This window comes from Chrysochloris asiatica, unplaced genomic scaffold, assembly GCF_000296735.1.
Source record: "Chrysochloris asiatica unplaced genomic scaffold, ChrAsi1.0 scaffold00010, whole genome shotgun sequence".
Classification (NCBI taxonomy): domain Eukaryota; kingdom Metazoa; phylum Chordata; class Mammalia; order Afrosoricida; family Chrysochloridae; genus Chrysochloris; species Chrysochloris asiatica.
In genome coordinates, this window is record NW_006408528.1 from 38368480 (window position 1) to 38431450 (window position 62971).

At 38.2% G+C, this 62971-nt stretch overlaps 1 protein-coding gene and 1 pseudogene across 1 annotated transcript; both read right to left on the reverse strand.

Moving 5' to 3' along the window:
- Positions 1 to 8632: 8632 nt before the first annotated feature.
- NAMPT (nicotinamide phosphoribosyltransferase) lies at positions 8633 to 59572 on the reverse strand. The gene is made up of 11 exons (XM_006834384.1): positions 59516 to 59572; positions 49717 to 49873; positions 47365 to 47468; positions 45497 to 45625; positions 36335 to 36493; positions 33631 to 33767; positions 28728 to 28953; positions 25191 to 25310; positions 16622 to 16762; positions 15350 to 15484; positions 8633 to 8743 (listed from the first exon to the last, which is right to left on the reverse strand). The coding sequence occupies exons 1-11, from the start codon at positions 59570 to 59572 to the stop codon at positions 8633 to 8635; spliced, it is 1476 nt and encodes a 491-aa protein (XP_006834447.1).
- LOC102828471 lies at positions 11998 to 12687 on the reverse strand (annotated as a pseudogene).
- Positions 59573 to 62971: the final 3399 nt, after the last annotated feature.

Sequence of the window (62971 nt, forward strand, 5' to 3'; positions counted from 1 at the left end):
CTTCTTCCCTTTATAGGCCTCCACCCATTTTGGGTCTAAGCAATTTCTAGCCCCCTTTAAGGTATTCCAATCAGCTATAGGCTGAGGATGGGTTTACAAGCTTTCTATTGTGATGTTTCTGGCTATTCCTCCCCACCCCCCTCAAGTGTCTATTTCACAATGGTAGGCAAGGGAAACCAAGGTTCAAAAGACAGCCAAGAATCCTAACATTATTCCCCCCTTTTACCCTTTCAAACCATGCCTCAATCCCTATATCCCGAAGCCCCGTTATTCCAAGGTTGTGCAGACATCATTTACCTCTGTCCCACTTAGCCCATGGGAACCTGCCTAACTGTTCTCCCATCCACCTTGTTCTTCTATTCCCCTCCGCCTTCTTGTGTATTGCCAGCACCCCCCTCCCCCCCCCAGCACCCAAGTTTTCCTGTGTCTATTCCCTACCCTGTGCTCTTATCTTCCCCTCCCTCCCTCCTCTCATCCCATACATCCCGGTGATCAGCAGTTAATATAGTTTTTGGTTTTTTTCCCCCCTTTTGGGTGTTCTTTTTCTTAGACTTTTACCATAATGGTCTTATGCAGTATTTCTCCTTTTGTGACGAATTCCACTCAGCATAATGACCTCAAGGTTCATCCATGTTATGGATATGGCTTGCAGCTTCCTTGTTCTTCAAGGTAGCATAATAATTCTTCAACTGATGGGCATTTAAGCTGTCACCATCTTTTTGTTGTTGTAAATAGTGCTGCTATGAACATTGGTGTGCATATATCTACTCGTGTTATGGCTTGTATTTCTTGTGGGTAAATACCAAGTAGAGGAATTGCTGAATCATAAGGTATTTCTGATTTCCAACTTTCTGAGGAAGCGCCATATTGCTTTCCAGAGTGGTTGGACCATTTTGCAATCCCACCAGCAACGTAGGAGGGTCCCAGTCTTTCCGCATCCTCGCCAGCATTTATTGTCCTCTACTTTTTTGATCTTCACTGTTATTGCTGGGGTGAGATAATATCTCGGTGTTTTGATTTGCGGCTGCCTGGATCTCCTCCTTGGTGAAGTGTCTGTTCGTGTCCTGTGCCCATTTTATAATTGGGTTGTGTTTTTCTTGTAGAGTTGTAGTTTCCTATATATTTTAGAAATGAGTCCCTTATCTGATGAGTCTTTGCAAAATATTTTTTCCCATTCTGTGGGTTCCCTTTTTACTCTTTTGGTGAAGTCTTTTGATGCACATACATTTTTTTTATTATGTCCCAATCATCTATTTTATTTACTTTCGGTTTGTGTAATTTTCAAAATGTTTGGTAGTCTGTGAAATGTGGGAGAAACATGAAACTTTCTGCTTCTGTAAACCATTATAGCTTCAGAAACCCTACAGTGGGCCACTGAGTCAGAACCAACTCAATGGCATTTGTTGTTGTTGCTGGTGTCGAGTCAGTTCTGACTTATAGACCCTGTATAGGGTTTCCAAGAAATAGCTAGCTGGTAGGTTTGAACTGCTGATTTTGTGGTTCACAGTCCAGTGCTGATGCTACAGGACTACACCAGGAGTCCTTGATGGCACTTAAACAATACTATAGTTTGATGAAACACCCTACCTACTTAAAATGCACTCCAAGTAGGCCAGGGGAAGGGCACCTGGGGTGGGATGAGAGGTGAGTGAAATGCTGAAGCCTTCTTAGAGGAGTATCACCTAAAATGAGTTAGCCAAGGGAAGGTATGCAAGGCTGAGGGGTCAGCCATGCAAAAGTAGAGAAAGGAAAATGGTCTAGTGTGTGAGTTGGGTAGACTAAGTTGATGATGCTAGCACAGAAAATGAAGGGCAAAAGCATTAGGCTATACGGGTTAGACCAGATTCTCAGGAGTATCCTGCAGGGAACACTGAAAAGCTCTAACTGTTAGAAGACTCTTATAGCAGAGCAAAGGGAAAATGGATTGGAAATAGTAAAATTTGATACACTTTGCGTTATTTCAGATTTGAAAGCCTGAAGGAGGAGTTGGGAGAAGAGACACATTATTTAGTAGGTAAATCATTAGGACTATATGGTTGATTCCATGTGTGGTTTATTAGATAGGGAAGTCAAAGATGGCACCCAGATTGCTTGCTTGTGTGGCTGGTTCAACCTCCAAGTGACATAGAGGCTAAATTTAGTCCATATAAATTAGCATCTGGACAGAATATCCTTTAAACACAGAGATAGTGGAAGATCTAGGTTAGATCAAGTACTGAACTGTCACAGAAATGTTTTTAAAAACCCAAAAATGTTATAAAATATAAAACTTTTGAATTATTAGTGGTAGCATATGCAGGAGAGGTTCTTTGGTAATAAACTAAATTCATTTGGCAATTGGAAGGTTACAGTTTAACAAGAGAAGCATCAATAGAACAGTGAATGGTGTGGCTAAGAACCAGATGGGAAATGAACAAATGTGTGAGATGAAGATACAGACAGGCAGTAAACCAGGAGTCCATGTACACTGCTTGAGAAGTATGGATATGAATGGGAGAAGGGGGACTAAGGCCAGTGTTAGTAAAGGATGGTAGAAACAGGAATGCGTATTATCTGAGGAGAAAACAGTGCAGACATGTTGAAGATAGATACAGGCTGTTTTCTTCCAGGCTCAAACATCTGGAAATTTTCAAGCTGTTCAGGAAGACCTCATCAGAATTAAACTTGTAATCAATTTATTGAGAACTTCATAAGCACAATAGCTAATCCGTCTTAATAACAGCAGCAGAATGTACATACTCCCTAGTTTATGTCAAAGAAGAAACAATCCAGTAGCCAATTATATAATTAAAAAAAAATAAAGCAGACCAGGGTTACTGCATTTTTAAATTAAATTCTGCTGCCAACCAAGGAGTGATATTATTTTTCTGTATCAACATAAACAACGTAAATCAGAATGACATTTTCTGCACAAAGATTATGCTATTAAATGATAGAAAAGTGACTTGCCAGACTACACGATTTACCTATAGCAGTATGGGCTCTGTGCAGTGGTAAATGCCTTAGGTCCTCCTTGAAATAAACTATTTAAGTCACCAAGAACCATGTGTACCTTTTAAAGCAAGTGTGATAACATGTAGGCAAAATTCCTGTTTATTAAGGTTCCACTTTTGTGTTTGTTAAAAAACATTTTTTATTAAATTGATCATTAGAATATGAGTCAAAACTCCTTTGAATAACATATTTCTTTTTGCTGTGATACCCTAAGGAAAAATTTAATATACTAGTTTTGATGGAATGAGGAACTGTAAACTAAATAAAGACAGAATTGCCAAGTAACAATTACAGAAATTTTTGGAAAAAAAAAAGGAAAAAATGAAGTGGAAGAATCTGAATACAGATGAGTAAGACGTGACAAGCTATTATTGATTTTACTATGTTGAATACATGTTTTGGCTGGTCTCTAAAAGATAAACAAAATGCCAATCTTAAAATACTCAAAGCTAGACTTAAAAAAAGGAGTATTTGAAGCAGCCAATGAACCCCAGAAGAAACTTTGATCTAGATGATTCCTTTTCTCCATTCATTAATTCAATAAATATTGCTTGAGTGCCTGGCAAGCAAGGTCCATGAACCCTCTGATAATACATGAAGCACTTCTGAGTAGATCTGCATGTGTCCATGTAAACTGGCAGTTGTCAGAGGCTGTGCAGGCTTGCCTTTTCAAAGTACTTGAGAGGCAGGGTTAATGGTCTCCACTGCCATTCCTGACCATTCCTTTCTCAAGTCCTTAGATTTATTAATCAAAGATAATTCTTGATCTCTCAAGTTCACACTCCTTTGGTTGCTGCCAGCACAGTTCTGGTTTCTTCCCTTTATTTACTGGACACTGGCACCCAAGGTTTCCTCTCCATTCCATGGTTTTGGATGATTTTAACGTCCATCTGCCCAACCCACTTGCTCCTCTCAGATCACTAATGCAAGCATCCTGGTCTAGCTACAATTTTCTGTCTTTCCAGTCTGTGTGTGCAACTACTTTCAATATCTCAAAGCTGCCATGCAGTTGCCTGCTGGATTCTTCGTCTTCCCATTCATTAGACAGCTCTCTGCTAAGCCTTCACTTCTGATTCTATCTAGTAAACTCTGTAGGAACATCATTTCAATAACTCTTCCCAAGACTACACTGAGCTCTCTTGCCTTTGTTTTTTCAAAGCTATCTAGCAAAATCTCAACTCCTGGATGAACTCAATCAAGTATTTCCATGTTTGCTGGGCCTGAATCCAAGCAGCAGGGTGCTATGAGGGATATGAATCTCAATAGGCATTTATTTTCACCAGCTGGGTCCTCAACACTGCCCTGCCTGTGGTCTTACTGTATGTCTGGTCAATTTGTTTGCCATAGGTGTTGTTTCCAAACCTCCTTTTCCCACCTTCCTTTCAATTTCAGGCTATCTGGGTCTGACCTCACATAGAAACACATGGGCTGTGTCCCCCCCACCCTCTTCTTTCTATCTCAAGGCTACCCCACCCACCAGCAGTGTTTGGATCCCATCCTCATCTACTCTTCTGAAGTCTGCCACCATCAGTAACCACTTCTTGTCCTCTTTTCTTCAACTCCTCCCTCTTCCCTTGCCTTTCCCCCACAGCCCCCCAAAAGAGAGGACAGTAACTAGAAAGGGAAACACCCGATTGTGCCATCCTTTTCCCACTTTCAGTCAGTACTCAAAAGAAAGACAGCTTCCTTCTGATGTGACCTCCTCTATTTCTTGGGAAGCAAAGCCACTAAGTCCACTAAATATTACTCTGTTGCCATTTCTACCGGTGTGATGTAGTATGATAAGCACTGGACTGCTGGCCACAATGTTGGTAGTCATACCCACCAGGTGCTTCTCGGAAAACTCCTACAGGATGGCTATGAGTTGGAACCAACTCAAGGGCACTTAACAGCAAAAAATCTACTTGGCCTCACAGCAGCATTCAACACCTGAACTGACAAGTCCTTCCTTTGGCTTTCAAACTTTTCCTTCTGGTTTTCATCTCTTTGGTTACTGCTTGTCAGTCTCCTTTGCCAGTTTATCCTTTGCCACTTAACCTTCAAATGTTACGATTCTTTATGGTTTTACCCTAGATCCTCTTCTCTTTATACCTGAAAGCAAGAATCAGCAAACTTTTTCTGTAAAGAACTAGACAGTTAATTATTGGACCACACGTACCTCCAGTGCTGCCCATGGAGTGTGAAAGCAGTCGGATAACACTCCAATAAAACTTTCTTTATGTAAAAGATGATGGGCTGGATTTGGCCTAAGGTCCATGCTTTACTGACCCCTACACGCTGTAGTCTCTCTAGAAAAACATCCTCTCCTGTGGCTCAAATGACATCATCCTTTGGCTTCAAATTTATACCTTGAGGCCCTCTGTCCCCTACTTACCATCTTCATTTAAATGCCTCAAAGGCATTTCAAACCTTTACAGAAGAATCATGCTCTTATCCTCATATCTGGGCTCCCTCCAGTTTTCTCTCTTAGTAAGTACAGCCATCTATACAGTTGCACAAGGCAGAAAACAGGAGCCATCCTTGACACCTCCCTCCTTCTTTCATATTTGCTAATTCTTTGAACTGGAATACCTAAAAAAAGGTCAATCTAAAAATGTTATTACTTGAACCACACAGTCAAATTTAATGTTTCACTAATGCAGCTAAACTTTATTTCCATGTTTATTACATGTTTATCTTTGATTTTGAGTACATATTAGAATTGGTTTGACATGACTTGGGAGAAATTTAACATTCCCCACTGAATGGGTTAAAAAGGAATGTAAAACTACAAAATATTTGAGTTCTAATTCATGGCAAACAAAACAATAAATACCTTGCCATTTTTCTCTAATTTTCCAAGATGAATTTCATTATAAAAGTTTTCCATAATTTATTTTAAGATATTAAATAAGGTATAATCATAAAAGCCATTTTACTTAAAGTATAGAGAACAAACAGTTTGAGTCTTAACACAGAACTCTGTGACCTGCTATTTAAAACACAAATTAATTCATGTTATTATGAATTGAGGGGGTTTAACTGATACGCCAACTGTAAATCTAATGACTTAAAGAAACCCACACATAGCATTTGCATTTGTTTGGGAGTTTAGCAGATTTAAGGGTGACAAAACAGCAAATTTCTAGTTGACATCTATGCTAACCATTTGGTGGTCAACATGGGGGTCAAATACTAAGCACTTGGTGGTAGAAACTCAGGATAAGTGAATTTGCCGTGGTTAGGAGCTAACAGATTTAATCGTTTCACCTCCACCCCAATCCATGAATATGTACAAACGTGCAGCTTTTAGTATACACGCAAGTTTTAAACTAAAACTCCTCCAGATGTTTGGAAACTCTTGAAATGCACAGAACACAAATACTGTTTGTTGTATAATTCTACTGATTAAACAAATACAAAACCATGGGTGGTTTATCAAAATTATTAGTGGTAATAAATATAGTTTCTTTTAATTCTCTACGATAAACCTCTTAGCACATTTTGTGAAGAAATAGGTGTTCTCAATGCTAACCTAGGCTTTACTTACATACATTTAAAAAAATCAACTTTAAATTACTTTCTATCCAGGGATTACAGTATAAAGACTCTCACCATATGTGAATAATGCTTAGTGTTTAAATTAAACAGGTGTTTAGAATTACCTGCAAAAACCTACATTCCAATGCCTTCTATAAATGATAATTTAACAAAGATCATTTACCTCTTTATTGTAGTGGCTGAATATTTTCTCATAATTGTTCAAGACAGACTACTATGGCTTTTCCATTTTTAAAATTTCACATTTACTGTCCTATTACCAAACTTTTTCTGAATCAGTTTCCCAATATCAAATTCCTCAGTGAGAAAAGAAACGACAACTGAGAAAAATTCCCTATTAATTTAGCCTCTTCCCTCCCCTGAAAACCAACATTTCATTAAAATTCAAGGCACACTGTTTTCCGTAGAACAGGGGTTAACAAAGTTCTCCTGCAAAGACAGGTAAACAAATAGCTTATACTTTGTGGGCCCCATAGTCTTGCTGTAATCACTGTATTCTGCTGTTACAGTGAGAAAAGAGTCTCGGACAAAGCACATTATGACAACAGGCACCAGGCTGAATAGTTTGTCAATCCCTGCCTTAGAAAAGTAGACCAGGACACAAAAGAACTGTCTAAAAAAACAAAACAAAACAAACTGGTTTTAGTCAGAGACAGGAGTCTTGGTGTGGTACTGTAGGATACGCACTGGAGTGCTAACTACAAGGCTGGCAGTTCAAACCAGTTGCTCTCTCCTCAGAAACCCTATAAAGGGTCGCTATGAGTTGACAGTGACTCAAGGGAACTTAACAAGTAAGATACAATGATTACTTCAGAGTCTAGCAGTCAATTGCTCTAGATGTCTGATGTTGAACAATTTGAACTGTTCTAACTTTCTGCTTTAAGATTCTTCTATTGAAACTCATGCCATCATGCTTTGCATGGGGTAATTTATCATCATATAAACTTGAGTATTATTTGAGGGATTCTGTTTAAAATTAATAAATGATACCCAATACAATTTGAGTCCAATTTAATTTTTTTAAACTTAATGAAAAATATAACAGAATGAAAACATTTAAAATAAGTACACTCACTACCAACTCCAGTAATTCATTTAAGTAATATCAACTATAGAATATGAAAAATAAATTCAAAAGTTTAATTACTTTAAAATACACCACTTCCACTTTTGTCAATATTTTACATTTATTTATATATTCTATAGTGGAAGCAGAAATTCTCTCTAAAAACATTATCTCCTTAAAATTGAGGTGCATATTAGAGCCACAAGCAACATCTGACATATAAAATTGCAGTACAGGCCTTTCAGATTTGGCATTTCTCTGGTACAATACAATGACCAAGCAATATAATCACTGTAGAGTGCCTAAACATTCCAGTAAGAGCCATTAATTTTGTTTCATGTAGAATGAATAATACATATTCCACAAGGGGCAGTGAGGTTAGTAACTCTATACGGTATATCTTGACATAATTTTCAAATTGTACAATAACACAAACAACTTTGTTAAGGCCATGTTTTATTTGCTGATTAATGGACAAAAGGCAATGTAATTTATTTTCAAGTATTTTCTTGAAAGTCTGTGCTCATAAAAATCATGAAAAGTTGGAAAGAGTGTTAAATCACTGAAACTTTAAATATATCTTACACAATCTTGTTTGTACAAAAATACAAGTTAAATATAAACATAAAGCAATCATGATAATTTTATGCAAATCTGTTTTATGTGATCTTCAGTTACATATATAAAAGTTTCTCAGTTCTGTTATTTGTGAAAAGATCAATACCAGATTGAATTACTATCTATTGGCAAAGGGCCCTAAAAAGCTTACTTTAGCATTAGTTGTTTACATGGTTAATTACATTTTCTAATTCGAGATCACCTAAACACTGAAAGAAAAAAAAAAAAAAAAAAAATGAGAGGGTATTATGTCCATAAACCAACAAATAATTTGGCTGTAATGTATCATAAAACACAAACCCCACACATCTGTACAATACACATTATGTATTACACACACACACACAGGTGCATATGTGTGTGCACAAACAAACATGCACACACCCATACACACGCACAGCCATAAAACAAAACCTAATGAGGTGCTGCTTCCAGTTCAATATTCAGGTTTGCATTTTTTCTTACTTCATCAAATGAATAGCTTTTTGTCACTTTTCCATTCCTGAAGACAGTGTGAAGAAGATCCTGCAATAGAATATTAAAAATTGTTATTTGATTGATTTAAGATTGTTAGTTAGACAAGGACACAGATGTTGACTGTGTTCAAACTGTGAAACAATTTCGTACACAAAGAATGCTGGGAGAGTAGGCATAGAGCTAGGTATTATATAAATGTAGGCAAGAAACATTGACCGTTTGGAAAGTTTGATGTTACTTTAAACCAGTTTTTCTTACAGGAAAAAGTAAACAAAATAAACCTAGTTGATCAATTTTAAAAAAAAAAAATGGAAAACGTTTAATGCTTGATTGCTCATAACTAGGACAATCACCAATAATCATTAGTGACAGTTGCAGCAAAGAAAGTCTGCCAAACCTTTTCTGTTCCTAGCCAACAGATTCTACACTAATTTAATGTATCAACCTAGAAGTTTAATAAATTTGCTAATCTCTAAATTTTGGACTTAACAACAAATCATAAACAAAAACAGGTACTGTGTTTAATTCCTAGTGACTAAGTTAAAGACTCTGCATATTCCCAAAGTCACTGATTATGTAGCCAATGATCCATACGTATTCAGAGTAATAAAGACAATTGAAAAGAATTAATACTAAATTCTCTTTTGGGTCTGGTAAAGCCATCCCATCTTGTTGTTATTTAAGTGTCTTTTAAAGCAACCCTGTATAGAGTTTATGAAGAGCAGCTAGGGGGTTTGAACTGCCAACTTTGTGGTTAGCAGTTCAGTGCTTGCACTACAGCACCACATCAGGACCCCGGTCTTACTGGTGAATTATTTACCTTTAGTTTCTCTTTGAAAAAATCTGTGTAACTTGTGCCTAAATTTCCCAACAAATCTGAGATTGAGGTACCTATGACATTATCTAGTACTTCTGTCAATAGTTTCAGATCACACTGTTCTTTAGTTGCCCCATTTCTTGCCAAAATTTAAATATAATCTATTAAAATGTGAACTTGGTGGCTCCCATGTGTAAGCACCTGATCTCGAACCATAAGGTCTATGGTAGGAACACATCATCTGCTTTCTGTTCTTGCAACAGTTCACAGCCTCAGAAACCCTCTGCTGTTCATGTTAGGTGCCATGGAGTCAGTTCTGGCTCATAGCAACCCTGGAGAGGGTTTCCGAGGAGCAGCTGGTGTGTTTGAACTATCAACCTTGCAATTCAAACCAACCTTATGATAAAGTACGTATCCTACAGCACCACAACAGAACTCCCTTATTTATATAGTGCTATTGTAACAGAAACACTACAAGTGAATGATTTTAATAAAAAGAAATTCTCTCACAATTTAGAGGGCTAGAAGTACAGGCTTGCTCCAAGTTGGAACAAACTAGATGGCACTTATGAATAACAATACTCAAGTAATGCTAGGTCCCATTCTTCAATCAAAATGCCTTGATGATTATAAAACTGTTAACTACTTCAAATGGTCTAGTATGTAATTTATATACTTTAAGTATGTCTGGGATAAACTTATTTAAGTAAAGGATACAATAAGAATTGTATTAATAGTCTACCTAAAGAGATCTAATCCTGTTTTATCATTCTAAATTTTATTTATTTTGCTGTTGCGAACATATGTAAAACATACACCAATTTGACACTTTTTACAGGAACAATTAAGTGACATTGATAACATTTTTGTGTTGGGTAACCATTCTCAGATTCCTTTCCAAGTTGCTTAAACAGATCTAAGTTTGAAGGACTGCTTTTAAAATTTATAAATATTCTCCATTAAACAACAGACAAATGTTATTTCACTCATTCTGGCATAAAATCTTAAAAGAATAAAAGTGAGACTTAAAAGCAGTAAGTATGACATGGAACAAAGAATCTAAGTATAAAGTAATAAATTGTTTATTGAGAATATTTTATCTGAGAATATTAATATTCATGAGTAGTTTCCCTTTAGAAATCAGGTTTCTTTATTATTTCTTAAACTCAGTGGCTAAAAATCAGAAATTCCTAAATTTTCTAACTAACAAATATAAAAGTACTTTAGTATACTGAAGATCATTTATTCATTTTAAATAAGAGTAAGTCATAGTTTTCACATCCAGGGTGATGGTGGTGGTGATGTGCCGTGGAGTTGGTTCCAACTTATAGCAACCCTGTACAGGGTTTCCGAGGCTGTAAATCTTTATGGGAGCAGAAAGCCTCATCTTTCTCCCACGGAACAGCTGGTAGTTTTGAACTGCTGACCTTGTGGTTCGCAGACTGATTCATAACCGCTATGCAACCAGAGCTCCTTTCATATCCATAAGATATCACAATTTGACTTTTTTAGACTTGCTGTATCATCTGAGACTAAAAAAGTTATGTGCATTGGATTCTATTATTTATTTATTTTTAAAATGGCATTATCTTGAACAATATCCTAGAATTTGGATAATTCTTCCATCATTAAAATTACCAAAATAGCTATGTGAAGTACAGCATTCTTTAAGTAATCCTAACTAGTCTTCTTCAGAAATGATTCATTGCTAGTTGGTAGTGAAAATATGATTATATATCAAGTTTACTAAAGGTGACCAGTCATTATCACCATGCTGGTAACTATGTGGAAAACCTTTTTTTTTTGGTTGGCTGTTTATTACATGCACTACATCTGTGCCTTATTCTGGAGACTTTAAAGCCCTTCACCGCCTGCAAAACGAAATTGAACACAAGAACGCACGCACAGCACATGTATCAGAGAAACTGTGGAAACGTTAGGTGCTACTGAAGATGATCGTGTGCCACCGGGTGACTTGATTTCCTTCCATCTGGCACCAGACCCTGATTTGTAGAGGGTCAGTGCTGAGCCGTGTCTGAAGTCATGTCTAGTGAGCCAGGCAGCTTCCATCTAACACTGTCGGAGAAACAGCACAGGAGAAATGCCTGCTGCTCTTTTCAAATCCTGGTCTACACCCATCCTGTGTGCATTCTTGCTCCTACTGAGAGGATTCATTGGGCAGGCTGATGAGGTCAAAGAATCAACTCCTTTCAGAAACATACTGAAGTCTATTTACAAAACAGGCAAAGGGCAATTATAAGGAGGTGTTACTGCAGAACTGGCTAACAAGTGGGCACAGCGGAGTGACTGCAGAGACACCTTGGCTTCTGCACACCTAGGCCGTCTCCTTCCTTGCTGGGATAAATACATTTTCAGGACATCGACTATAAAATGGCATACAATGCAGAGACAGAAACGAAAAAGTTTGCAAATTCTTTATATTTCTAGCTGTTGAGACCAACGTTTCTGAGAGCGGAGGTTACCTCTAGCGGCGAAACCACAGCCAGCTATTGAGCAGCCAGAAAGCGACTGTACTTGAATACAGGACCATTTCTCTTCAAGCTCGTTCGTTGTTCTCCTCCTCCAGAAGCTGTAGCCATTTATTCAGTTTGATGATCCGTCGTCTTAAGGAAGCTGCATCTACAACAGTCATGTCATCGGACGTTCCTTCAACTGTGCTGTCTATATTTGAAATGCCATACATGGAATCATTTCTGACCAGCTGTCCATTTTGGCGAACAGCATTTTCACTCACAGAGCGCTCTCTTTTTAGCCTGTCAACTGCCCAGATTTCTTCATTTTGAGGGGTTGGAGGAGGCCTTTCTAAGTCCAGGAAATCTAGCGGTCTTTCACTTAGTGTAAGTACACGAGGTGGGGTTTTCATGGTCAAAGGCTTCAAGGGAGTAGACTGAATCAGATGAAGATCTGGCGGGCTTGAAAATGGAATGTCTTCATTATTTCCTGCAACAGCAATCCTCTCGGGGACCTGCATTATCACACTAGCAGTGGGGGCGCCTTCTGGAAAACCTGGCTCCAGGTTTGCATTCGGTGGGGCGACTTTCAGTTTTTCTGGGACCCTCATTCGCTGACTGATAACTTCAGTGTATTCCATTTCATACTGAATCCGGTTAATTTCTGCCATCGCAGTAACAGTGGGAGAAGGAAATGCTGCTCCGCTCACCAAATGTATAACAACCACTGCTTGCTAATTAGCACTATCTGCTTCTGTGCTTCATAGTAAATCCTTTAACTTGCTTCAATGGGCGTGTGTTGGATTTAGAGCCACTTGAGTTCCCCTGGGCCCGCTGGAGGGTCCCCAGCGAGGGCCACCGTCTGCCGGCTCCCAGGGCGCTCTCAGAGGCTGCTGGCCGAGCACACTGAGGCGCCGGGGCAAAGCACCGGCCGGAGCAGCCCGCAGTGGGCCTCGAGAGACTTGAGAACAGCCGGTGGAAAACCTTTTTAATAATAATATTGTAAAAGTTTTCATCCAATACAGATATGGGTAGTCCCTGACATATAATGTATTCGAATTATAACAAATTACACAGGGCTGTCTTTGTTTTTCAAGTATCTTACTGTTAGTAATATGTACTACATATAAAGTGGCACCTTGTAATTTGCTGATGTTATATTTTTCAGATGTTTACTCACAAATGTTCATTGTTATGATTTATAAAAAAATTGATAATAAAAGGCAATAATGAAAACTAAAATAAAAATCTGAGGTATTTGTCTTACATCAGAACTGACTATAGACAGTTTTGTTGGAACATATATATGACCTGGCAACTTTTTACTTTCCATCTGATGTTAGCAGACCAGGTCAACAAATCTACATTTTACAATAAAACTGCTTTTTGTCTTTCAAGAAAAAATTGCTCTGAAAATTAAAAATAAAATGCAGTGACAGAAAAAGCTCTACTAGCCTTCTATTATTAAAAAGACACATATCAGGAGGTGGCCAAGGAACAATGAGATAGGGGCAGATTTAGGGAGGTATGCATGGACTAAATGGGATAGAGGTAAATAATGACTTATACAAAACCTTGAACAACAAGGTATTATGAGCAGTTACATGGAACGAGACAAAAGGATGAATGGGTAAAGAAGGGGAAAAAGTGTCTACGTGTTTGACTGTCTTGTTGATATTGGTTTTCCCTATCTACTATTGTAAAATAGATATTATGTTACAGAAATTAATATTGGCAATTATGGTTTCAGAAAGCTTAGAAGCCTGCCTTCAGCCTGTAACTGACTGAATTTGCTAAAACGGGGAGTTAGAATTTGTCCAGGGAAATAGATTCATTGTTAAGTCTTTGTAGAGTACAGGGCCTTAGGTGAAATCCTGAGGCCCAGCCAGAACCTTCTGAGTTGGAACATACCCACTTGAAAAGACATGCAGACCAACAACAGCTGGGGAAAAAAAAGATTCTGATTGGGAGAAAGACCTGCAGAAAAAAAACTGGTCTGCTAGAATTTCAAGTAAGTTGTTTGCTTTGGAGCTATCAAGATAAGAAAAGTCAGATCATCAGGGTAAACCCCCTTCTAGGACTGAAACTTAAAAGAGAACGCACGAGCAGTCTAGTATGCTTGGTGGTGACTACTTGGGTCTAACTTGAGTGGAACTGGGGGAAATGCAGCAATGAAGACATGGGCTGAGTTTGGCCATGTTCCAATGACATCCTTTGACTATGAGATGAGAGAGATAAGAGGAAGGGCTGGCTAGTCTGAAGTTTAGGAAGATGTGCAAACTCCTGAGCCCATGGGCACTGACCTAGCCACCTCTGGGGGCTAGGGCTGAGACTGAAGTAGACAGCTGGTCTGAAGTGCAGGGAAGTATACATGAACTCCAAAACTTGCAGCTAGTATCCATTTGATCTAGTTTGGATGGCTACCTGATCAGAACTTGACCAGATGAAGATAAAGATATTTGATAATATGATAAGTGCAAATTGCTACAATTTAATGATCTGCTTATAGATGCATGTGCTCAAAATCTCAACAAGAATGGAAGGATTCTGTATATCAAGGAGCAAGCTTGTTTCCTCAGTGCACTGGGTTTATAAGACGGGCAGTATCTAAACTGCTTGTCCCTATCAAAAACGTGGAGCTATAAAGACATAAAGGGTGGCTTACAAGCTTTCATGACTGTGCTTAGTTTCAGAATGAGGGGGGTAAGGTAGAACCCCCACTGAATCACTTCCCTCTTTTCCAGATAGATCCAGTAAAAGGGGATGGGAGATAATGGTGAAAGGATTTTATGATTCAATTGTGAGTCATTATTAGCAGGATTAATTGTGATTGTCAAAATTGTAATTGTAGATGTGTAACAAAAAAAGAGAGTAGTAGTTAATCTTTCATTTCAGGAACAGATGATCTCAGGACCATCAAGAAGAAAGAGCATGAGATCCTACCTAGGAAAGTGGTGACAGCATAGATGGTGGCAGAGGCAATGGCATGGACAGATGAGCAGCTGTGGGCTCTAGTCCTATGAACTAAGAAAGGTTGTGTGCCTGTGGGCAGGAGGCTGGCTTGCAAAATGTGCCCTTTGGACATTTAAATCAATATATATTTTTTGTTTTCTATGTTTACACCAAATATTTTTGCTTTGTTCATTTGTGAAATATAAGATGTAAATGAGGAGTCACAAGGAGGAAGTAGGTTAACTGTTGTTGCAAAGAGGGGATTGTAATCACTGAAATTAAACAGTGTTTAACTTGTTGAATGTAAAGTGATGATCTTGTCTGCAAACCTTCATTCAATTACCAATAAAAGTTAAAAAAAAATTTAGCCAAAAGGAAAGAGAAAAGAAAAAAGGTATCAGCATAGATACATACATGACCATATTCCTCAAGATCGCCTTTTCCTTCTTCAAGTGTAACAAAGTTCCCTGTTGGTGTCCTATGTAAAGATAATCGACCTTTTTTGGATCTTTTGTTGGGATCAGCAACTGGATCCTTGAAGACATTAATCTGGAATCCAAATTTAGACAATTAAAGGAACAAAGAAGACTCACTTTAAATAAATAAGTGAATAAAATTTATTTTAAAGACTCACTTTAAAATAAGTAAGTGAATAAAATGTAATCACTTCATAGGTATAATTAAAGCAATCCATATCTGGCTTTTAGAAATGTAACTCTAGCCTGTTTTGGAGGACAGAGGTATCTGTTATGAAAAGAATCCCAATCTAATATATCCTTTCTTACAACCAAAGAATACCTCATTTGTACTAACTCTTCAGGATTTTATCATGTAATCCTTAAAATATAATCTTCTATATTACAGATTACATTTAACAGTTAAGTATAAGCACATACACGCTACTGGAAAAAAACAAAAAAACACCCTCTGAAAACAATACTATGTATATGAGCACTGTATAAGAACATATAAACTGTGGCCAGGGTTTCCTACTTTATACCTTTATCCTTTTGTTAGTTTTTACTCTTGTTACCTTGTTATTGTTCAAAGAAAAATAAAGAGAATCACAAGACAGCAGAATATTAGCTTCAGGATCAGAAAAGTAGGAGGCAAAACACTACATAAGTAACTAGTGGTGTCAGTGAAAGAAAAAGCCGATGAGTCAATAACAGAACTTTCTAAAGGAAGGTGTTCTCAGGAGACGGAGTTCTTGCCATCCTTTGTGCCACACAATCTCCAGTCCTCATGAGTCTACTGAAGAGCTAGTGGGATTGTTGATGGCTAGGTTAGCTGACATTCCTACTCAAACACATCAACCTTTTGATCCAAAGTTATACACGGGGGCTTCAAGAAGTTTGTGGAAAAATAGAATTAAATGACAATGGATTTTTTCCACAAACATTTTGAAGACCCTCTCCTATATCAAAGCAGTCAGGAATGACTGACCTGTATTTTTTCTGTTAAAGACTGTTCCACCTTATTTTCCTCCTTTTCCACATCTTTCTTTTTCTCCCTAATCAGGTCATTACCACCTATTATCTCTTTTGTTTTTGTGTTCTGATCAAAGCATCTGACAAACAACATATTAAAACAGTCCAGGACTATTATACACATTCAATAGCTACACTTTACCTAGATACAGATAGAAGATAGTTAACACACAAGAGTAAAAGTTGAAGGACCTACCCCAAGACCGTTGGTCACCACATAACTACATTTGAAGGAACAATTTAAAAGATCTCTTGTTAACTTCTGTAGTAAAGCACCACCAGAACCAAAGGAAATATTTTCAATACTCCATTTTTTTTGCTTCATGCCTTCTATGACCTAGAACATAAAAACAAAGATTAAAAACACCAAAAAATAAAAGTAATCCAAGAGGATAAAGGTGAGTTTCTATATGCAATATTGATAAACGAACCACTCTAGATCTTTAAAAACTAATAGTCAATAATGAAAAAGAATAGGCTTAGACAAAATTATATTTCATAGTTTCTAATAACCACCCACTCAAAAAAAGGGAAGTCTAAACTGAGAATATGTTTGAAAGGGGCAGTTTCATTCACATTTCTGATTTTGTGTGGTCATTATTATTATTGTTAGTGTTGGTGGAATGAAGGAAATGAAAGAGAAAAAGAGAGAAAGGTTACAACTACCTAACTAACGTTATTTGGGTTCATTTTTCTCACCTCTCTGTCTCAAGTTGGAGTCCTGGTGTGGCACTGTGGTATAAAGCACTGGACCACAAGGTTGGTTTGAACCGCAAGGGTGTTAGTTCAAACTGACCAGCTGCTTCTTGGAAATCCTATACAGGGTTGCTATGAGTTGGAACTGACTCGAGGCCCTCAACAACAACAATCTCAATTTATTGTCCAAATGCCAGCAGCACAAGCAATGGGGTCCAGATATTTAGCTCAGTTGTCAGTCAGTAGAAATGACTCTAATAAATTACAACATCCTGTTATCAATGTTATATTGCATGCCACATGCAGAAGGACAAGCAAAAGTCAACAGCCATTCACATGGAGAGATAGAGCAGCTGCAGGTTCTAGGCCCATGAACTAAGAAAGAAAGGTTATGTGCCTGTGGGCAGAAGAAGGCTGGCTTGCAAAACGTGCCCTTTGGACATTTAAATGAATATATAATTTTTTGTTTTGTATGTGTATATCAAACATTTCTGCTTTGATCATTTGTGAAATATAAGATGTAAATGGGGAGTCACAAGGAGGAAGTAGGTTAACTGTTGTTGCAGAGTGGATTGTAATCATTGAGATGAAACAGAGTGTTTAATTTGTTGAGTGTAAAGTTGATGATTTTGTCTGCATACCTTCACTCAAATTCCAAGTTTAAAACAATAAATAAATAAAGCCAAAGTGGGGGAGGGGGAAATGTCAATAGTCTTTGATGGGAAAACAGTTTAAAATGCTCTTCTCTACTTAACAACTGAGCCACTGGCTGGTGTCTACACAGGGTCATACTACTACCACCACCACCAGCACCAGTCACCAAGCTTAAAAACTTTTGTGTGAATAATTACACAAATTCATCACATTCCCGCAAATACCAATAGCTTCCAAATGGTGTTTTCTCTATTCCTTATTTTCAATATTGCAAAAATAAAAAATATAAACTCCAATCAAGCTCCTTCACCTTTTTAAAATCTCACATTTAGAAATGTACTTTTTTCAAAATCCTAACCATCTAATTCTCCTGCTGTATGTACTTTTTTACAAGAAGAATCAGAAAAACGGTAAGTGATACCTTACATTTTTACATAAATCATTTATTTCATTTCTTTTACTACTGTATCTGAGAGCTCTGGTAGTGTAGTAGTTACGAGTTGGGCTGCTAACCTCATGATCAACAGTTCTAAACTACCAGCAGTTACGTGGGAGAAAGATGACGCTTTCTGCTCCCATGAAGATTTATAGCCTCGGAAACCCTATGCAGGGTTGCTATGAGTCGGAACCCACTCCACAGCACATAACCACCACCACTTGAACCCAAAGGACCATAAATTCAGATTTTCACTGTGAACAATGTAACTTAAAATATAAATGTGCAGTGAACAGAAGCAAGAAGGAAAAAAAAAGACAGACAGACAGATGGAGGGTAAGGTGGCTTGGGTCAAATAGAAAGAATAGTTTTACATCTGTAACCTGACTTTATACATGCTCCAGAAGCATAAGAATAAGCAAATTTCAAAGTACAGAATAACTTAATGTCTTATCATTGTACTTTATTTTAGGTCCAGTTTCTTGAAGATATTCTTCTCATATAACTTCACCAAAACTTTATATATTCAGACTAAATATACAGTTAAAGTATAAGTGAAATTTTCTATTGATTTTATTGGTAGGTACAGAATAAGGGGGAAAATTCTATTTGTAAACATTTACACAAGTCAAATCTGACTTTTCTATCACTGAGTCGGTTCCAACTCACAGTGATTCTCTGTCTAGGGTTTCTAAGAGTAGCTGGTGGTGACACACCATAGGAATCTATTGCTGTTGTTAAGTGCCATCGAGTCCATTCTAACTCACAGCAATCCTGTATAGGGTATCTGAGGGGCAGCTGGTGAGTTTGAACCACTGACTTTGCAGTTCAAACCGACCTTGAGGTCGAGCACTTATCTTAAGGCATTACACCATGACTCTACCACACCACAGGAATCTGATTAGACATAACCAAATGATAAAATATCATATAGTCTTAGGCACTAACCTTATACTGAATAATACATTTTCTTATTTTACACTCAAGGTAACCGATGTAATGAAAATGAGAAAAATCAGACTGTTGTTTGTTGTTAAGGACTGCCAACTCAGAGACCCTTGCAGGAGTTTTTAAGAAGCTGGTAGATTTGTACTGCCAACCTTATAGTCAGCTTTGGATTAGGAGTTTCATGCTTATCCTATGCCATTACTATTTAAATGAAATCTTACCACGGTCATACAGTTGAACCTTTCTTTACAATATCTAAGTGCTTTCAAGTTGTTCCAACTCATAGTGACTTTATGTACAAAAGAATGCAGCCCTGCCTAGTCCTGACCTATCCTCACACTCATTGCTATGTTTGAAGCCATTGCTGCAGCCACAACTGTTGTCAATTCATCAGATTGAGAATCTCCCGGTTTTTGCTGATTTGTTACTTTACCACTCATGTTGCTCTTTTCCAGTGACCGGTCCCTCCTGATATTATGTCCAAAGTATATGAGACAAAGTCTCACCATCCCCACATCTAAGGAGCATTCTGGATGAACTCCCTCCAAGATAGATTTTTCTCATTCTTCCGGCAGTACGTTGTATATACAACATTTTTTACCAACACAGTAATTCAAATACGTGAATTATTCTTTTTCCTTATCCACTGACTAATTTTCACTTGTATATGAAATAGCGACTGAAAATACCATGCCTCGGAGCAGGTGCACTTTAGTTCTCAAATTGACATTTTTGGTTTAAAGATATCTTTGGCAGCAGATTTTCCCAATGCAATAACATCATTTAATTTCTTGACTGCTCCTTCCATAGGTGTTGATTATGGAACCAAGTAAAATGAAATGCTTGACAATTTCAACCTTTTGTTTATCACGATGTTGTTTAATGGTCCAGTTGTGAAGACTGCCGTTTTCCTTACGTTGAGATGTAATCTATATTGAAAGTGTATGTGTCTTTGGTTTTTACCAATAGGTGCTTCAAGTCTACTTGGCTTTTGGAACCAAGATGTGTTATTTGTATACTGCACATTGTTAATGAATATTCTTTTAAACCTGATCCCATGGTTTTCTTCATCTACTCCACAGAAGTCTGAGAAGGATTATCTGCTCAGCATACACAATGAGTAAATATGGTGAAATGATACAACCCTGAAGCACACCTTTCCTGACTTTAAAGCATGCATTATCCCTTATTCTATTTCAACAACTGCATCTTGGTCTATGTACAAGTTCCACATGAGCACGACTAAATGTTTCAGAATTATCATTCTTCCCCAAAGTAATCCACAGTTTGTTATGATCCACAAAAGTAAATGCCTTTGCATAATTAATATAACAGATAAACATCTTTCTGGCATTCTCTACTTTTAGTCAAGGGATTAATTTGACTGAACATGGGATACCTTACTTGGCCCTGGGATGGTTGACAAATAGACTGCTCTTTCTTGACTTTGTGAGTGGTGGTACTATCACTGTTCTTAGTTGGTGGAGTTATTTGTCTGGTTAATTCTGTTAACAAATGAGACATTGGAAGATTAACTAGATGTAGGATCTGAGAGGCTGGTTATCTCCCAATTTCTTAGAGGGACAAGTGGCTTTCACAACACATTACCTATATTTAGATAAAAAATTAAGTTGCTTCTATCACCAAAACTTACATAAAATTAACATTTTATGTAACATTTAAGTCTGTATCTCTGTACCAATGTTGTGAAGCTCAGGGAGTTATTTCCTAAAGGGGGAGAAAAAAAGGTCCCAGGAAAATTTAGTAGGATAACCAAAGAAAGGAAAAGTTGGCCTGTGCATAGAATAATATTTGCATTGTTGTTAAGTGCTGTTGAGTTGGTTTCGACTCATTGCAATCTTCATGGGTGTAGAAAAGACTCATCTTTCTACTGCAATATTTATATTAAGGAAGAAAAATGCTGAAAATATGTAGGCTTTCCTTTCAAATAAATCTTCCTTTTGCCTGCTTTGAAAATTCAATGCCATTTTAGCTTCACTATTAAACCAGAAAGCAGAAACCCTCATCTTTCTCCCGTAATATTTGCATTATGGAAGAAAAATGCTTAAAATATGTAGGCTTTCCTTTGTAAATAAATCTTCCATTTGTTGGCTTTGAAAATTCAATGCCATTTTTGCTTCATTAATGAGCCACGCCAATGGAGACATCTCAGTGATAATCAGTGAGTAAGATATTAATTTCCAACTGAAATACATACTGAAAAGAACAGGAAACACACTTTTGAGTTTTATTCAACATAAAGAAAGATTTTCCCTCTTTTCCTATATACGCAAATTAATTTTGGTACAACATTGGGAATAAAACCCTCTACAAGTGAGGGTTACAATGTAAACATCATTAAATGTCAACGGACAGAGTGACCATGAATAACAAAGTTCAAGAATGAACTTTCAGGGAGAAAAGTTAGTTATTTCAAATTAAACAAATTTTCATTTTACAAAATTAAGGCACGTAACTTATGCACAAAGCAAGACTGCTATGTCAATTTCTTTACGTGCCTCTAAAAAACAAATTTAGTCCACTTCATATATGAAGCACAGAAAAAGTAGGTATTACCATCGGGCTGCTAACCTCAAAGTCAGCAGTTTGAACCTACCAGCTGTTCCGCGGGAGAAAGATGAGGATCTCTGCTCCCATGAAGGTTTACAGCCTCGTAAACCCTGTGCAGGGTTTCTATGAGTCGGAACTGACTCCAGAATACTGAACAACAACAACAACAACAACAATCCTTGGGGTAAATCACCAAAAAAGAATTTTCATCAACACAAACTAATCATTCTCTGATTGTTCTGTTTAAAGTTTTGTCATTGCCAGAACAACTATCAAGAATATTTACCTTGATATTCTTGTCAGTGGAGTTAAAAATTAAAAAGGTTTTGATTCTCAGCTTTAAAAATGCAGAAACATAACACACACACATAGAAAAAAACACAACGCAAACCCAATGCCACTGAGTGGACTGTGACTCACAGTAACCCTGCAATCTTTACAGAAGTATAAGCCTCATCTTTCTCCTGCAGAGCAGTTGGTAGGTTTGAGGTTAGCAGTCCAACGCTTATCCTATGTGTCAGCAGGGTCTCTTCACACATGTATAATATCTGTTGCATATATGAAGACAAAGGAGCCTGAGCAGCACAGTAATTAACATGTTGTGCTGCTAACTGAAAGGGCAATGGTTTTAACCCATCAGCTGCTCCATGGGGGAAAAGAGGTGGATCAGTTTGACAGCAGTAGGTTTGGTGTTCCACCACTCGTCCATTAGTTTGTCGTACTGTGGTGGCTTGTTAGTGGCTATGATTCTGGAAGCTATGCCACAAGTATTTTAAATACCAGCAAGGTCACCCACCATGGACAAGTTTCAGATAAGCTTCCAGACGAAGACAGACTACGAAGGAGACATGAACTACCTTCCAAATATTTAGTCACTGAAAACCTTATGCATGCTTATGCTGGACAATGAATAAGGAAGACTGTAGAAGAATTGATGCTTCTGAGTTATGGTGTTGGAGGAGAATATTGAAAGTGCCATGGGCTGCCAAAAGATCTGTATTGGAAGAAGTGCAGCCAGAGTGCTCCTTGGAGGCCAAGATGACCAAACTTTGTCTCTCATACTCAGGACATATTGTCAGGAGAGACCAGTCCCTGGAGAAGGATATCATGTTTGGTAAGGTGGAGGGTCAGAGAAAAAGAGGAAGACCCCCAGCAAGATGGATTGGCAAAGTGGCAGCATCAATGGGTTCAAGTGTGGCAACAATTATGAAGTTGACCCAGGACCCGGCAGTGTTTCATTTTGTTGTGCACAGGGTCACTATGAGTTGGTATCAGCTCGATGGCATCTAACAACAATAACAAGAAGAAGGTTTGGTTTGATTTTATATGAAGAAATAAAGAAAGGAAAGCTAAAGAATCTTATCTTTAAAGGTAAGTTCAAATAGCTGATTGAATAGCTCAACAAATAGCTGCCCATCAGAACGAGGAAGGGATAGGCACAAGCATTGGCAACAGTATTAGGTTAGAATGTGTGTGTGGGTACTTCTATATTGCCTAAAATGTCGACACTGGTAACTGTACTTAAAGGAAACCAGGCTTGTCTTTTCAGTTGGGTGAAGTTTGCAACAGCAATTAAATACACCAGCTGTAAGTTCCATACTCAGGTATATTCTGTATTCCCACTTCTGAGCAGACTTGACTTTCCTTTTCTTTTACTTGGAGTCCATAATCTCTCAACACCAAAATGTTGGAGGAGGTCCCCTCTCCTCTTAAGGCAAGGCAGCTTGGGAGAGAGTTGGTGGAAGAAACTTCCCTTCTGTTACTGCACCGGAGAGTTGTTTTAGACACTACACTTTGGAACTCTTAAATGCACATTACTACAGACAGACTGTTACATACAGTTCTCACTTTCAAATGTACCTCTGGAAAACAAACCATCATTTATATACTGATTTCAGTCAAACAGCATGAAACTCTTTAAAATATATGCACAATCTTCTAATGACTTGGACACTTTAAAATGCCAGTGAAAAGAGATCACTCTGAACGGGATCCTGGACAGATTGAATGGGAGAGAAATGGAGCAGAATTCAAAATCATGAAACAGACCAGGGTGAGTGGTTGGATATAGACTGGTGGAGCCTAAAACTATAGCCTTGACTCACCCTTCAGACCTAGAATTAAACTCACCCCGTAGCTTGATTTTTCAAATAATAGGTCTAAGTGAGGGCTTCAAAAGTTCATGGAAAATTGGAATGGAAAGATAACAGAATTTTTCCATGAATTTTTGAAGCTCCTTTGTATAAGGTAAACAGTAAAATAGGGAGGTAAGTACTTAGAATAATCAACCATTTGAGATCAAAACGGCCCAAGGGCAAAGTTCAGAAGACAGGAAAGGTTCAACAGGAGAAGGAATGGAAACAGAAAATAAAGGGAAAAAGTGGGATGAATAAGTGATGTTACATTGTGGGGAATGCAGTCAGTAACAACATAAAAGTATGCATGAATTTTTGAATGGAAAATTGATTTGTTTTGTAATCCTTTACCCAATTCACAAGGTAAAAAAAAAAAATTCTATGAAGCAAAAAACAACACTTTCTGGTCTAACAGACACTAGTGAAACCCTTGAGACTGTGGCCCTTATGCACCTTTCAAATCTAGAACTAACCCTTCAGCTTAATTATAGACAGGTATAGAGAAAACACCACCATCACAGAGGATCATACTCCACAGAACAATCAGCTATATCGACCAAAAGGGCAACATTGACCTAAAAACAAACTTCTGAAGGCAGGAAGGGACAAAAAAATCAATGGAAATAGGGGACCCAGAGAGGAAGGGGAAGAATGCTGTAACACTGAGAGGATTACAACATGTCACAAAACACGTTTTTAAATCATTGACTGAAAAATCTGCTCTGTAAACTTTCACCTAAAAACCAAAAAGAAAAAACCCTCAGAAACTAAAATGACAGTGGTTTACAATACTAGATTTGGATATCAATGATATTTTTACATTTTATGGACTACCTTAGGTAAAAGTTAAAATAAAAATTAAAGTTCTTTATTAGGAAATAACAGGCAAAATCTTATGACAACACATACCACTTGGCTAAATTTAACAATAACAGGTGACAACGAGGTGACAAACTCCTCTATAATATTACTATTGTTAGTTTCACACTGTTAAGACTATGTCAAACTCCATTTCATGAAAACTGAGACCTACTGGGACAGCCAAGGGTTTTTTAGTTAATGTATAAGATTTCTTGACTAGAATTTTCTTGCTTCATCATAGGCTCATCATCATCCAAGAAGAATGGGAAGCAGTAAGACGGTGCGGTTTGATGCGTACTTTTGATTATAAATTTGAAGCAATTTAACAGACAGAAGCATAATATACAGAGTTATGAGAAAATTTATAATTGTAGCACCTAAGTGTTGTGCTTCTTACTAAGCTAATAAAATGGAGCTTAATCATAAGGATTGACTCACTACAATTTTTAATATAAAACACATACCTCTTGTAAAGTATTAATATCTACTCCATCCCCTTGAATAACTCTGAGGTAAGGAGGCAGCAACTTGTAGCCTTTTGAGTTCTCTGTAATAGGAAACTTCTTACCTAAAATATCCAAAACCTGTATAGAAAAATAACACCACAAAGTAACTATAACTGAAAATTTTATTTCCAAATTTAAAGAGACTGCTTTTTCAGACAATCTTGGGTATACAAAAACCATCAAATTACTTTAAAAATCAACAATACTATTATAAGAAACAAATAAATCTCACTACTTTTGACTCGATTCCAGCTCACAGTGACCCTAAGATAGGGTTTCTGAGCCTGTGAATCTTTATGGGAGCAGTCTCATCTTGCTCCCGTAGAGGGGCTGATAGATTTGAACTGCTGACCTTGTGGTTAGCAGTCCAGTGCTTATCCTACAGTGCCATCAGGGCTTCTTATGCTATATATTGTTAAGTGCTGTTGAGTTGGTTCTGACTCACAGTGATCCTGTATACAGTTTCTGAGGCTGTGTATCTTTGTGGGAGCAGAAAGTCTCATCTTTTTTCCTGAGAAGTGGTCAGTGGGCTGGAACCGCCAACCTTGTGATGCACAGTCTAGAGCTGTAGTGCTCCCATACTATATAAATTGTTGTTGTTCCGACTCATCGTGACCCTGTAAAGGGTTTCTGAGGAGGGCTGGTGACTTCGAACCACTGACCTTGCAGTCTAGTGCTTATCCCACAGTGCCATATAAGCCCTTTTAAATTTAGTCCCAGCCTTTTGTAATCATATTAGACACGTGTGCTATTTTCTATTAAGTCATTTTATGTCATAAAGTGGCTAAAAACACTTTTTTTTTCTTCGTAATTTTTTAATTATCTAAATTCAGGGAAAAATCGGTAACATTAAGGAGATTAAAACAATAAATGAAATATTTTATATGGTATATAAATTAACACTAACAAATATAATTATACTTATTTGATTTGTCCCCACCAATAGTTTCATTTGGTTTAATTTTGTCAGATATAAACAACCTAAATGTAAATCCACTTGAATCACAAAGTTGAGAAATTTTGGTAAACAGACAAAACCAGAAATGAAACATACATAACCCATAATTTCTCTAATTTCTCCATTTCACTTAAAGGTAATATGCATTTTTTAAAGTCAAAATACGTAATACATAAATTACCCTCATCACTCGCTCATGAACTCTTGAATATTGTGAAATACCTACATATAAACTTAAAATCCTCAAAGCATGGTCAAAAGACATTACCCATCAGACTATTCTTCTAGTCTGCCAAATAATAATCACCTTTTTCTATATAAATCAATGATCTAAAAATGAAAACAATTCTGCATCAATGACTCAGTATGTTCTTGTTACTGGCCATATATATTTTTGTTAGCTAACAGTTAAAAAACGTGGAGTCTATTACATTTGTTAAAGCCAAACCTGTTACTATTTCAGGCTATAAAACAGACTTTCACAATGGCCCAGGACAGGAAAAGGCCTTGATTGTCTCTTCCTCTTTCTTCTTGCTGTTAAGTCAGTTGCTACTCACAGTCACTCTGTATAGGGTTTCTGGGACTTTTAAATCTTTGTGGGAACAGTAAGTCTCATCCTTCTCCTGCATAGTGGCTGGCGGGCTTGAACCATGGACCTTGAGGTTCTCAGTCCTATGTTTTATCTTATGGAGCCATGGTACTCCTCCTCTTTCTTAGAGGATAAGTAATTTATCAACTAATTCCCAGCTGTGAAACTGGTAAAATGGGAAGGCCACAACGAGAAAGGCCTAGATTAGATACTTGATTTCTTATTTTACATTTTGTATGACCTTGAACAAGTTATTTAACCTCTCTAAGCTAGGAATATTTATCATATCATTTTTATGAAGATTAAATGACAAAAGCTTATGGAAAGCACCCAACACAGTGTTTTTCTATTGGTGGTTAATGAGTCATTGTCAAGCCAGTTCCGGCTCATAGTGACTCTGCATAGGGTTTTTGAGACTGTAAATCTTTACGGAAGCAGAAGACTCTTTCTCCCGAGGAGCAGCTGGTGGATTCGAACTGCTGACCCTGTGGTTAGTAGCCAACTGTGCAATCCATTACACTACAGGAGCTTCTTATTTTTCTAGTTGTTGTTAAGTACTGCCGTGTCAGCTCCGACCCATAGCGAACCTGTACAGGGTTGTCCAAGGAGCCATTGGTGAGCTTGATCTGTCAATCTTGCAGTTCAAACCAACTTTGTAGTCCAGCGCATTAACCCACCGTGTCACAACAAGACTATTTTTCTAGTTGTTGTTTGTTGTTAGGTGCCATCGAGTCTGTACCAACCCATAGCGACCTTATGCACAGCAGAACGAAACACTGCCCGATCCTGGGCCAACTTCACGACTGTTGCCACGCTTGAGACCATCAATGCTGCCACTTGGCTAATCCATCTCATTGGGGTCTTCCTCTCTTTTACTCTGACCCTCCACCTTACCAAACATGATATCCTTCTCCAGCGACTGCTCCCTCCTGACAGTATGTCCGAAGTATGAGAGATGAAGTTTGGCCATCTTGGCCTCCAAGGAGCATTCTGGCTGCACTTCTTCCAAAACAGATCTAATGGTTCTTTTGGCAGCCCATGGCACTTTCAATATTCTCCTCCAACATCAGAACTCAAAAGCATCAATTCTTCTACGGTCTTCCTTATTCACTGTCCAGCTTTTGCCAGCATATGAGGTTACTGAAAATACCATGGCTTTGATCAGGCGCACCTTAGTCCTCAAGCTGACATCTTTGCTCTTCAGCACTTTAAAAAGGTCTTGTGCAGCAGATTTGCCTAATGCAATCCATCGTTTGATTTCTTGACTGCTGCTTCCTTGAGTGTTCATAGTTGATCCAAGAAGAATGAAGTCCTTGACAACTTCAATCTTTTCTCCATTGAAAAGAATGTTATTTATTGGTCCAGTGGTGAGAATTTCAAAACAAAAACAAAAACAAAATTTTCTACTAGTAGGTATCAAATAACCTTATTCCTGTTAGTACTTTTCAAAGAAAGCAAATAAAGTCCGAAACGGAAAAATGGAACATTGCTATATTGAAAAGCAACATTATTTCAAAGGATCACTACATAAAAAGTATTTTCAAATTATTCTTAATTCATAACACCCTGCACCTATTTCTTTTCAATTAAAAACTTCAAAGGTATAGCAATGACTTGTGATAGAGATCACAAATACGTGCAGTAACCATTTTACAGAAATGATTAAAATAGTATAATGCAATTAACTTTGAAATTAAGTAGAAAAAAATAGTACATAATTTTACTTTGCACTATGTAAGTTACCCATAACTCCTTTCTCTGCTATTAATTACTGTGTGACCCTGGGCATATCTATTATTCACTCTGGGCCACAATTTTAAAATATGGAGACTTGTCTAGACATCTCTGAAATGGTGTGTGCATAAATGAAATTACAAGCAGTGTTGATGCAGTTGGCCTATAGGAAAATGAATTAAAATGAACAATCAAGCTACATATTAAAATTTACCTTTAATACAGTGTCAAGAGGATTTCCAGAATCAGGTCTGATTATCAGTGGTGCCTCTGAACTTCTTGATACTGTTAAATGTCTTAGATCTTCACCCCATATTTTCTCACACGCGTTATAAATGTCATAGCTATCGCTGACCACAGATACAGGCACTGATGAAAACTGTGTTACTATATGTTCAAATGCATCTTTTTCATGGTCTTTTCCCCAAGCTGTTATGGTACTAGAAAACAAAATGAAATTACAGATTTAATCAGGAGACAAAGAATCTATTTCTGAATGGCTAGTTGCATCTTACCTCCTGCTTTCTATAGCACACCATCAACATCACAGAGAAGCTGTATGATTTATACTCATGAATGCATGTCAAAAGTTCCAGTTCTGACCAAACACCCGTTGGCCAATTCATATTTAATGGTATAAGTAATCTTATTCCTCTTCAGTAGGTACTGCAATAAATTATTTAACTTTTAAGTCTTATTCAAACAATTAGAAACATTTATTCTGGTATTCCTGAACCTATACTCAAAATCAGGCAGTTAAAAAGCACTTAACACCCTTTGTATTGTAAATTGAGATGTTAAAAGAAATGAACATACACTCCCATTATTTTGGCTAGACAATGCAAGTATGTCTCTTCTATGAATTTTCAAAACCATGTATAAGAGTAATAGTATGGTCTTACGTCTCTTATCTTTCAAAATTCTACACTTAGAGGTAATTACTTAGGCAATTATTTATACTATACCACAGACATCTATATCTAACTCTATCTATTAAATTAAATGGCCAGTACCAGGTAGTCATTCATATTATTTATAGAACAGATTTATACAACAGGATATTCTGGTGTAAAATAGAACACATTACTATGCCCAGAAAAAGAATGCTCGTATTTATTTCAAGCCAAACATAATTATGATTGGCAAAAGAACATGAGAATTATTTTTTTTTCCTGTTCACTCCCAACAACAAAGACAAAAGGAGTTTGGAACTATACATATGCCACTGAATCTTTCAGTTAGGCTATAATAATTTTTACAATATCCTCAATAATGGTTCTACTTATAAGTACTTATTGATTACTTTTTAATTAAAATAATTTTAAAAATTTGTAACAGGGTTTAATAATGAATTTGAAAATTGTTACCATTTCCTCATGCCAAGCAATTTTTCTTTCTCCCTAATTTTGTAATCTTTTAGGTAGACAACTGTTTCAAAAGTGAAGTTATACTAACTTATGTTCTAAATGATCATTCTTATTTATTTTATAAAGGCTGAAAAAACAACTAATCCATGCTATCAATGATATGCTTTGGAGGTACACAGACTTAGCTACCTAGAGCCTACTCCTGTCTGAAACTGAGAGATAGTTTATTTATATAAACTCATTTAATAGCAAACACACTTTCTTCTAACAACTACAGAGGTTTCCAGTAGCTGACGACAATTCTCTAATGCATGTAAATGTGCAAACTAAAGGGAAAATTAAGTTCAACTAGGCTCAGCAATGGATTACTAAACTACAAGGTCAGTGGTTCAAACCTATCCGCTGCTCCTCAGAAACCCTATACAGGGTCTGTATGAGTTGGAACTGACTCGACAGCACATGTCAGCAACAAATATTAATACTGGAGAGCTTTGCAATATTATAATAAATCACTACAATTAGATATCATTGCATATGCAGTTTTTTTTACTAGAGTTTTATCAATACAGTTATCTAATTCTGCAATCTGTGTTATGTGTTTGTCTAGCAAGTCTAACTGGCAATTTTTAAACCTTATCTTACTTGCATTCTCTATGGCATTGAAATTTTCCTGAAGCTTTCTCTGACTTGAATTAATATCTTCCACTGTGAGGCTTTTCTAGTTTTGCTATCTGTTCTGTTAAATGTCAGTATTTCTCAGGACTCTGAGCTCCCTCTACAGGCCTCCCTGTAGAAACCCACTGAGAGGTTTCTAAAAGTACTCTTGTGGTGATGAGTTTCCAAATGTCTTTAGTCCAAGTTTTTGTTGAATATCTTCATCTCAACATACCATATACTTTCTCTACATATCCATCCTAACACTATTTCATTAAGAAAATAGCTATATTTTCAACAATGGCTATCATGTAAATATATAGTTTTTGTATTTTAAAAATTATTTTACATGTTAACTCATGTAATCTCAATGACATTCTTGATGCAGAAAATGTAAATTTCTACCTTCTCCTGCTGTTAGTTTGGATGAAAAAGATGGACAGAGATAAATGACTTGCCCAAGGCCACCCAGCATGCTAATTATAGGTTACTCAGGTTTCCCAACTGTCAGTCCCCATGCTTTCACTATACTATACTTCTGTTTAAAAGACTTGTATAAGCCGTGGTATGGCACTGTAGGATAAGCACTAGACTGCTAACCACAAGGTCTACAGTTCAAATCTACCAGTAGCTCCTTGGAAACACTATACAGGGGTGATGTAAGTTGGAACTGGCTCGAAGGCACTTACTAACACCAAAATACTATGCATAAGATCATCATAAATGTTTTTAAATATTAAGGAAGTCAAATCTACAAATGTAAATATCAGACGAGGCAGAGTAAAATTGATTTCCTAAAGTATCTCCTTTTAACATGAAAGTCCTAAAGATATTATCTTGAGTCTCAGATTTACTGTATCATACTCATAATTAAGGAGTCCTGGTGTGGCACTGTGGGTTCAAGCGCTGGACTGCAAAGTTGGTTTGAATGACAAAGTCATTGGTTCAAGCTAACCAGCTGCTCCTCAAAAACACTATAAACGGTTTCTATGGGTTGGAACCAACTTGACGGCACTTAACAACAACTACAATTCATAATTACCTTGAAATATTACATTATTTTTTGTAATCCAAGAGAAATGTATGCACATCTGGGTCCAAAATAAAAATACTCTAACCTTAAAACTTTTCTTTTTGTTAATGACAGCAATTTCTCGTTAACTAGGCTTGAAAGTCGCATGAAAGTTTCAACAAGACCCTGTTAAGAAAGCAATGCTCATAAACGTTTAGCTGAATGTACTCTCTCCTGATTTCTGATTCAAACATCCAATTTTCTCCATTCATCTCACCTACCTGGACCTAATCACATCTATCAAGCCTGTGTAGTTGCCTTCTATAAAGCTTTGTAAAATCCAGTTTTTCCCTATCCAATCCATAGGATAGTCTGTTATTAAAATAATCCAAAAATATTTTTCTAACGGCATCATTTCTTTGCTCAAAGGAGCTTGCCACTATATGACAAGGTCTAATTAAGAATAATTTAGCATAATGTGCACATATGTCAACATTTAGTAGCAAAATGAATCTGAGTGCTAGATTCCCACTCTACCCTGTTTCCTACAAAACCCCTGCTTCTTATTCCCCAAACACACGCACAAACTGCTCTTTCATTTATGCTTTCAGCATGTAGTGTGATCACTTCTGTATGATCCTTCTTGCCATGATTAGGTGGGAATATGAAACAAGGAGGTCAGATGCCCCTCCCCCCCCATGTCATTTTTACACACACAATGACTGGCAATTGGTAGAAACACAAAACAATTACTCAGAGAATGAACAGTACTCCAATATTGGCCATTACATTTTAACGTTCCTTCAAAACCTCATCTCTATACAGCCTTTTTTGGTCTTGCCTATGGAATATGAGTCTTCCTTTCCTTCTTTGCACCTTATACCACTTTAGTACCTCTTTGAGAGTACTTAATCAACAGAGCAGAATGCTATCAAGGCTGTCATTGTCAGCATGTCCTAAGTGCTGTACAGTAGGTTCTGACTCATAGCGACCCTGCATAGCGTTTCTCTTTGAGATCACAAAGCCTCATCTTTCTCTTGCAGAGTGGCTGTTAAGCCTGAACCACTGACCTTATGGTTAGCAGGCCAGTGCCTATCCTACAAAGCCAGTTACCTTTTATATTACTGAAAAAAAAGTATTTGCAATGAATAAGTAGTTGGTCTTGCAAAATGCTATCATGCAATCTCCAGCCATTCCATTACCTATGAACCATTTTTATCTGTTGCTTGTAGCACCCAGCAAATTGCCTTTCCTATGAAAGCACTTAGGAGAATATACATCAAATAATAAAAACACTGGCTTTATTCTAAACTCACCACAGGTTTTAACATCCTAAACAATTAAAGTATTAGAACTTAATGTTATTTTTGTTGGGTGCTGCTGAGTTGGTTCTGATGCATTAGTGACCCGGTATAGGGTTTCTGAGGAGCGGCTGGTAAGCTAGAACCGCCAGTCTTGTAGTTGAAACTGACCTTGCTGTCCAGCACATTAGAACTTAATATATAGCCCAAATCCGATTACAGTCATTTGTACTATAAGAACCACATGTATCCTTTACTGTATCATTGTTGAATACATTTTAAATTCATTTCCAGAACCACAGCAGTTACAACTTGGATTATAATTTCCTTCTATTTTTAATTGTGATGCTGTAGTAAGAGCACATAAGGATACAGTAGACTCTCTACACAATTCCTTTCATCAAGAGTTTACTTGTTCATTTACAAGCCCTTTTGAGAATTCTCGGTCCAGATTCACATTTCCAGAGCAAAAGGAAAGGTCATGTAGAATATCAAGGAAAAGATAAAAATAAGTGAGTGTTCCTAGATTTAATGAAGAATAAAATCTATCTGCCTGTGACAACACAGCAGTTGCAACAAAAGTCCTTAAAATGTTTCTATTAGGATGGTTAATCAGAACTTCCTCATACTCCCTGATGCTAGTCTTTACAAAGAGCATCAGTTCTAAGTTTCTATCACTTGAAGTTGTACTATAATTATCTGAATCTCTAGTTAAGTAAAACATCATTGAAATACAAACACAAGAGTGAACACTGTTTTCCCCCTAAGGTAACAGAAATTTACCTGTGTTCTGCTGCTGGAACAGAATAGCCTGGAACAGGATCTTTTGTTCCATAGTATTTTTTAATTAAGGCAATTCCTGCTACTGTGTCTGTACCTTTGAAGTTCACCAAATGAGCAGAGGCACCTATGCCAGCAGTCTGGAAAAGACACCATAGACAAAAATCAAAACAGAGAAAGAAATTCCTAATTGAGGTATATGTGACACAGCTCCCTAATGAATTAATTTCTTTAGCTATTCTTACAGAAATATTCAACTATTACCAAAGATAATGACTCGTATTACTGATCGTTTTCTCACAAATAAGGATTCAAATGTTACCTCTTCAAAGAGACCTATTTAGCAGTTGTTGTTCATATTAAGTGCTGTCGCATCAATTCCGACCCATAGTGACCCTTTATAAGGTTTCCCACTCCAATTCCCATCACCCTCTAATTCCCTTACCTTTGTTGTTATTATTAGGTGCCATTGAGTCAGTACCGAATTAACGACCCTATGTACAACAGAATGAAACACTGTCCCATCCTGGGCCAACCACACTACTGTTGCCACACTTAGGCCTGTTGATGCTGCCACTTGGCCAATCCATCTCACTGGGGATATTCCCCTTTTTCTCTGACCCTCTACCTTACCAAACATGATGTCCTTCTCCAGTGACTGGTCCCTCCTGACAATATGTCCTAAGTATGAGAGACAAAGTTTGGCCATCCTAGCCTCCAAGGAGCACTCTGGCTGCATTTCTTCCAACACAGATCTGTTTGTTCTTTTGGCAGCCCATGGCACTTTCAATATTCTCCTCCAACACCATAACTCAAAAGCATCAATTCTTCTACGGTCTTCCTTATTCACTGTCCAGCTTTCGCATGTATATGAAGTTATTGAAAATACCATGGCTTGGGTCAGGCACACCTTAGTCCTCAAGCTGACATCTTTGCTCTTCAACACTTTGAAAAGGTCTTGTGCAGTAGATTTGCCTAATGCAATACGTCGTTTGATTTCTTGACTGCTGTTTCCATGAGTCTTGATAGTTGATCCAAGAAGAATCAAGTCCTTGACAACTTCAATCTTTTCTCCATTGATAAGAATTTGTTTATTGGTCCAGTGGTGAGGATTTTTGTTTTCTTTACACTGAGATGCAGTCCATACTAAAGGCTGTGCTCTCTGATCTTCACCAGTAAATGTTTCAAGTCCTCTTCACTTTCAGCAAGCAAGGTTGTATCATCTGCATATCGCAGGTTGTTAATGAGTCTTCCTCCAATACTGATGCCAAGTTTTTCTTCATATAACCCAGCTTCTTGGATTATTTGCTCAATAAGTATGGTGAATGAATACAACCCTGCCACACACCTTTCTTAATTTTAAACCATTCAGTGTTCCCATGTTCTGTTCAAATAACTGCCTTTTGGTCCATGGTACTGATTCCTCATGAGTACAATTAAGTGTTCCGGAATACTCATACTTCGCAATGTTGTCCATAGCTAGTCATGATCCACACAATCGAAAGCCTTTGTGTAGTCAATAAAGCACAAGTAAACATCTTTCTGATATTCTCTGCTTTCAGCCAAGATCCATCGGACATCAGCAATGACATCCCTTGTTCCATGGCCTCTTCTGAATCTGGATTGAACCTCTGGAAGTTCTCTGTCAATGTATACTTGCAACTGTTTCTGTATTACCTTTAGTAAAACTTTACTCACATGGGGTACCAACGATATTGTCCGATGATTTCCGCATTTTGTTGGGTCACCTCTCTTTAGAATGGGCACAAACACAGATCTCTTCCAATCAGTTGGCATAGATGAGTGAGTGCCTCCTGTGCCGCCTGCCTCACTTTCTTGAAAAATGTCAATTTTTATTCCATCAATTCCTAGTGCCTTGTTCTTTGCCAATTCCTTTAATGCACCTTGGACTTCCTCCTTCAGTATTATTGGCTCTTGATCATATGCTACCTCTTGAAACAGTTGAACATCAACAATTTCCTTTTCATACAGTGACTGTGAGTATTCCTTCCATCTTCTTCTCTATATAGCATTATCTAACATCTAATACACTGTATAAGGTGCTCTGGTAGCGTAGTGGTTACGAATTGGGCTGCAAACCTTAAGGTCAGCAGTTCGAACTACCCAGCAGTTCGAAACTACCAGCTCTTCCACGGGAGACAGATGAGGCTTGCTGCTCCCGTAAAGATTACAGCCTTGGAAACCCTGTACAGGGTCACTGTGGGTCAGAATCGACTCGACAGCATTTAACAACAACAGCAACAAATACACTATGTGTGATTCTTGGTGTGGTGCTGTAGGATAAGCACTTGACCACAAGGTGGGTTTGAACTGCAAGGTTGTCAGTTCAAACTCACCAGCTTCTCCTTGGCAAACCTATTCAGGGTTGCTATGAGTTGGAACCAACTTGACGGCACTTTACAACATAGTATTTTGTGTGTGGGGGTGGTGGTGATGGTACAGTCTTTTTGTCTATACAGCTATCTACAATCTAAAGGCCAGAGACTATTTTGATGAAACCTGTATCGCATGTACCTTGTACACAGTAGTAGTTGAATACACATACTACTGATTCGATCTCTGAAATGTCATAAATGTTGTTTACTTAGAACTAAGATCAATCCTAACAACTTCCCCAAAGTTTATAGTGGCAATCTAACCTACAATCCACATTGCATCAAATGAGGTTCACCTCACAATTCCTTACCTCTTGCGAAGAGACTCCTCTGTAGCCAAAATCGTGCAATTTGTATTCCAGGCCATTTAAGTTGCCAGAAGTTTCTAATAAATATTTGGCCAATATTTTCTTCTGCTCCCTTGAATTTGTGGCCACTGTGATTGGATACCAAGACTGAACAAGAATAGTCTGTAATTAAAAAAAAAAAAAAAAACCCACAAAATTAATATATAGAATACTGTGTTCTTTCTAAAGAAAACATAGCTTTCTCTGCATGTCCTAGACTTTCATATTACTAGAAATACAAATTAGACATTACAACTACATGTGCATTCCAGATACAGTACATAGCTCAGTCCTCAAATCAGTAACACAGAGATGAGCACACCAGGTCTTTACTGCTTTATAAATACATTGACACTTGGGTTATTCCGTCAATGTCAATTGACATAAAAGTTTCTAAACGTTCACCCTCCATTTCTATACTTGATGCAATGGGAACCTGTAACAAACAGCTTATGGTGTATGCCTATGGACTCCACCTTATATGGTGCTGATGTGAAGTGCTGTAGAGTCGGTTCTGACCCATAGCGACCCTGTATAGGGTTTCTGAGGAGCAGCTGGTGAACCTGAACTGCTGACCTTGTAGTTCAAACAGCTTGTATAGTAGTAAACAAAAGACATGTTTTATTTACTGCTTTTTTTGGTTGTTGTTGTGAAGGGCTGGAGAGTTGGTTTCGACTCAGTGACCCTGTATAGGGTTTCCAAGAAGTGGCTGATGAGTTTCAACCATCAACCTTTGGTTCAATGCATTATACTGCAGCGTCATACCAGGGAGTCTTTATTTCCCTTAGATCTAATATGACGACCGATAGGTTTTATACTCGAGACATTTTAGTTTAACTATGGGTTATGCTTTAATTTAAGCCCTTAGCTTTTTATCAAAACTATAAGAAAACCAGATAAAAGACTCTATAATTTCTATAAAAACTGCAAAGTTCCTGTTCTTTTTGTTACACACACTATTACATGTTCCTAAATGAGTAAAATAAGCATAACTAGACTCTTATTTATTTGTTAAGAAGTGTATCTTGTTTGAAGTGTTCCTTGATTGCCAGAAAACTCTGTAGAAAGGTTACTGCATAACAGCCAATTAATTATTATGGCTTGAGAATTCACTTTCTTCTCTAATACTGTATAATACTTTTATTTATTTTACACACCAGATGTAACTGAAGTGGCATCAAATCTGTTTTTGAAAAGAGCTGCTAGACAACAGTAATGTCTGACCTGAACCAAAGTAATATTTAATGTCTTTATTAAGTCTTATAGAACAAGCTAAGTAATCAATTTTTTAAAAAGTAAAAACAAATAAAAAGATGATTTAACCTTGGACTTCCCATTTTGGCCACCTAAAAAATATAGAAACCCTGCAGCATTAGACCCCTAGTATTGATCGAATATGGCTTCCAAATCTTTATAGCTCTTCTCATCAAGAAATGGGATTCTGGGTTGCCTTTATGATTTTTTTAAAATTGGGGGCAGGGGTTTCAAAAACATAACATTTATTGTCTCAACAGAATAGGGCGGTGAACAGTGCACGTAAAACCTCAGTTTCAAGAGGTCTTACAGCTTCTGGTCCTATTAGAACTCTTAGACTACCTACCATGCTACACAGAAGCCTTGGTTAATGAAAGAAGCCTAGCAGCTCCAGAAATGACAGAGAGGCCATTTCTGATTGTCCAGCCCCAGGTGAATCATCAGCTGAATACAGCTGTTTAAGTCCAAGCAAGACCAGCAGAGGACTATCTAGTCAAGTACAAAATCATGGGAAGTAAATTGTTTTAGGTCAGTAGGTTTTGGGGTACTGTTATACAATAGAAAATTGATGATGTAACTAGTAACTTATATACCTAGTCACCTCCAATCTCTGACTATTCTAGTCTGAAAGTATTACTTTCCATTCTACTGCCAATGCCCCATGATTGTTGTTATTGGGTGCTGTTGAGTTGGTTCCTACTCTGTGACTCTATTTTCCATAGAATGAAACCCTACACAGCCCTGTGGCACCCTCACAATTTCTGCTCTGTTTGAGCCCACTGTTGCAGTCACTGCGCTAATCCATCTTGTTGAAGGTCTTCTTTTCTTCACTGACACTCTCTTGCTCTCGGGACTGATCTCTCCTGATACTGTGTTCAAAGTACTTAAGACACATTTTTAAAGTAACAGTCTACCTGTATTTCTTCCAAGACAGATTTGTTTGTTCTTCTGGCAATCCATAGTCTATTCAATGATTAACCTCTGGTAGCGTAGTGGTTACGAATCGGGCTGCGAACCTTAAGGTCAGCGGTTCGAAACTACCAGCCGCTCCGCAGGAGAAAGATGAGGCTTTCTACTCCCGTAAAGATTTACACCCTCGGAAACCCTGTACAGGGTCGCTATGGGTCGGAACTGACTTGGCACTTAACAACAACAACAATCTTTAGCTTCTCTCATTTATTATTCATACTAAAATCAGTTATTACCTTTAAATCAAGTTAGTTCGTTACTTAAAACGTCTTTATTGACTAGCTACTCACTATCCATTATAGTCAGTTTTGACTCATAGTGACATATACAGTTTCCAAGGAGTGGTTGGTGGATTTGAATGGCAAACTATCAGAGATAGTGACCCTGTATATGGTTTCCAAGGATCGGCTGGTGAGTCTGAACCACTGACCTTGTGGTTCAAACCAACCTTGGGGTGCAATGCTTTACTCCACAGTGCCACACCAGGTCTCCTTTACTATTCATAGAAGGGGAAAAAGAAAATTCTTGTTACTCAATGGCACTTAACAACAACAATAACAACATAGAATTTAAGGCCTTCCATGTGACACTGTAGGATAAGCACTGGACAGAAAGCTTGGTTTAAACTGTAAGGTCCGCTCCTTGTAAACCCTGTACAAAGTCACTATGAGTAGGATCTGACTGGCTAGAAGTTAACAACAACCATCTACATCTTTCATGCATTCACTACAGTCCCTACTGGGTGAATGGTTATTCTAAGAGCACTGTGTTATGACCTCAGTTCCTCTTCTCTTTTATTCAAAGCTCATTTATTTCCCATTTCATGATTTCTTAGACAGAATTAGACATTATTTTGTATATGCTACCAACTCAGCACTAACTCTTACTTATATTTAGTGGTTAGTTAAGAATGAACGACTTCCTTATAGCTATCATTCTAAATTCTGTGTTTTATATATATAGATAGATAGAGCGCTAGTACTCAATCAAGATTCACTTGTTAAATTTAATCCAGTCAACTTTTCCCATTTTAACTCAACTCAGGTATTGTTATTATGTAGGAGTATAAGAAACATATGAAACAAAATATAAAAATTTCTAGTTGTGTTATAAAGGTATAAGACTAACCTTACCCCTCGAAAAACGCCAGGGAAGGAGAGAAATAACGACTAAACACAGTGATCCTCGTAACACCATTTCCTTTCCACAGTTCAACAAATTCAGCTTAAATTATACTTAATTAAAAAATCATTCCCTTTTCAAAAAGATCACTATAGGTATAAGTAAGGGGGAAAGGAAAAAAAAAAAAAAAAAAAAGGCAAGTTAGTTTGATTAATCCAAGGCCTAATAAAACAGACCTTGTAAGACACTTTCAAAATAGCAATTTTCCCACCAAATCAAAATAAAAATTTCAGGCAAACAAACCTGCAAATTTCATTTAGGAATTATTGTAATTTTAATATGCATGATAAAGCAATTTTAAAAAATGAATTGCACAGAAAGGGCAATTGGACCTAATCTGCTAAAAGGTCCATTTCAACTGTGAAGTGAGGGCGTTTGATTAATATAATGGTTTAAAAATACCTTTTCAATACACCAAAGTCTTTGTTTATTGATGGAAGAGAGAAGGGTAAGTTTAACCAAATTGCAGTGCCCTGGGTAAGCCTGAGACACCTTATTGTTGTTGTTAAGTGCTGCCAAGTCGGTTCTGACCCATAGCGACCCTGTATAGGGTTTCTGAGGAGCTGCTGGTAAGCTTGAATTGCCGACCTTGCAGTTCAAACGGCTTTGCAGTCTGGTGCACTAACCCACAGCGCCACACCAGGACTCTTGAGACACTTAAGGTTTCTTAAAACATGTCTTGAAATCTGGTTAAAGGACTAAATCTATAAAACAATTCAACAGTTGTACAGGGTTTTAAAAGTTCAGTGTACTGCTACCTGGGACAGGGAACTGGAAGCACTACTATTTAGTACTGTTATTCAAAGTGTTTTAAATTATACTGAAAAACAGTTGTAAATTTGTAAAAAAAACAAGTTTGCTAGGTTGGGTAACAATTGTAATAGAATATGATAAATTTGGGACTGTTGTTGTACATCAAGTGAGTCAATTCTGACTCATAGTGACCCCATGTGACAAAGCAGAAGCGCCCATGGGGTGTTCTAGCTGTAGTCTTTACAGGAGCACATCACCAGGTCTTTTTCCTACAGAACTTCTGGGTAGGTTTGAAGTGGTAACTTTTCAGTTAAAAGCCAAGCACTTAAACATTGTATCACCACAACTTCCTAAATTTGGGATTTGTTGTTGTTATTAAGTGCTGTCGAGTCAATTCCGACCCATAGCGACACTGTATAGGGTTTCCAAGGAGCAGCTGGTGAGCCTGAACCACTGACCCTGTAGTTCAAATGACTGTGCAGTCTGACGCATTAGCCCACCTTGCCACACCAGGATTGGGAACAGATAAATCCCAAATTTAGGGAGTTTTTTGTTTAAGTGCCATCAAGTTGGTTCCAACTCTTAACAACCTCGTTCGAGACTTCTGAGAAGTAACTGGTGAGTTTGAACCTCCAATCTTGCAGTTCAAACCGACCTTGAGGTTAAGAGTGTTTATTTTAGGGTACCACACCAGGACTTCATCTTTACTTCACCCAAAAAATCTCACAGAGAAAACAAAGTAACTATGAAGAAGTCTATTCATCACAGTTACTATCATTACAATTAAAATACTATCAGACCCTAAACTTGAGGCTTTAATAAAAATCGCTACCTAAAACTGAAGTTATTTAAAACATATTAGTAGCACTGTTCCTGGGTGGAACAAATGGTTAAGTGCCCCTCTGCTAACTGAAATGTTGGTGGCTGGAATCCACCCAGAGGTGCCTCAAAAGGGAGGGCTCTGGAGTACAGTTCTCTAACACACATGAGGTCTCTGTTAATTGAAACTGATTTGCCACATGGCTTTTGTTTTTATTACTAGAATAAAAGGTAAAATTGATATAAATTTTGTTTCAGGCTGCTGTTATTGTTAAGCACCATCGAGTTGGTTCCGACCCATACTGACCCAGTATAGGGTTTCAGAGGAGTGGCTGGTGAGCTTGAACTGCTGACTTTACAGTTCAAAGGACTTTGCAGTCCAGAGTATTAACCCTCAGCGCCACACTAGGATTCCTTGGGTTAGAAGCTTCAGGTTAGAAACAACAAAAAAGTAGGGTTTATGCAACATTCCTTGTATAAATTCTAATAGTCTCATAGATTGCATTTTAAGTCAAATATTTTGTAATAAAAAAGGATATTTACATAATTGCTAACAAATTACCACTGTAAGACACCTAGATTTACTTATGATTTTATGGCTTTTTAACTGAAATAGAACAAAAATGTTTATTAAACAGGCTTTCTGAAATACATTTTTTTAAAGTTTGGTTGTTGTTAATATTAAGGTCCGTGGAGTCAGTTTCCATTCATAGTGACCCCATATAGGGTTTCCAAAACTTTAAATCTTTTGGAGGAGCATGAAGCCTCATCTTTCTCAGAAAACTAAAATAGACTATGAAAAACAACAACAACAACAACAGAAACACTCAAGAAATTATTCACAGATGATTTTTAAAGTGAAATTTATCTGTTTGGGATCTTTTAACATTTTAGGTACAAGGCTAGATTAGATAATATAGTTAAAAACTCTTTTATTCTTGTTTATATCATAGTGGTTATGAATTGGGTTGTGAAACTCAAGGTTAGCAGTTTAAAACTACCAGCTGTTCCGTGAGAGAAAGATGAGGCTTTCTGCTCCCATACAGAATTACAGCCTTAGAAACCCTGTACAGGGTCACTAAGAGTCAGAACTGACTCCACAGCACATAACCACAACCACCACCGTAACACTATGGCCTCAGAATCACTATTTACTGCTACAAATATTATAAAAGCTTACAAAAACTAGTGTGATCCATTCTCCTTTGCTTTGAGTTAGTAGACTGTAGTCTATGTAAATCTTTTAGTTAATTGCTGTAGTGCAGTGAACTACTTGATATGACTGCCCTAACCACAGTCTTTGTAACTCTGACCAAATGACTGAGTTGTTGTCGTTGTAAGTGCCATCGAATTGGTTCTCATGGTGACCCTGCACAGGACTTCCAAGGAACGGCTGGTGAATCTGAACTGCTGACTTTGTGGTTTCAAACGGACTTTGCAGTCCAGTGCTTTATCCCATAGCACCACATCAGGACTGGGTTGTTACGGCTGTGGAGTTGGTTCTGACTCATAGCAACACTGTACATGTTTCTTAAGGAGCAGCCGGAACTCCTGTAAGGGGATTACTCACTTTTGCCACTTCTCTGGGTTTTATATAAGCCACTTCAGAATCACAACTGGAAGGAAACTCACTACCCTCAAAAAAGAAGAGCCGAGAGCAGCACATACCCTTTGATCCCTGCACACGGAACCTCCAGGAGACAGAGGGCTGTGAGCCAGAGTGGGGTGGAGAAGCGGCAGCAGGAGGAGGAAGACAAGACTGAGGCACTGCACTGGCCCACGGAGTGAGAAAGCTGAGTGCCTTTGGGCAGGAGGCTCTCTTTAGGAGTGGTGTGTATCCAGGCACTTAATCGGGGTACTAGGTTTACCGACCCACAGAACTAGAGCCAAGTGCTTTGATGCTGAGACTTACGGCAGAGTGGTGTCCCCTTTGGGCATTTACTAGCAGCACTAAAGGAGCTTTGGAATACTTGTCCAAACAGGGTAGAGGTGCCAAGAGTCTGTATGGTTAAGGAGTCACTGACCAAAGAGAGATGTGCTTGTGGGCAGTGCTGAGAAGTCCTTCAGAAAAGAACCGTATCCTGAGCATTTCTGATCTTGAATTGTAACTAGTTAACTTCTCTAATAAATTCCATAGTTGTTAGGTATTATCTGTGAGTTGTGTGGCCAGAGCAATGAATTATCAAACCCAGGAGAAAGCTGGGAGTGCCTTGGGCACAATGGTAGGTGTCAGAATTGGTAAAGAAGGTGGGAGGGCGGAAGCCTGTCTGACTTCCACCTCCTAGGATTTAGCCTCGGGTTGATGTTGAATTTGTTTATCCTTATCCCTTGTGAAGAGTTCTCTTGTGGCACTGTAAGCATAAGCAATGGATTGCTAACGGCACAAGGTTGGCATTTCAAACCCATCAGTCACAACACAGACACCCTATACAATGTTGCTATGAGTTGGAACCTACATGATGGCACTTAACAACAACAACCTCAACTCTTGTGAAGACACAGGAAGTCAGATGAGGCCCTTATGCCATTCTTACAACTGTACTTCTTTTTTTTTTTTTTTTTTGAGGTGCTTATTAATCTGGTTTGGTGCTGTGGGTTAATGCGCTAGACTGCAAAGTCAGCAGTTTAAGCTCACCAGTCACTCCTCAGAAACCTTATACAGGCTCGCAACCTACTCAACAGCACTCAACAACAAAGTTAATGGTCCCTCAAGAGTCTAATTAATCAGGAACTTTTAACAACCTGTTAATTGAGCAAAACTGTATTTCAAATACAATCTTGGACCTTTTCCCAAAAACATTTTCTAGTCTTTTTAATGAACCTCAAATAGATAAATGTACTATGTTATGGCATAACAACACAAAAGTTTAACCTACAAACTAACCTGAGTCAGTTATAAACACTAAGTACGTATGTCTACTAAGGGGGTATTTCTGTTGCTACTTTCTAGGGTATATCTCCTCTTATGGATAAATCTCAATTAAATTGTTAAAACATTCAATAGATTAGTACCAAAATTTCAACCAAGTGAAAACTAACAATACCAGAGCCCATAATGTACCTTCTTTTAGGCTTAGAAATTAAATAAAATGAATGAGTCTTTGATGTAGTTAGACAAGATAGAAACATATAAGGTGACAGAATTCAGGGCCTAACCTGATTATGTAAGGCTGAAGAAATCAGCTATTAAAAGAACAAAAATTCTTTAGTCTAAATGGAGTTGTTAAGTGTCGTGGAATTGGTTCTGTCTCATAGCGACCCTGTATAGGGTTTCCAAGGAGCAACTATGGGTTTGAACCACTGACCTTGTGTTTAGCAGTCCAGTACTTATCCTACAGCACCACACCAGTATATGTTGTTGTTAAGTGTTGCTGAGTTGGTTTCAACTCATAGCAACCCTGTCTAAGGTTTCCAAGGAGTGGCTGGTGAGCTTGAACTACTAACCATGCAGTTGAAACTGACTATGCAGTCTAGCGCATTAACCCACAGCACCACACCAGGACAAGATCCATAAAATGTCTCAAGTTACTAAAAATTCACCAGTGCTTTTTTCCTAATTTTGTTCTAAGACATTTACATTCAGAATTGCAACAAAGATGGAAGCCAACCAGCACTGAAGTATTAATTCTCAATTTGATGTAGGTCAAATTTTAGAATATTAAGATTTCATTGGAAGGTAACATATATTACTTCCAACTGAGGAAATTAAGGTCTGGAAAGGTTTATGTAAATTATAAGATATTTATCATTGAGTTGGATTTCCAACTCCTAGTGACCCTACAGAGCAGAGGAGAAATGTCCCACAGGGTTTCTGAGACTGAAATCTTTATGGGGAGCAGGCTGCCACATCTTTCTCAAGTGGAGTGGAGCGGCTGGTGGGGTCACACCACTGACTCTTGGTTAGCAACTGAGAGCTTAACCACTGTGCCAAGACTCCACATGGCTTTATTAGTAACAAATTCTAAACTAGAATCCCAGGTTTAATATTCTTTATATCTTCAAGTTAACATTAAATAAGAATAGTATAATCACCTCAATCCAATTTGTAAGCCAGTAACATTCTGGGTCTGAACAAATTCTAAACTAGAATCCCAGGTTTAATATTCTTTATATCTTCAAGTTAACATTAAATAAGAATAGTATAATCACCTCAATCCAATTTGTAAGCCAGTAACATTCTGGGTCTGTGTTTTCTACTGTGAAGAGAACGTTTCCTCTGGGGATGACAGAGCCCTCAGGAACAGCTTTGACTTCTATGGGAAGATGGCCATCATATTTCTGGTAGGAGACAACAGTGAAATGACATATTTAAACTCAATCACCTGTTTTCATAAGGTTCTTTATATTTTAAAAGCATTAATTTAACTGCTATAGAAACCTTTGTCATCGAAACTGCAATTGTAGATGCTATGATTACTATATGCTAGTAATTTAGTCAGAATACCCTTATCCTCTTAAAATAAAACTAGCTTAAATTATTAACAGCTTAAATAGATATTAATTTTTAAATTTTACGTTGCCAAAGTGCTTTTGCTAAGAAATTGTATCACTAGAAGAGGTAGATAATTTCAAATTGATCTAAAGAAAAAGTCCCACCAACTACTTCAGGAAAGAGTTTAAAAAAAAAAAAAAAAGAATGTTTATTTGAACATATTCCAAAAGTATTCCAAAAACACAATCTTTCTTTTAAATAGGCTATTTTCATAAAAGGCTAAATTTAAATTGACAGCTAAAAGAAGGGATTGCTATTAAAGAGCAAAACAAAGAAACACAAGAGAAATCCCTGATCTTTTGTTTCGCCAAAACCCTTTCATTCTGTTAGACTTGACACCATTGAGAAGGCTCAATCATGATTATACTTTCTAGAGCCTTGGCAATTAATACTCAAGCCTCAATCAACTGACATTTTATTAATGCAACAATTCCCTCCAAAATTAGGCTGAGGGAATATTTGCTACATGGTATGGTACCAGATACTTTAACGGTGCCATTTTTACCAAAGCAAGTGCTCACTTCACTTCTCTTGTGTCACATTTTGGTCATTTTCTCATGTTTCAAATTTTTTCATAATGCTACTGCACACTTCAGAGATACAGTATAGTGCAAATGCACCTTTTATATAAGAAAACCAAAAACTTTGTGTGTGACTCTCTTTATTGCTCTATTTGCTTAACATTTATCATTGAGTTGGATTTCCAACTCCTAATAACCCTACAGAGCTGAGAAGAAATGTCCCACAGGGTTTCTGAGACTGAAATCTTTATGGGGAGCAGACTGCCACATCTTTCTCTAATGGAGTGGAGCGTCTGGTGGGGTCACACCATTGAGGTGGTCAGGAACTGAACATACAATATCTATGAGGTATGCCTGTATAGATATGAAAGATAAATTATTTTGTGTTTGACAGTCTATAAAAAGAGCATGTTTTCATTTTACAATATAGCTGATTAACAGCATGTTTCTATCTTTCAATCTATGGTTGTAATAAAGAAAACCACCAGCAGACATTCAACTTCTATAATTCAATCTCTGTGTTTGGATGCCCAGGAGCTAAAGCACTAGATTCAAATTACATTACATATTAATATTATAGTACAATAAGGATAAATATGAATTTGTTTCAAACCACTTATCGATTTTCTTAGTCAAGGTAAAAGACCCCAAATTTGAAATTGCCTATTAACCATGCTCTTTGGTAACTATAATGCATCTTCAAAGAAATGATAAAATGATAAATGGTCAGAAAGGTGACTGTACATCTTCTGGACGAATCTCATTTATTAAATTATAACTAACTTATACTACAGTAAGTTACTTAAATCTGCTAATGATTTGTCATACAGAGTAAGTACATTAAATGCAACCTTTAACTTTTGACAAGAATGTCTAAAACAGTCATTGTTTTCAGGTCACAAACAGAAAAGAGCTGTAATTATAGTCTATAATCTTCTATTCAAATATCCCTGCAATAAATTTTGAACTAAAAGGAAAAACCAAAATATGAAACCATTTCTTACCTCAAGAACGTAGTTCCATCCCTTTTCATTGAAGACATCATCTTGGAAATGCTCTTTGTAAACCTCTTTGGCTTCCTGAATTTTCTCTTTGGTCACTACTTTACCTAAAATGGTAAACATCTCTTATTTATGTTTCTAAAGTAATTGTGTGCTGCTGAACAGTAAAAAAAATCATGTCCCTACATACAGACAGAAGGAACCCTGGTAGCTTAGTAGACCATGAGCTATACTGTTAACCTGTTACCACAAGAACAGCTGTTCGAATCTACTAGCTGTTCTGTGAGAGGAAGATGAGGCTTTCTGCTTCCGTAAAGATTTGCAGCCTCGGAAATCCTATACAGGCTCTCTATGAGCCGGAAAAAGGCACACATCACCACGAGTCAGGACTGATTTAACAACAACAGTAACAATTTATAGGGTCACGAGTACTTAGCAACATCTATTTACAGTGTGGCATGTAGGATAAGCACTGAACCTAAAGGTCTTTTGAACCACAGAGGTAGTAGGGTTCAAACTCATCAGCTGCTCCTTGGAAACCCTGCACAGAGTGGCTAGGAGTTGGAATTGACTAGACAGTACTTCACACAGGGTCACCACCTCCACCTATTTCAACCATTCTCTGGTAGAGCTAAATGGGGCAAAAAAACAAACCTGTATCACCTTGTGAAAAAAGAATGTCTTCAGGGTTGGTAAATCAGAAATTTCAAATTTTCCTTATGTGTCAAATGAAAATAATACTAGAAAAGGGACTACTTAAAAGTATGGTTGTGAGGACTAAATGAATTAAGACAAGGCAAACATTTACACAATGCTGGCCCATAATAGGTGATCAATAAATTTTAGCTATAATAAATAATAGGATTTCTGGTGTGATGATGGAGGATAAGCACTCGACTACAAGGTCGGTGGTTCAAACTTACCAGATGCTCTTCAGAATACCTATACAGAGTTTCTATGAGTCAGAACTGACTTTATAGCACTTAACAACAATAAGAAGAAGTAGTATTTTGCCATCAAGTTGACTGAGACTCACAGAGGCCCCTTAAGACAGAGGTGAACTGCTCAACTGGAAGCAGGCGGTCCTATCTTTCTCCTGAGGAATGGCCGGTAGGTTTGAATTACAGACTTTTGGCTATCAGTTCTGGTGCGATGATATAGGGTACGCACTGGACAGACTACTAAGCAAGGTTCAAACCCACCAACCACTTACTGGAAACCCTATACAGGGTCAACTATGAGTTGGAACTGACTCGACGACACTTAACAACAACACCAAGATAAACTAGCTAATTCATTAAAAATATCTTGGGTTAGTCTTGTTGTACAGGAATACGTTTGAGTTCCAGCTAAGTCTTTAATAGTCTAACATTTCTGAACTGTCTCGTCTTATAACTAACTGTAAGAATATAGAAGCAATTATTTGTATTTAAAAATTCAAATTAACATATTAAATTCTGAGATTATCTTTGTATGGAAATATTAGAGATTACATTTTCTAAGATATATGAAAATTGTGGAAACTATGGAATTCTGGTGTGGCACTGTAGGATAAACACTGGACGGCAAAGGTCGGTTCAAACTGCAAGGTCAGCAGTTCAAATTTACCAGCCACTCCTCAGAAATGCTGTACAGGATTTCTATGAGTCGGAACCGACTCAAAGCACTTTAATAACAACAACATTCCCCCCTAGAAATATGATTACAAAGCATATTTTAAAAAAACACAGAAATGAATTTGGGGAAACAGAGTTCCTGATTTAAAATGCATTTGCAACTATACCAAGTCCACAGTGATATGTAGGTTTTGTAAACTAGGCCGTTAAGGTAAAACTAATTTTAAAATATTCTAATTATAATTGCTACCATAATTCAAACTACTTATCTATTTTCTTACAGTCAAAGAAAAAGACCCAAAGTTTGAAACTGCCTATTAACCATGCTTTTTGGTGACCATAACGTATCTTCAAAGAAATGGTAAAATCACTTTTCTGACAAGTCCAGGTTAATAATACTTTCAATGAATGAACTGTCTACTAGCTAACTGATTAGTGTCATAAAATTACAGACTTTCCCAAACTTACCATTCTCAGAAAATGATAATTTTAACACTTAGAACACCAAACACATACTCTGAGTTATAATATTTAGTGTAATCAAACAGGTTAGTCCCCCCGCAAAGAACTCATAAAGTAATTATAATTAAGCAAATTATATTTTATTGATATTTTATTCCTTAAATATCAAAATTGGACTATTTAAAAAGTTACTTCAAATAACAGACTATAATAATATAGGAGAAAAATTATGGTTCTATAAAAGCAATGTTTTTAAATATACTAGGAAAAATAATACCTTTTAAGTACTTATTAAGAATGTACTGCAACCCATAAAATACTGTTTCCTCGTATTTCACCTTCCTTACTTTGGAGTTTTCTGTCTTCTTTTCACGGCATTCAAAGTAGGAATAAACTTTACTTGTGTTGGGTGGGTATTGTTTATAGTGAGTAACCTGTATGAAAAGAAATATTTTAGTTAGAAAATACCTTAAGAGTGGGATATAAACCACAACACAGAAAGCTTGAAATTATTTAAAACTAGAGAAATTATATGTATATCTGCTATTGATCAGCTTAGTTTCCTGGCTATAACGCAGTATAAAATACAAGTATCTTTACTTAAAGATAATTTTAATAGTTCCATATCTTAAAAGCACAACCACAGGAGAGTATAAGTTTTGTAAACAGACATGCTGAAATTAATATCATAGGATGGACTGAAATTAGCAGAATTGGTACTGCTACTGTCTAAAGGAGCTCTGGTAGCGTAGTGGTTACGAATCAGGTTGTGAACCACAAGGTCAGCAGTTCGAAACAAACAGCTCGCTCCGCAGGAGAAAGATGAGGCTTTCTGCTCCCGTAAAGATTTACAGCCTTGGAAACCCTGTACAGTGTCGCTATGGGTCGGAACCGACTCGACGGCACTTAACAACAACTGTCTAAACGCAGTACATTCAGTAAGTCAGTGGTCAATGATTTCTTATGAATTTACTTCATCTGTATAATGAGGTACTGAGATTGCGCTCCTTTGGGTCTTTATAATGACACTATGAAAGCCTTGTTGTGAAGTATCACCGAGTCGGTTCCAACTCACAGTGACCCTGTATAGGGTTTCAGAGGCTTTACATCTTCGTAGGAGCAAAAAGCCTTTTTTCTCCCACAGAGCAGCTGGGTGGTTTGAACTATGGACCTTGGGGCTCACAGTCAGTGCTTTAAAAAGTATCTGGACGAATAATTTGTATTTATACAGTTTAAAGATTAGGAATAATAATTCCCCAAAAGTTTAAGGTAAAGAGTAAATCAGGAAATCAGGGCAACAGTTGAATAAATCTTGGAAGACTAAGTTTCATGGATAACCACTGTAAATATAAACCATTTTTCATGTTAGCTCTGATCTAAGTTTAGAAAAGCTCACCTTTTCCCTTTAATTTGGCTATACAATCTCAGTCCCAATAAAACTTGGTTTTAACTTAAGCTAAACCTTAGTCTAGAGTTACAGTGTGGCACTGTGGGCTGATGCGTCAGTCTGAAAAGTCATTTGAACCGCAAGATCGGTGGTTCAGGCTCATCAGCTGCTCCTTGGAAATCCTATAGAGGGTCGCTGTAAGTTGGAATCGACTCGCCGGCCCTTAACAACAACAAAATCTTATTGTAAAACTTCTACAATGAATATCTTTCCATTGTCAAAATGAATGTCCTCTGTAAATGGAGGGGGAAAACCCCCACACACATTTAAAACAAATAATTTCCTATTTCCTCTATAATAGAAGCATATCTCCAACCCTTTAGAAATAGTAGCTTAATACTGTAAAAGGTAACCTTGGGTGAGAATATATTAATATGTGGTCTGGGAATTAAGTCAGGCAAGAGAGTGGGAGCTATTTTGCTTAGGTACACCAGATAAATACAAGTACTGTATTTTTTATGCAAATATTGTGCATAGGACCTCTGGTAGCAGCATGGAGTCAGTTCTGACTCATAGAGACCCTGGTACAGGGTTTCCGAGGCTGTAAAATCTTTACAGGGGCAGAAAGCCTCATCTTTCTCCTGTGGAATGGCTGGTAGTTTCAAACTGCCGACCTTTAGGTTACAAGAGTGTAGTGGTTAAGAATCGGGCTGTTAACCTCAAGGATGGCAGTTCGAAACCACCAGCCATTCCATGGGAGAAAGATGAGGCTTTCTGCCCCCGTAAAGATTTACAGCCTCGGAAACCCTGTGCAGGGTTGCTATGAGTCAGAACCAACTCCACGGCACTTAACAACAACAACAATACACTTCAACAAACTGCATAACCTCCTCAAATGTATTTTTCTATGTGTACACATTATTTCCATGGGCACATTATATTTAATATATATGGCATAAAACTGTTTTTAGGTTAGAATCCAGGAACTGATACAATTGTAGTTTTTAAGATTTTAGAAGTAGCTGGAGTCCTTGTATGGTACCATAGGATAAGCATTCGACTACAAGGTGGGTTTGAATCTCAAGGTTGGTGGTTCAATCTCACCAGCTGCTCCTCAGAAACCCTCTAAGAGGGTCGCAAGGAGTCAGAACTGACTCCACAGCACTTAACAACAACAGCAAAGTAAGAAAGCTAATATAAAATTCAAACCAATCACATTTACTAGCCAATTCACTAAAATGTAAAGATAATATAAACGTATATGTGAATGATACCCTTAATATTTAGTAATAAGTGATGATTAACTTAACGACTTCAGGAACTGATTAGGAATAGACACCTAAAAGTGAACCCAAAATGCATGTCACGATGAAAACGCCCAGTTTACTAGCTAAGGAACTTCAATTCCTTTACTGGGAAAATAAATTGAGATAGAAAATTTACCTATAATAAAGTAAAATTTGAAAGGTTTAGATCACAAACTGCTAAATTTCATAATTATATCTCTTAATAATTCAACAATCTTTACAGTTCAGATACTTCATAGTATATCTTTGTAATTTCTATAACAGATTTAAAAGTATTATTTTTCTCTTCTGAGAAAACTAAGCAGTCAAAAGCTGAATGGAATTTTCCCTAAACTATTTAATTACATCTTGGTTTAAAGGAACACTGAAAATTTTCCATTATATAAATATTGTTTTAGTTCTAGAAAACATTAAATGTTTAAAATTTTCAAGCTTTACTTCAAGTTTTTTTTTTTTTAATTATGGTACTTTATAATGAATCTTTACATAAATATGCAGGACGATTTCTCTGGAAACAAAATGTCATTAAAAACAAAAAACTTTAGGATTCAAATATGACATCTAAAATATTCTTTAGAGGAACTTAACCGTTTTAGAATTTGACTTAACAATTTAAGATGTCAAAGATAAAAACTCGGGCACAATTAACCATGAAACAATTTACTATTACCACCACACTAAAGAGTCCTGGGAGTGCAAATATATTAGAAGTCATACTTGAATCCTATTTTTTTGTTGTTTCTAATGACATTTTGTTTCCAGAGAAATCATCTTGCATATTTATGCAAATATAGGTTATAAAGTACCATAATTAAAAAAAAAAAAAAAAGGTTGAAGTAAAGCTTGAAAACTATAAACATTCAAGTATTTTCTAAGCGCTCAGCAGCTAACCAAAGATTGGCTGTTCAAACCCACCCAGCACTGGAGAAAGACCTGGTGATCTGCTTTCATCTGTAAATATTAAACCCATTGCTAATGAGTTGACTCTGATTCATGTCAACTCTATAGGATTGAGCAGAACTGCCCCCACCGGGTCTCCAAAGCTGCAAATCTTTACACAAAAAGACCTTTCTCCCAAGGAGCAGCTGGTGGGTTCAAGCCACCCACTTTCAGTTTGCAGTTGAACATTTTACCATTGTACAACAAGTGGTTACAGAAAATGAATAAGGTAATGGGGGAAAGCGGAAGGCCCTTGTGGGCTGAATAAAGATTATGGGGTGCAGTTATAAATTGTTTATTTAATACCTAGCACTGTACAGGCATTGTTTTTGGGTACAAAGTATTAAATAGTGTTTTGCTCTCAGGAAAATGATAACAAAGACTGGCAAGCCAGCTCTACCTAAGAAAAGGTAAACAGCAATACATGACGGCATTTCATTTAAGTACCCAGACAGGGGGACAGGGGACTCAACTTCATAGCTAGAAAATACTGCTGTGAGTCAGGGTGGTAATGGGACCAAGGGGAGTGACTTGGGCCTTAAAGAGTTTGGCTGGGTGGAAAGTAGAAGCTTCTAAAAATTGATACACATGAAATAATAAGTGGTCTTATTATAATGCATAGAACAAAAAGGTCCAGTCTATTTGTTAAGCGGCATCATTTCCCATTATATGTTAGCCAAACAAGTGTATTAAGAAAAAAAATTTAAAAACTCAACTATTTTCAAAGTTAAAAATCCTTGTCCCAAATATAAAAGCTTGTTGGTAAGCGTCACTGAGTCATTTCTGACTCACAGTGATCCTGTATAGGGTTTCCAAGGAGCAGCTGGTGGGTTTGAATTCACAACCTTGTGGTCAGCACTCCAGTGCTTATCCTATAGCGACACACCAAGTCTCCATAATAGCTTAAACAAACAAAAAAAATTATTATTATTATTTTTTTTTTGGAGAAAAAAGTTACACAGACTTTCTGAGAGCAAATGCTAACTTTCTTCCGAACTTCTCTAGATTTTCCATAAGGCTGAAATGCAACTAGTACTCTTTCTAATTTAATAAATACTGTACTGCTAAGAAATAATCACAAGCTAACATTTCAATAATAACATGCATACAAAAGAGTACGAGGGGCAACAACACACCTAAGGTCACAGAGCAACTAATATTACCTAAATATCCAAGGGCAAGCAAAGAGGATCCACTCAACCTACCGTGGCTAAGACTTTCCAACTCTTCAAAGCAATAAGCTAGAAACAACAAAAATCATAAGTGACTCTTCATGCCAGTATTATTTAAAGATTTCTCTAGTCCTGAATATCCTTCTGGTATCCCAGAAAATAATCCATTGCTATTTGGCTTTGTAAAGCAATAATCACTTTATAAATACTGATTAAGGATTGCTGTATTTTATCATTTTTGTTAAGGGTTTGAGAAAATGTAAGACCAGCTATAATTATTATACTGTCTCTTTCCTTAAACCTCTTGGCAACTTTTACTTCTTTTGCTTGCTAATGAGATTTCATCATCTAGCAAAGGGTTCCAGATTCTGTTATTTTTGTTTTACAACAGACCCAAACCGAGTCCTGGTATGGCACTGTAGGATAAGCACTGGACTGCTAACCAAAAAAGTCAGCAACCCACCAGCCACTCCGTTGCAACCCTATACAGGGTCACTGTAAATCAGACCTCACTGGATAGCACTCAACAACTACGAATGACTGAATGCACTTATTAAGTATTCCAGTCCTGGTGTGGCACTGGAGGATAAGCACTAGACTGCTAATCACAAGGTTGATGGTTCAGACCCACTAGCTGCTCCTTGGAAACCCTACACAGGGTCGCTATGAGTTGGAATCAACTTGAGGGCATTTAATAACAACATGAATACAACATTAAGTATTCATGAAGCACTGATGGCACTGTAGGATAAGCACTGAACTGCTAACTGAAACGTGGATAGGTCAATCCCATCCTTGAGAGAAAAATAAGGCTGTCTGCTCACATACGGATCTACAGTCTCAGAAACTCTACATGGGGTCGCTATAAGACGGAATTAACATGTTACTGTTTGTTTTTTTAGAGGATTAATATATTTATTTGTGTTTTACAATATGTGATTTTATTTGTTGCTCACAGTTTACTTATAATTTAGAATATAAAGTTTACTGGGAAATTAAAATACCTCTATGCAAGAACTCACAATTCTACTGCTCAAAATTAGTCATATACTTAATGTTTTTTCTGCCTTATAAACCGTAGCAGCGCCTCATCCCTCAAAAGGTTCATATTATCATGGGATTGAGTCTCTGTAAGAAAAGAGAAAAATAGGTACAGTTCAAAGGAATCTAACCAAAAATAAGTACTTCAATGGAAGTAAATAGGACTAATTTGCCCACAGGACCATTCTCATGTATTTCTAAGTCTTTTCTTTAAAAAAAGCTTACACTCTTAAAATTTGTTACTTTGCCACTAATGAATAAGTAAAATCTTTTTTAAAAGTTGTCTTGAGTACCTAATCACAACATATACATTATACAACACTTTGTAATTTCTCTAAAAATTAACTGTCTCCCATACTGAAACATAAGACACCATCCTTGTCTTCTCTTATTATATCTAATTGCTGTTATTATTTTTAAGAGACATGGAAGGGTTCCAAGGAACAGCTGGAGGATTTGAACCACAGACCATGTAGTTAGCAGTACAGTGCTTATGCTTACCCTACCGTGCCACACCGGGACTCCATGATACCTAATTGTTGTTAAGTGTTGTTGAGTTGGTTATGACTCTTAGGAACCCTATATAGGATTTCCAAGGAGCAGCTGATGAGTTTGAACCACCAGCCTTGAAGTTCAGTGCCTATCCTACAGTGTCACACCAGGATTCCTTGATACCTAGTTTGTTATTAAGTGCCATCTAGTTGGTTCCGACTCATAGTGACCCTGTATAGGGGTTCCAAGGAGTGGCTGGTGAGTTTGAAGCTCCCACCTTGTGGTTCAAACTGACCTTGTGGTCCAGTACTTTACCCTAAAGTGCAGGACTCTTGATACTATATTGTATTTATTAAGTGAATGGATGAAAATGTGCTGAATTCTTGGTAGCCAACCAGCTTACAATGTTTTTGAGCAGCATCCTATACTGGACAGTACAGTTAATAACAAATGCACGATATGGCTTAAAGTATAAATTGCTTAAGACATTACTTTGTGTATGTTCTATATCATTTTCTCCACCTAAATCACATTTAGCATAAAACTCAAATAAATTTGCTCTGACAATAATTTTCTACCTTCTGTATAGGTAAAATGGTCAGAAATACTGAAACTATTCCCTGTTGTACTTTGATACAAAGAATATGTTGTTGTTTAGTGCCATCAAGCCAGTTTCGACCCATCGCAACCCTGTATAGGGTTTCCAAGGAGCAGCTTGTGAATTTGAATTGCCAACCTTGCAGTTCAAACTGACTTTGCAGTCCAGCGCATTAACCCACAAAGCCACACCAGGGCAAACAGTATAGGGACAAAGGAAAAAAAAAAAAACCCAAAAAACAGAAATGTATTTTATAATGATCCAGTTATTTGGTAACTGATTAATGGCTAGATAAAATGAAAAACGGAACTTGTATCTTTTATGAAAGTTCCACATGGTATTTTAGCGCTTAACAACAAACAACAACAATGGCTAAGACTAGCCCAAATGCATCTGACCCTAGCTGTCTTTGTTGGCTGGTTGGTTCCGTGCCATGGAGGCGGTTAGTGTAGGGTTTCCGAGGCTGTAAATTTTAACAGGAACAGAAAGCCTTATCTTTCTCTTGTGGAAAGGCTGGTAGTTTCGAAGCGCTGACCTTGACGTTAGCAGCCAGACTAGTATAGTAACCCCTACGCTACTGGAGTTCCTTTGTTGTTGTTGTGAAGTGCCGTTGAGTCAGTTCCATATCTTAGCAACCCTATATAGGGTTTCCAAGAAGCAGCTACATCCCCCCAAAAACGAAAACCTGTTATTAAGTCAATTCTTATTCATGGAAATCCTACAGACAGCTTAGAACTGCTCCTTAGGGTTTCTAAGAGTGTAAATTTTTACAGAAGTTACCAGCCTTATGTTTCTCCCACAGAGTGGCTGGGAGATTTGAACTGTCTACTTTGGGGTCAAGCAGTCCAGCAGTGAATTCACTATGCTACCAGAGCTCCTTCTCGCAGGTCTGTTGTTGTGTGCCACCAGGTTGGTTCCGAACCCAAAGTAACCCTGTATAGGGTTTCTGAAGTAGCTGGTGGGTTTGAACTGTTGTTGATCTTGCGGTTAACCCTCCAGTGCTTATTCCACAGCACCACTTCAGGGCTTGATTCTTGCTGGTTTTAGCACACTGTAAATACAACTTAGTTGATATTTTTTCCGTGATCTATTTTGAAAATATAGATGATTAACACTTAAAATTTTATTTATTTAATTTGTAACAAGAACCTAGGACAAAAATCAAGCAACACCCATGCTTATCTTTGTGAAATTGGACTGTCTTGGTTTTTATGATACACAATAAAGTATGAGGCTATAGAAATGAATATATAGTTCCAAATTGTCCTGAATTTTCTTGAGGGTGATCAGGCAAAATGTCATGTGCTAGCCCACCACCCCATCTATTTCCAAAAAAGTCTGTAGTCCTTGTTAAATGCCATCGAGTGGGTTCCAACTTAGGGCGACCCTATTTTGTTTTTAAAATCAAGACCAGCGAACCTTCTGTTTAAATTTCTCGTTTTCAATTAATTAATTATCTTGTTAAAAATCAGAAAATTATTTTAATGATTTAGTTTTCTAAAACTCATACAAAGCTATGAATAAAATCATTCCAAAAATCAGCATTAAACTCAAAGCACTATGACTGAAGTAAATGAACACAAATGGATGTAAACCACACTTGACAGCATAAAGCCCCCCCCCATAGTGTAGGTTACCACTTTACAATTGCATTTAAAAGACTTGTGAGTGAAATGTTAAGTGCTGTTGAGTCGGTTCTGGTCCATAGCGACCCGGATATAGGGTTTCCAAGGACACACCAGGGCTCTGCTTAAACAACAATCCATCTAAGGTGTCCTGGTATAGTGCTGTAGGATAAGCAAAGGGCTTATCGGTTCAAACCCACCAGCTGCTCCTTGGAAACCCTATGAATTGTAATCAACTCTACCACTTAAGAAGTATCATAAACTAAATCTTTAACAGACTGGGAAGAAACAGGCAAAACAGATTTCAACTAAATTGTAACTACAAAATACTTTCTCAGAATATTTAAGTTCGGTTAAAATACAAAGAAACTAAAAGCAACTAAAAGCAACAGAAAACAAGCAGGAGAGTAGAGCACTGTACCACTGTATTTCAAGTCACCATGTTATTCAAATAAACCACTAAAATTCATTTTGCACAAGTGGAGCTTCCGCTGACATTTTTATACGTCTTGGCAAACAAAGTTTAGCAAAGTATAGTCCAAATTGATATAAGTTAGAAACTATGGGAAAGAATACTAGCTAGATTTTTTTTCTCTATTCCCCTCATTACTAAAGTGTGTTTCAAGTAAATTAACGGGGCAACTAACTGCACACACCAATGTCAATGGGCATACTAACACAAGTGTGCTATTTCCCTCTCAGCTAGTGCCCCAGGATTAAAACTACAGTTCCTTTAACTCCTCTGGTTTCACTTTCCCTTTCACAGAAATCTTGCTGTGACCCCACTAGAGTTAAGAGCAGATCAGCCTTTGTAACACTGGGTAAGGAGCATGAGTGATTGCATGAGTTTGAAACAGAGCCCAACCGAGAGGATCGGGTCCAGTATGGTTACCCGGGACAGACATGTGTCCTACGCACCGGAGCCACAGACAGGGGAACGTGCCTGCTCTGGCGCCCCTTGCAGGACTTCGCTCTCTTCTTCCTTAAGAAGGGTCCTACCTGTCTTGCAAAGGGTAAACTGGCTGGACCCAGCTGGGCCGGGGGGGGGGGGACGGAATCCCATTTCTCAAACCCCTTCCCTCTCTCCACCCCTAGCCCCAGGGGCCGTTACCTAACTGACCCGATCCTCAGGCGAGTCCTAGCCCAGCCCGGCCCGAGGCCAAAAGGCCGCGCTCCCCCGGAGGGTGTGTGCTCCGCGGAGAACACCCGACCCCGCGGCGCCAGCTAAGACCCCGGCCCGGCTGGAGCACGGGCGGCGCCTGCCCCAAGCCCGCCTCAACCCCTCGCCGCGCCCCCCTACCGCGCACCGCAGGCCCCGCCTCCTGTCGTCCATCCCTCCATCTCTACTCCATCCATTGCCGTCTCGGCGCCAGCTTCACCTGCCCGGCCGCCACCGCCAGCGCCTTACCTCGGGGCCACCGCGCGCCACGACCCCAGACCCGGCAGCCGCCCACCTCCCGCTCGTCCCCGATGCGCCCCCTCCTCCTTCGTCACCTGCCTCCGCCCAATCTGTACCTTGTAGGAGTCGGTGGCCAAAAGGATGTTGAACTCGGCTTCTGCCGCAGCATTCATCTCGGGCCGGAGTGTGGGGGCCGCGCACCACGGGCTCCACGGCGCGGCTGCGAGGAAGGAGAAAAATGGGCTTCTCCGCGCTCCGTTGCTTAAGTCACCGCTCGGTCGGAGGGGGAGGGAGAGAGGAGGGGGAAACGGAGCGGGAAGGAGGGACCAGGAGCGGGCGGGCCCGGGAGCCGTGACGCGGTGGAGGTGGCGGCGGCGCTTCGCGTGCTCGCAGTCTAGGAGCCCTAGCGGCCTCCCCGCCCCGTCACCCCAGCGGGGACGAGAAGGGGGCGGGGCTGGGAGGCCGCGCGTGCGCACCGTGCAAGGGGCGGGGCGGGGGCGGGGGGGACGTGAGGCACGCGCTCTTCGTTGGAGACGCCCGCCTGGGGAAGCTGGGGGTGGCCAGGCAGCCCCTGGCGCGTGACCCGGGCGCTCGCTAGGGTTTCGTTTCCCGGCCCCGCGCGCGGCGGGGCGGGGCCGGGAGGGGGCATTGCCAGCCTCGCCCCTTCTGCCATTAGTCGGTTCGCCTTCTCCGGCGTGGACCTTCCTGTCCTATCCAGTCCTGGCCGGTTTCCTGGATTTTCCTGAAGTCACGCCACCCGGCTGGAGGCCGAGGAGCCTCCCACTGCCCTTCTCCCGGTTCCCTACGCACAGTTACTCACCTTTGTTTCCGACGCACACTAAAGCTCTAGCTTCTTACCGCCTCCTTCTGGGCCCTCCTGTACCTCCTAGCCCTTGCTCTAAAATCTGTGAGGCAGAGGTGAGGAGCGAGTCCCAGAGCCCCTTTAACGCATCAACTCTCCTGCTCCTTGGTGGCTGAATTCCTTGATCCTTTGAGGGATGTTTTGACTTTCCCTCAGAGAAAATAGACTGCGCCTAAAGGCGAGGGTTGAATTCAGCCCTCTCAGATAATGAGGGGACAAGACCTAATTGGATCAAATATTTCAGGGAAGTGAAAGGCAATGGGCTGAGGCGTTGACAGGGTGCGACACTGACTTTCATCACTGTTTATAATCTTTAAATCTTGGGAACAGTTTGGCAACCCCCAAATAAGCAAGTGAAATGACCTCAGATGACCTCATCCAACTAGAGACTTTCCGCCAGGACCATTATCCTCCATGGTTGCATTTTTGCATAAAACACGCCCTTTGTCTGTATCTTCATATTTTAATAATCTTTCTTAAGGAACTCTGGTAGTGTAGGGGTTACGAATCGGGCTGCGAACCTTAAGGTCAGCAGTTTGAAACTACCAGCTGCTCCGCAGGAGAAAAATGAGGCTTTCTGCACCTTTAAAGATTTACAGCCTCGGAAATCCTGTACAGGGTTGCTATGGGTCGGAACCGACTCAACGGCACTTAACAACAACAACGTATTTTTTAGACTAGGTTTTCCAGGATACAAGAAGACAGTAAAAAGCAGATTAACGGAAACTGGTACAGGAACTTCATAGACTGGCCTTCAAGTTAGCCTTGTTTTACCCTGGGGATGGGGTTTGGTGAGGTAAGGTTAGAGGAGGAGGGTTTATGAGAATTGAGAGAAATTAATTACAAGGAAGTCCAGGACATCTTCAAATGAAAGCAACTTTTAGAATCCAGACATTGTAAATCAATAGATTCTTAACAATCACCTCCATCTATAGGTAGATACAATACAGGGCAAAGATCACGGAAGTGATGACATCTCCAAAGCGTTCTGTCAGGTAGAACATAATACTAACACCTTCTGAATTATTTTCAGCAACAAGGTTTGGAAGAAAGAATTTGTTGTTGTTAACGCTCCCTGTGTTTACTGAGAAGAATGTTTTTTAAAACATAAATAAACTTTTAGAACTTTAAAAAAAAACCACACTTAAATAAACTTTAAGTTTTAGTTATTTTGAGAGATTTGTATATATTAGATACAAGCAACACATTTCAAAGTGGGAAAAGATGCTTTCAGCCCTCTTAATTTTGTCGTTGTTGTCTCCCCCCACCCCATTCATTTAAAGTAAGCTACTTAAATGATCATTTCTTACTTGTTTGTTGTTAGATGTCATGAAGTTGATACTGACTAATAGTGACCCTGTACACAACAATAAAAAACACTGCCTGGTCCTGCGCCAACCTCAAAATCTTGCTATGCTTGAGCCCATTGTTGCTGCAACTGTACTAATCCATCTAGTTGAGGGGCTTCCTCTTTTTCTCCAACCTACATTTTATCAAACATGGCGTCCTTCTCCATGGACTGGTCCCTTTGATAATATGTCTCAAGTATGAGAGATGAAGTCTGACCATCCAGGCTTCTAAGGAGCATTCTGGCTATACTTCTTCCAACACAGATTGCTTTGTCCTTTTTGTGATCCGTGGTACTTTTAATATTCTCCTCCAACACCATAACTCAAATGCATCAATTCTTACAATCTTTCTTACTTACTGTCCAGCTTTCACATGCATATGAGATTATTGAAAATACCATGGCTTGGGTCAGGCACACATTAGTTCTCAAACTGACACCTTTGCTGTTCCACACTTTAAAGAGGTCTTGTATAGAGGATTTGCCTAATGCAGTAATCCATCCTTTGATTTCTTGACTGCTGCTTCTGTGTTGATAGTTGATCCTAGCAAAATTAAAACTTTGACAACTTTAATATTTTTTCCATTTATCTTGATGTTTATTGGTCCAGTGGTGAGGATTTTTGTTTGCTTTACATTGAGATTCAACCCATACCGAAGTATTTTAAGTCCTTTGTGCTTTCAGTAAGCAAGATTGTATTGTCTGCAAATCATAGATTGTTAATGAGTCTTCCTCCAATCCTAAAGCCATTTTCTTCTTCATATGATCCAATTTTTTAAATCATGTGCTCAGCATGTTGTTGTTAGTTGCCATCTAGTCGGTACCAATTCATAGCAACCCTGTGCACAATAGAATGAAACACCGCCCAGTCCTGGGTCAGCCTCACAATTGTTGCCACGCTTGAGCCCATTGATGATGCCACTTTGCCAATCCTCTTTTTCTCTAAACCTCTACCTTACGAAACATTATATCTTTCTCCAGGGACTGGTTCCTCCTGACAGTATGTCTGAAGTATGAAAGACGAAGTTTGGCCATCCTGGCTTCCAAGGAGCACTCTGGCTGAACTTCTTCCAACACAGATCAGAGGTTCTTTTGGCAGCCCATGGCACTTTCAATATTCTTCTCCAACACCGTAACTTAAATGCATCAATTCTTCTAAGGTCTTATTTATCCACTGTCCAGCTTTCACATGCATATGAGGTTATTGAAAATACCATGGCTTGGGTATCCTTGGCTCTCATATCGCAGATTGTTAATGAGGCTTCCCCCAATCCTGATGCCACATTTTTCTTCATATAACCCAGCTTCTCGGATTATTTGCTCAGCATACAGGTTGAATAAGTATGGTGAAAGAATACAACC

What these genes read in the sequence shown, in the direction of transcription:
- NAMPT (XM_006834384.1), bottom strand. Translation starts at nt 59,572, where the DNA reads ATGAATGCTGCGGCAGAAGCCGAGTTCAACATCCTTTTGGCCACCGAC. An exon ending in GATGGAACTACGTTCTTGAG is followed by an intron (nt 45,626 to 47,364) that starts GTAAGAAATGGT and finishes GTCTCCTACCAG; the next exon opens with AAATATGATGGCCATCTTCC. An exon ending in ATCTTGAGGAATATGGTCAT is followed by an intron (nt 8,744 to 15,349) that starts GTATGTATCTAT and finishes ATTCTATTGCAG; the next exon opens with GATCTTCTTCACACTGTCTT.